Source organism: Nelumbo nucifera, chromosome 7, assembly GCF_055504915.1.
Source record: "Nelumbo nucifera cultivar China Antique chromosome 7, China Antique-T2T, whole genome shotgun sequence".
Lineage (NCBI taxonomy): Eukaryota > Viridiplantae > Streptophyta > Magnoliopsida > Proteales > Nelumbonaceae > Nelumbo > Nelumbo nucifera.
Genome location: NC_142655.1, coordinates 8,989,165 through 9,060,547, shown reverse-complemented (window position 1 = coordinate 9,060,547; position 71,383 = coordinate 8,989,165). Strand labels below are relative to the sequence as shown.

The window sequence follows — 71,383 nt, the reverse complement described above, 5'->3', positions numbered from 1 at the left end:
ATTGACCCGTGATTTAGGGTTTATTAGCTTTAGCATTCATATGTACCAACAAATTAAGTTATAATGCATGGTAGTGCAATTTTATTTGCATTTACACAAATGTATAAGAGTGCAAATGAATGCAAATGAAAAGAATATAAATTATAGTTTAATATTGTTTTCGGTTTTACTTCATTCTACTTTACCTATTATTTTACTTTATTTATACTACAATTAAACAAAATAAGATAATTTTAAAACAAAATGAAATAAATTTGCACCTAAATCATTTGTACTACTATAATTTTATATCAATGCAAATAAATTTGCACTATAACCAAACACATTTGGAAAAAAAAAATTCCAAATTTAATAGTTAAAAATATTCAATGCATACGTACATAAATAAATGTCATACATGTATACATAATAAATATAAAGATAAAATATAAAAACCTCATCTCAAGTTTCTGACAATCATGTAAACCTTCCCATTTTCTTTCTATTTCTGAAAAATTCAACAAATACCTCCCATATTTTTTTAAAATACCTATTTTACCCTTTTACGAATTAATATACATTTATTTTTATTAAAATAACCCTATCATATTCAGCGGCTGAATGGCGATGCACTCCCCCCTTCTAGACACATCACATCTTCCGGTACCCATCGAATTCACATAGAGATCCAGTACACCATCTCGCTTTGCAACACCACCACTCTGTACCAGTCTTCATCCAAAAAAGCAAAGGAGCCCACGTCTGTATCACTCTCATTTGACATGCTAATAACTTCACAACAGTATGGTTAAACTCTCGAGTATCCGAGGTTACGACTAAAACGGATATTTAATGGACATTTTACATTAATTTGTGATGTTGAAACTTAAAACCCAGTTGTTCAATCCCAAACATAACTGCAAATGCACAGTAGAAATCATCAAATCAGTGCTCTTAATTTCTCACCCTGCTCTAAAATATTGAAGTTTCTAATTATACGAAATTCTTGAGTTTTCAGTTTTAAGTGAAATTGGAAAACAGAGTGAGAAGGTGGTTAGGTTGCGAAGAGGTACCTATAAGTTTTTCTAGCGTCCTCTGCTTGGGCATCTGTTCAATCGTGGACTGGGTATAATCCGATAGGGAATCCAGAACCAATTTAATGGTGTTTTTTGGCGGGACATAAACGTATTCATCCCCATCGAAGAAGAACATCCACTTGCAATGAAGCGATACCGATGCAAGCAGTCATTCACCAGGAGAAACTGGTTGTGATAGTAGCCATCAAATCGTTCCTTCTCTCTCTGATGTCCTGCAATGTTACATACCCTTTCTCCATCCATGGCTTTAGAACGTCGAGAACACCCGGATGGACCCCACCAGCGTCGCGTATCACGAAATGGGATTTTGGTCCGAACAGCCTCACATAGTAGGCAATCCACTCTCTCACCCTCTGCGGACTGAGATTGTCGTATAACGATGAGCCACATTACAAGTAATCGAACGGAGTCGACGATTTAAAGACCGAAACATCCAAGCTCCCCAGAGCTTCTCTCAAAGCCTCCATCTTAAAACTCTAAAAAGCCCACTGTGGTGAGAACGCGGAATTCAGTCAACATGTTGGCTCATGAACCAAAGTTCGCCACGTATAAAAATGATGGACACCTGCTGGTTAAAGGTTAATACAGACATGTGCCGGTTGCTTGGATTTCGTACTGGTATGTGTCCACTCCTACGTGTAAGTACATTGATTGGAAGAGACTTGCGTCATAACCGAAGTTGACAGGAGGAGAGATCGAGACGGATCAGCTTTGAAAAACCTCAGCCTCAGCTTGTTCGACGGATTGACTGGAACCATGAAGACGGGTAGCTGCCAATGTTGTTCTTCATCTGCGGAGCCTTCTGCAGCAAACCCAGATGATTCTTTCGGGTCTAAGATGGTGGGGATAGAGAGGCAGATCTTGTCTACTTGGACAAACGGAAATGATAGTTAGAAAGTTCAGGAGAGGTTTTTATGATTGTTAGAAAGTTTTACCTTAAATATAAATATAAGTTTGGTTTAACCTCACTCAGTCCAAAATTAAATAGGATTTATAATTTTTACCACTGTTTTTAAAATCAGATCGGATCGGACGGTCGGACTGGAAAAACTGGCAATCGGTATCTGTTTTTTCCAAAACCATTTTTTTTAAAGTCGTTGATTTTAGTCAGCAAACTGCTGAATCGACTGATTAATCGTTCGAACCATTTGAACGGTTTTGACCGTTTTTTTTATTTTTAATTTTTTTTTTATTTTTTTGTGAGAACAACCAACCATTCGGATTGAACAGTTAGACTGTTCGAACCGATAACTGGACCCTTGACTGATTTAGACTGTTCGAACCGATAACTGGACCCTGACTGATTTAGTCAACGATTCGTTTTTAAAAACCATGATTTTTACCTTAACCCTTACCTAACTTCCAACTCAACCCAACTTTGTGTGGTTGGTACTTGGTATTAGGTCAACCCGGACCATGTTGCGTTAATGGATATAATTCTTCACCAAATCCAAAGGGGGTTATGGCCTGGTTGTGGCATTTCCTGGTTCCAATGGGCGTTAAGTTCCTCGATATCCATTGAAATTTAGCTTTCTGTAAAGATGAAATGATGAATGTGAGAACATCCTTTTCTTCTGTCGGCGGGATAATGGACTAACATCATGCTTTGGCTTTATCACCTTGAGCTTCATATTCAATGAAGACCGGTAGGTAACACAATTGATCTTTGGGGTTTGTTGGCTTCTATTTATAAATGGATTCTGAATGGTTCCAAATCCAAATCAATCATAGGATTGGGTAATCAGATCTAAATCACTCATCTTTCATTATTTTAATGTTGGAGTTCATTTTTACTGTTCGATTTTTCTTATAACTGCTTAATTAATTCTTTATAGATCGATCTTCACCACCAAAATACCTAAGAGATTAATTAATTCTTGATGTTCATTATGCTTTTAAGAATTAGGATTTCTTTGATTCATAGTTGGAATTCTCTAAAATTGGAATTGGAATGGTCCATTTCTATAATCTGTTTGATTCAAACAAAAAATAAAGATAGAAATTAGAATTAACAGAAATGGATTTTTATTCTTAAAGGAAAGGCAGGAAATGATTATTCCCTCAAATGGGAGAATATTATTTCAGCAAGAATGGGAATGGAATTCCCATTCCTGTAAACCAAATGAGGCCTTGGTTTTTCATGAATATTATGTCTACCCAATTGCATGAATAATAAAATACACATTGAGAAACAGAATCTATGCAAATATGTGTTTCTAATTAACTTTATAATTAATAGATGAAAGACACAAAAGCCTCAACCAGTGCATAGGGCTGTTAATGTGTCAGTTCTATCCAACCAAACCAAACTGATTGAACTGATTATACCAGTTCTGATTCTGTGATTTAAATCTGGTTCTTACTTGTTCCGAATCAATTATTAAGTTAATAATATATAAAGATTTCCTAATATTGTTGTAATGTCTATTATATTTTATACCTAGAAAAGTAAATCTGATAGATAATATATAAGATAATTTTGATTAAAAAGACTTGAATATTTATTAACATATAAACAATGTATTATTTTATTATCATTTTTATTAAAATTATATTATCAACAATAAAGGTTTAAATTGTTATTAACTTAAATAATTACGTATAATTCGGTCAGATCCAATTATCCCATAAATAATCAAGTGGGTACTGGATGTATCATTTTGTCCCCATTAAAAATCGGTTTGTCCCCAACCAGACGCGACTGATTGACGATGTGCCTAACATGCTATAGATGGTGCCCGGTGGTTTCGCTTACAAAATTTCCAAATGATTAAACTGTGAAAAAGAATTTCACACATTTCCATACTTGCTGTCACACATTTCGTTTACTGTGATTCAAGTGGTACGAGCATCGTTTTCAAAACCGGACCGGACCAGAAAAACCGAGAATCGATCACCTGATTGATTTTGTTTTTTCCTAAAACCGTTAATTTTGGTCAGTAAACCACTAAATTGGCTGGTTAATCGTGCGAATGGTTTTGATCGTTTTTTGATTTTTTTATTTTTTTATCAAAACGGGTCAATTATTCAGGTCAAATGGTCGGACTGTTCGAACCAATAACCGAACCCCTGACTGGTTCGGTTTTAAAAACCACGGGTATGAGTAATAAATGTTCAATATCTTAATCCAACGAACTTTATTTGTAGGATTAAATTACCATTCATTCACTAAATATTGGTTAGAGTTAAAGTCTACTTACTTTTCATTGATCCATCTTTTATACGTATACTTTTATATTTTCATATTTTACAAAATTTACTTATCATGTCCAATCAATCATGTCAACAGATGCACCAATGGATTTGTATCCCATGATCTTTCGGGCATAAGATATTGGATGATACTTTGAATCTCCTAACCTATGAAGGCCCAAAAGTATGGCTATAAAGAAAGAAACACATTATATTTAAGAGTCCAAGCGTAGTTCTTTCCGTCTAGGCCGTTTAGGCCTGGCACTACAAGATGCACAATATGGTCAACACTCATAATCTAACATTTGATTTGTTCTTTCCCACTACTAATGTTTTTGTTGTGTTGTGTTGAATTCTTTTTGTAATCCACTTCATGGACTGCTCCAAATCAAGTTAAGAAAAATCCAGAGATAAATTGAGATAAATTTCGTAGTGGTTTACAGAGGAAGAGTTATTTGATCCATTTTCAGCAGGTTTATTATAATTGGGTACATCGGGATGGATTCGATTGTCTCAAAAACCAATCAATTTGGTTCTAGGTCTAAAATTACGGACCCGATGGTTCTTGGTCCTTAATATTTTTTATTGGGTTGGTTTCGGTTCTACTTGGATATGATCCATTAACGACCCTAATTACAAAGACAAAGGTTGAAAGGCATAAACGTCAAACAACTCGAAGCTAAGCCTTTTTAGTGGGGTCTAAGGCTATCAAAGCCAGGCTTTTTTTTCGGCCTTGACTCAAGGCATAGGCCTCTGGCCTTACCACAATATAAAACAATGGTGAATATGCAATAAGAAATAAAAGATTTGGTTTGGATGGTTTTGGGAGTCAAACTACCATGCATTAATGGATATTTGTGAAACATTAAATTAAGATTTCAATCAATCATCTTAAAGATATTACATGGTCCAATAGTTTTCATTGGTTCATGTTTCATAATGTATACTTTCCATCAAGACTTTAATAACATTAAAAATGCCATTGTAACACATGAAATTGGATTTGGTCCTTAATCCCTCGCATTTGTGCATTGGGAATATCTTCCAAAAAATAAAAACATACAAATACAAGATGTTCCCAATGCATAATTGCAAAAAGATGTGAGGAAGAATCCATGAGGACTAGGGGTGTTCACGGGTCAGGTTGGGTCGATTTATTGGGGTTTTCCCAACCGACCCGACTTGGTCGGGTTACTTGAGGTGAAAATCGAAACTGACCCACTGATTGGCCAAACCGACCTAGCCGGTTTGGGTCGGTTTCGGTTTTGCTCCTGTACAAAAGAACACCTAATTGAATTCTAATTGTAATCGCCTAATGGGTTGTCTATTTGGTGTAAAAGATTATAGAAAGTTAGAAACTATGATAGATTGCCTATTCTAATTGTAATTGCCTAATGGGCCTTCTAGTTCTAGTAGAAGACTAGTTACAATTAAGTAGGAAACTACTCAAACTAGGAACTACCGAACTAGTAGAAGACTAGTTCGGTTCGGGTCGGGTTGGTTTCAGTTTACAAGAAAACCGACCCGATATATCGGTTTATATATTTGCCCAACCCGAAACCGACCGGTACTGATGAAAACCTGGCCGACTTGGGTTGGGTCGGTCCGGGTTGGTCGGTTTGGTCGGGTTGGGCATTCTTATGAACAACCCTAATGAGGACTAGGGCTGCAAGTCGGCCCGGGTTAGGTCAGGTTGTGGCAACTGTAGCCCAACCCTAAGTTCTAAACCCCAACCTTAACCCTAACCTAACCCAACTAACCCAATCTTAACCCTAACCCTAACTAAATTCCTTCAACCCTAACCCAACCCAACCCAACCCGAAGTCAATTTCAGGTTTGGTTGGGCTCGGGTTGGGCCCTACCCAACCTTCTTCCCATCCCTTAAAACCTCATAAATTTCTCAATTTTAGATCTTAACTTTCACTACATATATTAATCCTTTGTTTCATTAGTATTTGTTTGTTCACACTTTTTTTTTGTTCTTTTGGTACACAATTCAGAAAAACAAGTGTTAGAAATGACTATAGTTTATTATGAGTTATGGCTTATGATAGATCTTTATTGGAAGCAAAACAACATAGAGGAGATGAATATTAAAATTAAAAAAAAAAAACATAAAATAATGTTATTAAAGTTTCAGTCTTTCTTATTAGGATTAAGTGAAGTGATTATCTTAAAAGGAATACATGATACTATGTGGTGGGGGCTATACAAATACCATGCATCTAAACAAATCAATGTATGTTATATATTACATATAACATATATTTATATATGACATGTACTATAGAGTCGGGTTCGAGTTGGGTTGGGTTGGCTAAGGGGTCAACCCTAACCCCTCCTAAAGTAAAGTCAGATTCATGAATTTCAACCCTAACCCTAACCCGAACATTAACCCGATCCAACCCAACCCAATTTTTTTGGATTGGGTTCAGGCCAACCCAGCCCAAGTCGCAACCTTAATGAGGACCAAATCCAAATTCTATGGACCAACTAAGGGGTAGCTCCATTAGTGCACTAGATAAATTGTCTCAGCGGTGGTGTTGTTTTGAATCCTACTATTATCATCTCTGTAAGAAAAGAGCTCTTTGTGTAATGTTGTATTGATCACTTAAAAGAGTAACAATCCCTATGGGGGTGTCACACAATGATTAATAAAAAAGAAATCTAAATTCTGTGCACAACTGCAAATATGTAGAGTGCAAAACCTTACGTTTTGTATTATTTTGTATTAGGGCCACAAGTCGGGCCAGGTTAGGTCGAGTTGAGGCCAAGCCTAGCCCAACCCTAAGTTCTAAACCCCAACCCTAACCCTAACTAAATTCCTTCAACCCTAACCCAACCCAATCTTCTTCCCATCCTTTAAAACCTCATAGAATTTCTCGATTGTAGATCTTAACTCAACTTTCACTACATATATTAATCTTATGTTTCATTAGTATTTGTTTGTTGACGTTATTAGTTTTGTTCTTTTAATACAAAATTAAGAAAAACAAGTGTTAGAAACGACTATAGTTTATTATGAGTTATGACTTACAATAGATCTTTCTTAGGCGGAAAACAACAATGAAGAGATGAAGAATAAAATTTTCAAAAAACATAAAATAATGTTATTAAGGTTTTAGTCTTTCTGATTAGGATTAAATAAAGTGATTATCTTAAAAGAAATACATAATACTATGTAGTGGGGGCTATACAAATATCATACATCTAAACAAATTAATATATGTTATATATTACACATAATATATATTTATATATGACATATATTATAATGTCAGGTTCGGGTTGAGTTGGAATGGCTAACCCAACCCAAAATAAAAATAAAGTCAGGTCCATTAACTTCAAATACAAAATGGAGATTATTTATTTGTTTCGTTCTACTTATTTATTTCTCATAAAGTGAGGAAGAATTTGCAGTCCTATGCATTTACAACAGTATAAAATTTGCAATGCAAATTAAACCAAAGGCTCCCTTAATGTACTTGTTCAGTGCAAAAACCTTGTATTTGCATTTTGCAAGAGTGTTAAATGATTGATTGAAGAGTGCAAGTATAATATACTGCTCAGTCTGCCCCTTTATCTTCTGCAAACTGTCTCCAATAAAGTAGTGAAGTGTAGTGTAGTGCTCCCTTCCGGTCCAAATGCTTTTCTTGCAAGCTCTCGTAGAGTCCCACCTTTCTCCCTCATTTTCTTTCCTTCATCCTTTGACAAAACCAAATCCAGAGCGTCCATCACACCCTCCCTGGTAAAGACCCCAGCCCTAATTGTTACCCCAATCCCCCATACTCCGGATACCAATCGTGCGTTCATCTTCTGATCTCCAAAAAATGGACGGCTGATCAGCGGCACCCCACTGGATATACTCTCCACAACTGAATTCCATCCACCATGCGTTATTAACACGGCGACCGGATGGTCCAGCACACACCTCTGTGGGACCCATAAAACCAGCATTCCCCTCTCCTGTGTTAATTCTACAAGCCTAACTGGCAACTGCGCCTTCACGTCGTCTCTGAGGGACCACAGAAATGGTGCACCACCACTCGCCTCTAACCCTTCTGCAAGGGCAATTAGCTCAGGAGGCCGAGGTGTGACCACTGAGCCAAAGCCCACATAAACCATGGAGCACGGCTTTTGGCGGTCCAGCCACGCTAGGCAGCCGGTCTTGCCTGGACCGGATGGAGGTGGGGCCAAGATGGTAATCGGCCCCACAGTGAGACTTATTTTCAACTTTGACCTCATATGCTCCATGGTAGCAGGCTCCATCTCTTCAAAAGAGTTGATGAAAACCGCCGCGGCACGTGAAAGCATCTGACCCATTCGATGTAACATCCGGTAGAAGGGTGATTCTAGGTTTCCGATGAGTATCCCTTCTTGCAAATCCCAGAGACGATGTTTGGACATCCCGGGTATAAAATCAAGTAGCTCATCCTTACGCTCAGCAATACCTGTGCTCACATCAAAACATAACCAGATGGTTAAACTCTTTCAAGGAACCGGTTCATCAACGTTCAACGGTTTAGAGTAAACTAGCCCATTAGGCCGACCCAGCTCGACCCATTATTTCTTGGGTTTCGATATAACTTTTTAGACCTGTTGGCTTGGGTTCGGGCACTTTTTTTGGGCCAGGCTCGAGCTTTTTCGAACAAGTTAGGCACAAGCTCAAGTCCAACTTGATAATACATAATACAAAATATATTTTTTTGTTCCTATTTTTTTCTAAATCATAGTGAGATTTTTGCAGTATTTTTGAGTTTGTTGCAGTTTAATACAAATAAATCAACTTTATTTTCAATAAAAATAATAAAATTTTTTCTTAACTAATTTCTACGTCGAGCTTTGGGCTTTATATAGGAGTTGGGCTCAATCTCAATATCTACACCTATAGTAGGACTGGGTTCGGGCTCGGACCTAAATGTGGTTTGTTAACAAAGAGGCAAAGTGTGGCTCGATTCCAAACCCAGTTTGACATGTGAATAGATCTAATATAAGGCAGTGTTCAGCAGCATGGTTTTATCATGTTTAAACTCGTTCAAAAAACAATTTCATTTAGGGGTGTGGCTCATTCCAAAACGAGCTAAGGCTGATTCTGAAACACAAACTCTCATACTAGCCTAACGACACCAATATATATTAGATTTCCTCATATTATATATCTATATATTAAATTTACTTAAATTAGTTTTTTATAACTTTTAATATTTTTTTAATAATTATTTTTACTACATTTAGTAATTATTTTTATTATGATGTTTTGTTTGTATAAATTAATATGTATGGATGCATGATCAATAATGGGTATGGCTCCAATTTATGTTACATATGTATCACGCATCACCACATTTTATCCTATTAAAAACACACCATGATGTACAATATATCATTTTATTGTGCCTAACACACTCTACAGAATTCAACCACAGACCAAACAAGCCCTAAATTGATCGAATTGCACTGCAGCCGGTTACTTGCTAACATACCGTTGGGGCTAACGCCAATCCTGTGGCGGATGAGATCAGTGTGGAGGTGGGTGGACAGAGAGCAAAGCGCAGACAACCAAATGGGAACCCACGGGACGCCGAAGCTCGTCCGCCATGACAGCCGCGCACCACAGGAAAGCGTCGCTCAACACGCAGGTGGTCTTCTTCCCCATCTCCGCTACCGCCTCTTCGAACCCCTCCTTGAAGTTTCCCGGCGTTGCCTCCAGGAATAGCTCTATACTCTCCTGAGGTCTCCCCGTAAAGTGGTAGCCATCGGGAATTCCGTCTGTAATATCATAGGCTTTCACGTTATGTTGTCGTAGTAGTAGAGCATCTCCGCTGGATGAGAAGACGGAACGGTTCGACTTCGCCGTGCTGAAGAATGAGAACGTTGCCTCAGGGGCGGCCGCCGCTAACCTGCGCGTGATGTTGAGGAGAGGAGCCGCGTGGGTGCCGAACGGGAACGCCATTACGGCGATGTGGAGGGGTGGGTTGGTGGAATTGCTGTTGCTGTTTCTGCTGCAGAAACTGTGATCGACTTCGCCCATTATTGAGAGTTGAGACTAGAGACTTGAGAGGGAAAGAAATAAAAGAAGCAAAAGCGTGCGTAAGTTAAGGGGGAAAATAATGCGCATGTTTAGGAAAGAGAGGGGAGGGGGCTTTTATCCACGAAACGCAAGGGAAGATGATGGCACAGTCACACCTTGTAACCGCAACACCCATCATCGCGAGTAACAAAGACTTGGGTTGAACGTCACCCATCCAGAGGAACCCCTCAACCAGAGTAACAGACCCAATTCCACTCGATCCTCTGCAACTTCAACATCATCCAGGAGTGCTACTGCTGGAGTTACCATTTCGAAGTGGTCGGGGATCCTTAAACCCAACTGGCTAGATGGTGAAAACTACCTCGATGGGAGAAGGTCGATCGATGTCATTTGGTACTATTTAAAACCCAGTTTGATTAATTTTTGTTGGTTGGTCTTGATTTTGCTTTCACCGTCTCTGCATGACTGTGTACGTACTGTTTTGAGAAGAGGGAGGAAGAGAGCCAACAACTACAATCTGTATTTGGTGGCAACTCTCAGGAGGGTTTGATTAAAGGAGGAATTTTGACAAGTCCGGTTGAGCGGCACTAAGTAGAATGGTGTTAGAAAATATTTCTACAGTTGTAAGTTCTTTCCATCTCTTCTGTGAGAAATATTTCATAGGATGGATGTTCCCATCATTTGAAGCGATCACCTCTTTAACCTCAATATCTATGATGGAAGAGTGGTTGAGTAGGTATGGCATTTCAATATTGGCCATTGCACTTAAGACCTAAAAGGCCCACATATCATCAGAACCAAAAACCTATGCAATCCTTGGGAAGCTATGGCAATTCAATAAATTTGATATATTTCTTTTCCAAGTTTAAATCTATTCAGAAATTTTAACAAGCAATTAGGATAATAGAGAATGAATGGAGCACTTAGCTAAACTGTTAGTGCTGTGACTCTGTGAGCATAGCCATGCATGAATCACAGCTAAATTTGCAATTAGTTTCCAACTGAAGCATTATTTTTTGGGTTATGCCTAGCCAAATAAAAATCAATTTTAAAAATTAATAAATTTGTATTAATCATTGTCTCTTAATTTGTTTATTAATAAAAGTTTAGAATTAATTTTAAAATTTTATTCATGCAATTATTTTAAATGGATTTTAAGTTAATAAAAACAAAATTTTAAATTAGTAATTTTTATTAATTTTACTAACTATTTAATTTTAATTACTTCTAATTGGAATTTAAGTAGTCTTTAAATCAACAAAAATAAGGGTAAGACTTAAATATACCCTAAGTTTTTATAAATTAACTTACCTTGATTTTTTTCAAATAGGCTTAAATATACCTTGTGGCCATAAAAACATTTTTACCCTTTATCATTTTTTTTTTCAAAGTTTCAAAGAGAACCATATAGTAAAAAAAAGTAAAACAGGGGACTCTACATATTCTCAATTTGAATCATTAACCGTTTGCCACCACCCAATTTGGGTCATTAATGGGTGCTGATTTGTATGAGATAAAGTTTTGATGTATGGGTTGAAAGAACCGTTTTCTGAGAAAACAATGGTTTTTTTTTTTTGTTTGTAAACGTTGCTGCCAGGTAGGACGTTTCCTATAGCAACAACAACGTTTTCTGTTTGGTACCAATGCTCTAGGAAACGTTTTCAGCATTGGTACCTATTATCCAGTGCCACGTCATGACCCTGTTGGCAGTAATGAGCTGCAGCTCTAGAAATGCAAAATTCGGCATTGCTCCAAACCACACCTCGATTTCCAAGGTGTGTCTTGGAGCACCACTTTTTATGGAAAAATGGTTCCAATTAAACAAGTGTTTCCTAGGACACCGTCTTTTTCGACGTGACATTGATGTGTCAGCATTTTTTGGAGCAACGACAAGGATGTCAAACAGACGCTTGAAAAGACTGAAAATGTTGAATTTTGGAAAGCTTTAAATGAAGCTTTGTAGTCTTTCTGTGTGATATATAACCTTTAAATATGTTTTTAAAAGCCCAATAGAGTGAACCTCTAAATGTCTTTTGGCCATCTAACTATTTGAGCTGCTGGAAGATCTTTCTGAAACAACTTGCCAAACGACACCTAAAGCTTCCATGCTATAGAATTGATATTCTTCGTATTTCATTTAGGTAGAATGTTGTGCCAATTGCCAAATTCAACAAATTTGATCTAATACTGAGATACAAACGCAGACTTCCCCTAATTAAAGCCCTTCCAGAGAAGGTCAAAAAAAAAAAGGAAAGAATAAACGAAACACACATTTTTATCAAAAACAAAAAAAAACAAAAAATTGATCTAAGCACACATAAAAAACAAGCATCCATTCAAGTATATTTTTTCATGCAATGAGGAAGGGCAAAACGGAGAACATGAACATGTCATAAGTGAAAGTTGCAGAACCATTGAACATGGTGTCTCTCTCCTTGAATTTTTCTGTAAGTCCCTGCACATTATTATCACAAATAAATTTTTTAACATAAAATCCAATAAATTAAGGAAAATAGATAATTAAACTGAAAAAAGGAATTAAAACATAAATTAGCAAACTTATTCCCACTAGTATTACCTTAATCGTTAGGCAGCACCTGTTTGGAAATAAAATAAAAAAGACAAGAAAATTAGTGGAGGGCCACAGAAAACAAGTAAACAAATAGAAAAATAAGAATTTCAAACCAAGAAAAGAACCATGACTATTATAGTGTCTCTAAACAAGGATGAACCTGCTGGTTTGAATGCTGACCGGAGATAGTCGGATCGGTCAGGCTTAGTCTCCGTTTGATTTTGTTAATTACATGCATAGTAGCAAAAGTATGTAATTTATTATTGAAAATTTAAAGGTGGCGCTTGAAAAATCTTTTCGTGCAGTCTTTTGTGCTTTTCAAAGCTCGAAAGATCAAAATCTGGTCATTTTTAATTTGGCAATGAAAGATAAAAAGTCAAAAAGTTTACAGAAAACCGAATCCATCTTTCCGCTTCCAAAATCTTCTGTTTAATAGTTTTATAGACTAAAAGATGTAATGATTTTTTAGGGTCTTGTCCTTAAAAATCTAGACTGTTTGATAAGTATCATAGTGTCTACAAAACTGTTAAATGAAGCTTCCAGAATTTTTTCCATTTTGGTCTTATATGAGTTTTTTCCAAGGCATAGGTCTTTTTGACTTATTATCTTTTATTGCTGAGAAAGACCAAAATTTTGGTCTTCCAAACTTTAAAAAGCCACCAGAAGATTTGACAAACGCCCCCTTAGTAAATGATCAGGGGGGCATTCTTTTTTTGGATTTTCAGAAAAAAGAAAAGTTGGTCAATGGGATTTTGGTTTTTATTGACCAAGAATTCTATGTTCATTTTTCAGATTTATGTTGGAATCAGTAAAAGTTTATTTTTCTGGGCAAATAACTTTCCCAAGGAAAAAGTTGCTAACACTTGAATGGGACAAAATTACCCCTTGTACTACCATTATCTTATTTACTTGAGAAATAAAAGAACATAGATAAATTCATTTACCCTAAGTAACTTATTAAAAAGCAAACAAGGCCTTAAAGCAATACCATGGAAAGTTAAATGACTCATATGGGCTATGAAATTAAAAACTCAACATACTCGATGAAATTATCGTATTCGATCGCCCTTCTACCAGTTCGGTCGTACTTGGAGACGAGCATATCCAAGACAAATGGAGAAACAGAGAAACCAAGGCTCAGAAGCGCCTCTCGCAGTTCTGACGAGTCGATCTTCCCACTGTTATCCCTGTCGAACTTGAGGAAGATGGCCTGATATCATGTGGCATGCAGTGGGGGGATAATTAAATAAACAATTGTTAAATGTTGATTGATCAAATAATAATCAATTAACTAAACTCTAATATAATACATACCCTCCAGTTCTGAAGGCTGTAGAACACCAAATTGAATTCCTTGGGTCCTGCATTTGATGAGTAGAAGAAAAGAAAAAGATGGATCAGTACTGAATTCATGAAGAAGTCACAGAGTGATGACTGGTGCAACTGAAAGCTAGCTCAAAGAAGACTCACCGATCCTGTAAATATTGCTGCCGGTGAAGAGGTACATGAGGAGGCGGACGGTTCTGAGGCTGAAAGCATGGCTGTAAGTAGAGAGTGCCCTCTGCAGCTCCTTATCGTCTATGAAGCCACTACCGTCATGGTCGGCCATCTGAAAGCACGCAACCAGGGTTGGGTCCGTCCCTGGTGCGAACGACGAGGGCAACAGAGCTGCAAAAGGGTTAGCATGCCATGATGAAGGTGATGCCGCCGGTGGATATACTCCTCCCATTCCCATCATCGCAAGGTGGTGGTGGTGGTTCATGTCCTTCGGAGGCTTGCCACCTGGCAACAAATGGCCATGTATATAGGGAGACCCACCAAAGGGGTCCGAGCCCTGGGGCGGCAGGGGCGCCCCGAAGCCGAACCCAGGCGCTCCTGGTGGAAATCCTGCCATTGTTTTCCACAGAGAAAGAATAGGGAGAGCAGCTTTAGAGGACACTCCGTTCGAGTTGTAAGTGGAGGCTTTTGTGCTTTGAAGAGTGGGGGATGACGGGATGTCAGGGACTTTTATAGCTGATCAGATTACGTTGATCCTGATAATAAACTAATGAACTATTCTAAGATCATCAATGAAGGATAATTGATTAAGAATAAATGAATGTCTGATTTGTGGTTGTTGAAACTAATACCGTTTGTCTCGTCTCAAGTATTAGACCAAACTGGTGTGTCCCGTACATGGTTTATTTCTGTATGGGGACTAGATCAAATGAGATCAACAACATACAAAGAGCTACGAAAGTATTGCTCCTAGCTTGGTACAACAGCCCACGCGGTGTTAACATAACGCCAAGCCCATTTTGAGGTCCATTTCAATGGTGGGTACGCGTTGATTTCATTTTAATGAGTCAATGAGGTCCATCCAGATCCAGTGGTGGGAGTGGGTTGAATTGTGCCGAGTCAGTCTCTTATCTGAGTCTGAGGTGAATTCAATGATGGATGCATAATCATATATATTTAGTTTTCATGCATATTGTATATATAACCATGCACTGGAACTGTGGAAGCAGCACATTGCATGCAAAAATAAATAATCATCTGACCACATTGGTTTCTTTGGGTATTCAGTCTCTTAATTGAGGTCTAATTCAGAGATGACCAATCTCTTAATGCCCGTTTGGTAAAGTTTTTTATGCAGATGCAGAGCGCTTCTGGTATTACGTGAGCCGAAAAACCTGGAAAGTCGTTAAAGCCAGGCTTGGAAACTTTTCTTATTACAGAATATTTGGCTTTGCCTATCTCGAAAGTAACACCGGCCGGAAAGCTATGCCAAAGCCCAAAGGTGTGAAGTGAAACAGTACTTCATCAGTCCTGCTTTCATGGGTCTGGCCGTCTGGGATTTTCTGTAGAAATGGGTGCTTTTGCACTATTGGCTTTTCTTGCAAGCTTTTCGTCTAGTTCAATTAATCTTTATTTTAAGTAGAATAAAAATACATAAAACCATCAGGACTACTCTACAAACAATCAACTAATACTGCGGTGCATAATTAATAATCTGAGTTTACTGATTCTAATGCACAAAATGATCTAGGCAGGACCCATCAAATACTGCGTGCTTATCACGTAAGTGTTTGACATTTCTCACATCTCAATCCAATTCATCTTTGACTCTACTCTCTGGCGCTCTTGTTTTTAATACAAACTCTATGGTAGAAGAGGGGTAAAGTATTTAGAGGGACATTTAAGCTCTTAAGGGGGCGTTTGTTTTTGAGATTTTGAGAGGGGGAAAATTGGACAATGGGATTTTGCTTTCCATTGATCAAAAATCTCATGTTTTTTTTTTCAGATTTATGTGGAGACTAGGGAAAGTTTATTTTCTTGGGTATCACTTACCCAGGTAAATGATGTCCATCTCTTAGGTGAATAAATTAACTTTTTCCATATTGAGAAAGTTGTCAAATGCCAACACTTGAATGGGACAAAAATGCCTCTTTTGATAATAGAATTTTAATGGCTAAAATGGTCATTATTTTGTTTACCTGAAAAATAAGAAAACATGGATAAATGCATTTACCTAGGTAAGTAACTTACCCAAAAGCGAACGAGGCTCAAGTACAAAGTGGTTGGCTCTAATTTACCTAAAGAATATAAATACAAAGAATAATGCATTATACTTTGATATTGAGTTAGACAATTTTGATCCCAATCCATTTTATTTTTATAACTAACCCATTTGACCCAACACACCCAATTCATCCATTTAAATAGCAGTCAATATGGATCAAGTGACCCATTAGGGTTAGGGTGGGTTGGGTAAGAAAGGGTGAGGCTATCTTAGGGATGGCAATTTCTATCCTATCTAGTGGGATTCCACTCTAATGGAACATGTTATTTTCTTGAAAAGCAGATTTGGATGTAGAATGGGTTTTGAGATTTTACAACTCATATGAATAAGGTAGGAGATGGTATTATGCTTAACCCAACCTTCCCTAACCCGCATATTGTTGGAAGGCACATGAACTTATGTATTAGGTGTTGAACTTAATAATATTTTGAATTTTATGTGAAGGATAATTAATAGTTCATATGTTTTCTACATGTTTTAATCAAATAATTGGAAATTTTGGTGTTTATTCCCACTATTTTACTTATTTATTGCTTATATATAATAGGAAATTAGATGTTACCAAGGAGGGTAGGGTTGGGAGGATTTTGAATTTTCATTTGTGGGAAAGGTTGAAAATCCAACTCATTATAGGTTTTATGGCGAGTACAGGTTGGGAGGTGTAGGGAGGCAATTAGGGTTTAGAATTTACAAAACCTTCCCTGACCCCCCACCCCCACCCCATTGGCCATCTCTTAACTATGTATGAGCATGGGTTGGTTTGGTTCAACTCCAAGGTAGAACTTGGACAACCTACCATGTAGGAGTTAGATTTTTGGAATCGAAACCTACCCTCTCAAGATTGGTTCCAAGCGATTATGGCCTCAGTGGCTCCAGGGTCAATTCTAGGGTATATCTATGAAACTTGCTCTTTCTTTATCCCCCCACCCCCAAACGTGATGGGATTCTCTACAAGCAAAAATTCTGCATACACTGTGAAAGCATGGAGTTCACATTGGGAACATCCCTTATGAATTTAACATAAATTATGGGAGATATTCCCAATGTAAAGCTAGATGTTATGTGAGCAATTGCTTGTATGAGATCTAAGCTCCCTAAAAATGGAATTTGTTCTTTAAAAACTTAATTTTTAATAATAATAATAATAATATTCAAAACTTATATTCTCTTCATTGGCTAAATTGATTAAGTTCTTTAATTTAATCTATAGATTATTATAATATATTAATATATAGTTTGAAACTTATCGTTATAGTTTAAAATTTATAAATATTACCTTTTATATCATTTTACACATTTAAATATTAAATTGAAGAAAAATGATCAAATTACTTGAATGACTAAATGGTCAAATGAGACCATGGTTTTTGTAACCATGAGTGCTTAGGTCCAAATCTTTAGATCCTCAAAGGATTTTGGGAAGTTTGGTTACAAGTCCGATTCCACCAAGGCCAATTAAAACTGGTTCTCTGGATTGGTTCATATAGGATAAACCCCTATATCCTAAAATAGGCCTGAATGAGGATTGGTTCCAAGAATTTTGAACCAAACCAATAACAGGTTGGGTAGAGTTGGTCCAAGACCGATTCATGTGGTCGATTCCAGGTAGAAGCTACCCATTTGCTCATCCCTAGTCTTGACTCTTCTTGATTTCCTCTTCTCTCATACGGTTTGAGTTGAAGTTCAATCCAAAACCACTCAATTGCCACTCCCTACATTTCCCTTCCTTTCCCTACCTTTTCCTTCAAACCAAACATAGACTAAGATATATTTACGTGGATGGTGTGTGATAATTTGGTTGCTGGGTTTTTAATGTTGATTTAGGTTTATTTTTTGGTTTGTTTGACAAAGTAGGGCTTTAAGTGAATTTCAAATAAAGAAATTTGAAGTTTTATTTTACTCTTCATCCTTGTCAGTCGGTTTGTGGATTCCTCCTCCTCTCCTGGCAGCTCCTTGGATTTCTATTAATTCTCTCTGGTTAATTAAATAGAAAATTTTCCCATCCTTGTGTCGGGGAAGGATCTGGAATTGACAGTTTGTGTCCTCTCTTAGTGGAGATTACATCTTCGCCCCCAAAAATGCCCCACATACACATTTCAGCGTGTATTAGGAATATTTTCAGAAGTTGTCAGTAATAGATGTTCCCAATACATGATTGGGATATGCTGTAGGGCATTTGTGAGGTGTATATGTCAATTCCTCTTAGTGCTAGCTCTGTGATCCCTTCTACTACTGAAAAAAAGAAAGTAAACTGGATAGGCTTATTTAGATTCTTTCTTTCTCTGTTCAATAAAAGCCTAACTAAAACTGGAAATCTTTAGCTTTGACATCCAACGATTTATTTACATCCTTCTAGCATGGATTTTTCATTTGCATTAGCTACTAGGTATTTGATGGACACAACATCTGTAGAGCTAAAATTTCTATTTTTTTTTTTGACACAAGCATTCTTAGATGTATTTGCATTATCTCTATATCTTTTAAGCAAACCTAACATTTGGTTTTTGTATGATCTTTCAGCTCATGCGGAATAAGGATCAATCTTATTTCACCTTTTAGGGGGCTTCTCTCCTTCAGCTGTAATTTGCCCATTAAATCTTCCATGGATGGGCTACACAGACAAAAGTGATTGTGAAGACGAAGAACAGAACCCTACTACTTCAACATCCTCCACTCCTTCCTCCCCAGATTCATCTCCTCCTCCAATATCTCTACCTTTAAACCGTGAAATAACTACCGTGGTTGATTTAAAATAAATAAATAAATAAAAACTACTTGCAATGAATCCAGATTTCTGTCCACAAAAACTCTGCCCATGTCTATCAACATACATCTTAGTCACATACAGAGAACATCTTTCTATATGATTGATCAGTCCGGTTCAAGATTCTTTAACCTCACCGTAGACGGGATGAATCCGATTTCAAATCCACGGGCGGAATGGATTTATAGGATAATGATGATTTTTAGGATTTTTTGGTAGTCACAATTCTGGGAATTACGTTAAGATAGTAAATTATTTTAAAATAATAATAAAATAAATAATTCTGCAAAGTACAAGCTATAAAAATCCATGACCTCCCAGGTTTCAGAATCCATAGCCGGTAAGAAGCCTCTCTCTCTCTCTTTCTCTCTCTCTCTCTCTCTCAGCAGCTTTCTCTTGCAGATATAATGGCAGGTTACCCACCGGGGTACGGCTATGGAGCGCCCCAGCCCCAGCCATACGGGTCGGCCTCCTACGGTGCGCCACCAACACAACCATACGCCCCGGCCGCTCCTTACGGTGGGGCGCCAACCGAGAAGCCTCCCAAGGACAAGAACAATGCGATGGCAGCGGGAGGAGGATACCCACCGGCAGTGGCGCCACCACCACCATATGCTAACCCGTTTACCGCTCTGATGCCATCGGCTTTCCCACATGGGATGGACCCAACCCTGGTGGCATGCTTCCAGGCCGCTGACAACGACGGTAGTGGATTCATAGACGATAAGGAGCTGCAGAGAGCACTCTCTACGTACAGCCAGAGCTTTAGCATCAGAACCGTTCTTCTCCTCATGTACTTCTTCCCCGGCACCAACACCTACAAGATTGGTAAGCTGTTTTCGACCGTTGCGTTTCATATTTGTCTTTGGGTCAAGTTGACGGGGTTGGTGCTAGAACTTCTGTTCTAAATTTTTTATCTTTTGCTTTTTGTCTACCAAATGCAGGGCCAAAGGAGTTCACTACAGTGTTTTATAGCCTTCAGAACTGGAGGGTGAGCAGTGAGCTTGGTGCTAGAAATTTAAAACGATTTGAGTTCATATCCAGATCGAACTTATCTTTGCTTATAATTCTGAAGTTGTTTACTTAATTATCTTCATAATCAGGCAACCTTCCAAAGGTTCGGCAGAGATCAAAGCGGGAAGATTGACTCCTCAGAGCTGCGAGAGGCGCTTCTCAGCCTTGGGTTTGCTGTTTCTTCGACGGTCTTGGATTTGCTCGTCGCTAAGTTTGATAGGAAAGGCGGTAAAATGAAGGCGATTGAATACGACAATTTCATTGAGTATGTTTTTATTTCCAATAGTATAAATACAAATATGTTTGATTCATAAAAATGCAAAATTGATTTAGTTTTCCAACGATAATTTCATACTTTTGTCGAACGATTTTTAGTTGTGATGGCCCTAAACATGAATTCTGAAATTGGAATCTACAACTCTTACATTGACTGACTTTGAGTGCAAAAATTTGCATCCAATTTGTTCTCATTTTAAATACAAATACATTAATTTGCATGGGTATTTGCATGTGCTACATTCTTGTATTTGCATTGGACATATTAGTATCATTTATGGTATTCATCCAGTCATCCCTCTTGGAGAAATATTATGTATACAAGTTGGACCCGCCTGGTTCAGAGGCTAACAAATCTCTATACAAGTTCAAGGGTTTTTTATATTGGTTTGTGATTTCGAGTTATTAGGGGTACATTAGAGGTTAGGATTTTTTTTTTTAATTTGTTTACTTATTTTATTTATTTCATGTCCCTAAGTTTTTCTCAAATGCCAATTAATTAATTATTGTTATCTTCTTTTTGTTGATAATGCAGGTGCTGCCTAACAGTTAAGGTACAGATTATTTTGTTGCCTTTCCTTATTGCATGAGAGGAACCTGAGATGTTGATTTGTTAGCACTATATTTGTTTCTCCATTTAGTCTTTTTTTTTTCCTTAATTTTCTATCTTTTTGTTCTTTTGGAGTTTCCATGACAGAAAGAGAGTATGAATAACTTGTAGTTGTAATGTCTGTTTCCCCCAAGTTTCTTTAGGCTTTTTGAGGGCTGGGTTTGTATTTCATTATTTTTCTTCACCTCATCAGCAAGAGTAATAAAATAGCACCACTACCACTAAGGTTTCAATTCTATATTATGACTTGGGAGTATTATGTAATTGACAATTTAACAATACAATAATGATTCTATCTAACACGCAGGGATGTAATGTACCAGTTTTGGTTTGGACCCCGTCCAAATCAAAATCAATTTGGACAAATTGGATGGATCAATAATACATATTGAATTGGATTGGTCCAGACTTAATGATCCAAAGTATTTATTGGATTGGATTGGACCTGATCCATCCATTGGATTAGGTCGGATTGAATCGATATCTGGTCTGGTCCATTGGTAGAAAATAAGAATACAGGTGTTAATGGATCAGGTTTGAATTGGAACCAATGTAAATTAAAACCAATTTGAACAGATTGAATGGTCCATACATTGAATTGGACTGGTCCAAAATGGCCCAGAGTATTCACCATATTAGATTAGGCCAGGTCCATCTGTAATAAACTCATATTGGACCAAATTGGATTAGACCAAATCTAATCCAATTAACACCCCTACTAACATGTTGTGATGCTATACTTCCTGTAGTAACATTATACTTATTGAATGTTATTGAATCATACTTCTCTACCTAGTAGCTAGTTTGTTACCATTCAAATGGAACACTAAGGGAGTGTTCGACAACATGGTTGGTTTTTATTTTGAAAATAAAAACCAAACTAGGGGTGTAAACGGATCGAATTCGAATCGGATTAGGTAATATTCGAATTCGAATCCGATTAAATATCCAAATATTCGATTCGACTCAAATTTGATTAATTAATTATTTTAGATAATTAATAAATATATAAAATAAATATTTTATTGATATAAAGTATATAAATATATAAATTATTTATATAACTTAATTATTATATATAAATTATATAAAATATTTTATATTATATATACGAATTAAATAATCAGTCAAATTCGGATATTTATCGAATCGAATTGGGTCATATCTGAATTCGAATCCGATTAACTATTCAGTATGAATAGGATATCCGAATTTGACCAACTAGATATTCAAATTATCCGAATTCGATTCGATTATGTCGAATATCGAATTCGAAATCAAATTTTCGAATACTGTTTACACCCCTAAAGCAAACCATGTTGTAAACCCCCTAAAGAGTTCAATTGCTCAAATTTCTTCTTGCCCTTTTGCTTTTTCAATTGGGCTTTTAGGCATCATATAAGATTAATTTTTCAACCTATTACACGTTGTAGGAGTTTTATTGTGTAATTTCTCTTCCTACTCGACTTCTCATGTTTACGGGTGGATTCGAGTCGAGCCGACTTCTCATATTTAGGGGTGGATTAGAGTCGAGACGAACCGAGCTAAATACTTGGCTATTCGAGCTCGGCTCACTGAAACTGCATTTGGCTCGAGTTCGAGCTCAAGCTTAAGCTCGGCTCAGTTCAAAGCTCGCAAGTTCGAGCTCAACTCGGCTTGAGCTCAACTGTAAGCCAAGTTTTTTCCTAAAAAGTAAAAATTATACATATAAAAATATTTTTTTATTTTACATACAAAAATTAAGAATTATAAAAATTATTTATTATACATATAAAAAATAAAAAAATACATATAAAAAATGTTTTTATTTTACATACAAAAAATAAGAATTATAAAAAGTATTACTATTATACATAAAAAATAAAAATATTATATATAAAATATTATTATATATATAATAAAAATTATTCATTATATATATTTATATATGTATATGTATGTATATATGTAATAAAAATTATTTATTTATTATACTAGGCTCGATTAGGCTTGTGAGCCTCACGAGTCGAGTTTTACTGGGCTCAAGCTCAGCTCGATTAGCAAATGAGCCTATATCTCAAGCTTGAGCTCAACTCAAAACTTGGTTTAAACCGATCCGAGCCAAAATTTTAACGAACTAAGCTTGAATAGCTCGTGAAAAGCTCGCCTCGTGGCCACCCCTACTCATGTTCTCCTAAACAAGCAAAAATGTCAGCCATTTTATAGTTCATCTCTCTTTCTGTGTGTGTGTGTGTGTGTGCGCCTGTTTGAGTTTAATAGCAAACATTTTGTAAAAAAGCCAAAACTGCATTGGAAGGCAATGGATAATTGAAGCTATGATAAGAGTACTTTTTAAGTTATGAAAAATGAGCATTTTGTATAAAAATCACCAAATAAATATTTGGAGATAAAAAAGACATTCTTTCCTAACTTGATCAAATCATTGAAATGGGTTTTAGGATCAAGGAACTGCCAAAACTAGGTAGGGAATAGTAAGCGCAGTATTTGATAATGTTCAGTGGAACCTTTACAATGTTCTCTTGTTCTTCTCAAGGAAATTTTCAACCTAAAAGCTTAAGCTATTTGGTGAGGTCTCTAGATAAGTTTTTTATTCTCTAACATCCATATCTTATGTTGAAATTTAATTACCATTTAACCTAAAAGTTTAAACTGTCAAGTGAGGTTTTTGAATAAGTTTTTATTTTCTAACACCGATGGTGTTTTCTTTGAAATATTACAAACGGTCAAAGGGCCTACTCCAAGTTATGGTATGATTGATTCATAAAATTTATTGATGTATGGTGTCCAATGTTAAAAATGTCAAAGGAAATAAGAAATATATATATATATATATATATATATATATATATATATATATATATATATAACGCAGAGCAATATTTTTGGCATATATTTTAATTATTGAGAACAGTGTATTTTGCAAAGATATTTTCATGGATGTAGGCATAAAACGCCAAGTATTTGTATTTTTTTTTTTTTGTTTCTTTCCATTTCTCTTCACAACATTTATAAGTTATTTGCCATTAAAATATACAAATTAATACTTGGGCTCAGTTTGAAAGAGTATAAATACAAATATGTACAGTGCAAATACATATAAAATAATACAAAATACAAGGATTTATATTCTATATATATTTGTATTCACACTCTTGCCAAATATAATGGAGCCTTAAACGAAAAAAAAAAAAGTTTTTCTTTCTCAAGTTATGGGAATTAGAAATTATTCTTTTTTTTAGACATATCCCATTGAATCATCTAAGGTTAACCAGCTTAATTAATCTTCGTAAAAGATCAATTCTATGAAGCAATAAAAGCCCGTTTGAGAGGGGCTTCTGCATTTAGATTTAGCTACTACAAAGAAAAGGCTCATGTTGAGCATCCATGTTTTAGATAAGCCATTCAGAGTAGCTTCATGTTTTAGTCGCTTAAGTGGTATTTAGAACACTGATTCGGGCTTTCTGGGTTTTCACTAAATATAACTTCTCATGTTTCAGTCTGAAGCCTAATTCGGAACGCCAAAACCATGTCCCAAACAAATCCACATAGGAAAACCTCCTTAGCTGTTTCTTTTTATCTCAAGCTTTTGCTTCTTCTGCTCGTGTTTTGGAATATTGTAAACAGAAACGCCATTATTCTTCTGTAGTTGCTCCCAGTTGAAGTAGAGGGTCAACAACATAAACCATACTTCTGGAAGGTTTTGTATTGTTCATCAAAGATGAAGGGCTTTATTCTATCAAAAAAAAAAAAAAGAATGAAGGGCTTTATTGCTGCATTTTCCACAATGGGGCGGATTAGCTGAAAACAAAAACATACACATCCGGCTGAATTATCTATCGCGTTGGAGACGCCAGTGTTCAGTAAGCTGGGTCCCAGATGGGGCCCATAGTAAACATTGGTGTGTTCAAGGGTGATAGGTAGTTCAGCCGGGTCTGTATAATTTTGTCTCCAGCTCAACCGGACTGTTTCCACAAACCCTAGCTTGTGATTTAACATAAAGTTTTTAAACTGTCGCTAACCCATCCGGTTGGACCGTTTGAACCACCAACCGGACAAAAAAGTGAGTCTGTTTCACATTAAACCTGGTGCTTGACAAAATAATTGAATTTGGTCAAGACTGTTGACCTGGATGGTCAAACCGGTGAACCGTTTGAACCGTTGGTGGGTCATAATTCAAACCATGTATATAAGAGCTAACCCTGAATCTTTTGACTCATTTTCTTATTCCCTCTTATTCTTTTGCATTTTTTTTTCTCAAATCCACTTTATGTGGTGCCATTCATTGGCGCTAGAGACCTTTTGCTACCATCAATGCTTTACAAGTTATGACCACCGTAGATCTGTATTGTGCCACCACTATTCCTCTACAACAATCGAAGGGAAGCTACGAAGGTCCTGTTTGGTTTGCGGGAATAGAGGTTTAGAATCAGAATCAAAATGGTTCAACTGTTTGGTTGAACGGAATCGGAATCCCATTCCATTCCTACTAGAATGGCATTATCCCATTTGAGGGAATGGTCATTCTCTACCCCTCCCTTGAGAATGAAATCCCATTCCTATTGATTTTAATCGAAACCAAACCAATTCTGATTCTAAAGGAATCCGATTCTGATTTCACTTTTGACTGTGAACTAAACGGACCCTAAGTGTGTATTTTTCGGTAGAGATCTCTCTAAAGTCTGAACAGATGGATCTTCACTCTCTAGGTACATCTCTCTAAGCGGAGAGCAGGAGAGCTACTTTCAGCCTACCGGCTGTGGCTGCTTGAATTTTTCTCCCCTCCCTTTTTTCCCCCTTATACCATCTACCAAACAGACCTTTCCTCCCTTTCTTTCCATCTTGTTTTCCCTTCTAACCCAGGAAACCTAGATCTAACGCAGTATATTCAAGATCCTAATCTAAAGGCCATAACCCAACTACGGGTTAAACCGTTGACCCGGATGGTGAACCATTAACCCGTTACCTGGAGGGGAAAATAGTTCCATTTCTAGGTTGGTTTTCAAAACATTGGTTTCACCTATCAATCATGGATATTTCAACTGCATTTCCCAAAGCTTTTTGAAAATATGAGCGAATAGAAAATTGATATGCATTAACGAGCAATGAAGGTTATATACATGGAATCATATATGATGGGTTCTAGACAATGTTTTAAAAAATGACCCGGAAATGGAACCATTTTGGCCATCGGTCTCCGGGTTAATGGTCCGATTGTTCGATTTGAATGGACGACCCGTTCTGACAACAAAGTTAAAAATAATTAAAAAATCAAAAAATGGTAAAAACCGTTGAACGGGTCGACGGTTCAACTGCCCGGGTCAATGGTTGGTTGACTTTTTCAACAGTTTTTTTACCAGATTCCGGGTTTTGAGTAAAACGGAACCAGCTGCCTCAATGGTTCTTGGGCCGAATGGTCCAACCGTCTGGGTCAACGGCGGTTCAAAAACGTTTGTCCTATATGCCACAAAGACATTATACTAGAAAAACTTACAATCAATCAACCCACGTCATAAAAGTAGGAAACAAGTGAATTTTCATCAAAATTCGGGGAGGATTTTGATTGGTGAAAGCCTTTTCGATATGATGTCTTTTCATCACCATAGATTTTTCCCATATATGATACTTCCAATAATATGATGACTTGATGGTAAAATTTTGCTTTATGAAAATCTATTTTTGCGCTTTGTTTACAAGGAAATAGCAGGGGAAAGTTGGTCAACGAAAACTTTCTTGTTGAATAATTGTATTGTGTTCTTTTTTTTCAATAAGTTGTGAGCCCAAGAATAAGGTGGGTAAGTGCAAGGTGCCAACCAACTAGTTGGTAAGGTCTCCTGTTTGTTATAGTAGAGACTTGGGATTGAATCTCACCTGCAACTGGGTTGGGGGGTTTATGGGTTAGGGGATGAGCTACTCTTCGTTGTGTAGCCCTTAAAAAAGGTGGGTAAGTAATTTACCACTTAGGGAAGTTTATAAAACATTATAAGACAAATTTGTCCATTTTGACAATAACTTTTTTATGGGTAAAAAAGTCATTGTATAACGTACATCTATATTACTTTAAAAAGCATGAATGGCCTCAAGAATATTTCTGGATTTTTTAAGACAAAATTTACCCCTCTATATTTAAATTTATTGATAAAAAATGAGAGCAAATAGGGTAATCAGTTATTGATATTAAATGAGTTGAAACGAGGTAATTTTTAGATATTCAATCATTCATTTCCTCTCATTAAATTCAACATTTAAGTTATTAACTTGCATTCATGTTCATTGAATCGTATATTCAAGTAATTTTTGTTTCTTCTCATCATTAAGTTCAATTAATTAAATCTATACTTAATAAACTAATATTTTCAATAACATAAAAGCTTATACTTTTAAAATCTACCTGGAAAAAATAGTGTTTTCATCTAGGTGGTGGTAAGAAATTAAATCATTTTGGGTCAAATGGGTCAATCCATATTAACATGATTAAATAATAAAATGAAAAAATAGATAAAATGAAAAAAATAGAAATTAAAAAAAAATTGGGAACATTTTTAACATGCATGTTAAACAATAATAAGTATGATAAATAAGAAATGTTTTTATTAGTGATGAAAATGGAATGTAAAATTTAAAACCAATAAGAAATAAAAATATTTTCCTATTCTCTTTCATTAAATCCTATATTTAAGATATATTTTTCTCATCATTAAAGTCTTGTAATTAAATCCACAATATTAATTTTAATAGTGTAAAAATAAATATTTTGAAAAGTAATTTGAAAATAAAAACATTTTCTTCCCTCCAGGTGGTGGACAAGAAATTCAACCATTTGGGGTCAAATGAATTAATAAATAATGTCATAATTAAATAATAAATAAATATGAAATGTAAGAAGTATTTTTATTAATGATGAAAATGGAATGCCAAATTTAAAATCTACCTAGAAATGAAATGATGTCATAGTCAAATAATAAAATTTTAAAAAATATACAATACAAAGAATCACAAAAAAGGGAAAAGTTTTTGGTGCATATCTAATGTTATATATTTATAAAATATAAAATATTAGGTACATATCTAATATTATGCATTCATTATATTGAAGAAAAATACGTATTATACATAATAAATAATTTTATCAATGATGGAAATGTAATACAAAATTTAATGTCTACTTAGAAATCAAACTATTTTTCTTTTTGGGTGGTGGTAAGTGGTTTAGGTCAAATGATATCATAGACAAACAAAAATTAAGTGTAACAAGTAAAAATTATTTATATTGTAGGATGACCCAAAAACCAACAAAACTCTGACAACCAACTCTACATTTCAAATTATAAAAACCCCTACCATGACATTGGAGACTTTATGTGGTTGTTGCCAACATGGAGCTCTTAATTGGACACAACAAAAAGCCTATACAGAAAATAGGTTTTCAATTTCTCTCCTTCTCCCTTTGTCTCTCAATCTCCCTCCCTTCTCTCTGACTCTCATAGTCATGTCTTGATCTGCCACTCCCTTTGTCTTTCCCACTCTCTCAGCTTTGGTATGTAGCCAAATCAAAACCTTTCTCTCTCTCTCTCTTTCTCGATCAATATCTCATTCTCCGTTAGTCTTTATCCCACTCCCTCTTTTGTTCTTTTCTTTTTTATTTTTCTTACAAACTTATATAATATTAATAAGATTGTATAAAAGAACTAAAGGGACCGACCACTTATACAATCAAGTTATAAATTTCTATCAAGTTGGTGTAAATCTCATAGCCAAGAGTTTCTTGTGAACTTTTATCAAATTGGTGTAATGATACCAATTTGATAAAAATGTATTAATCGTCCCTTTTTTATTTTTCTTACACACTTATACCACTTGTAAATCAAGCTATTTTCTTATCTAGATGGTGGATCAATGATCCAACTTTTCAAAGAAACCCATGATGTCATAATTGAATAATAATATTTAAAAAAATATAGAGCACCAAATTAAAATGAAAATGTACAAAATTTTGTCGAAAACATTTGAGAGCATTTCTAATGTTATATATTCATTATATTAAACAAAAATAATTGTTAAAATAGAAGCTATTTTTATTTATGATAGAAATAGAATAAAAAATTTAATAAAAATAATAATTGTTATTTACTACAAGCATTTAAGTTTATATTTAATCATATTGTTACTTTTGTTAATTCTCAATTTTTATCTTAACTATGATATATCTAAAATTCAATTAATTAATATGAAGAAAAAATTTTCACGTGCAACACATGTGCTTAATTACCAGTGGTTTAAAGTATCAATACACTCAAATGTACTGATAGGAGTTTATTGGCACTTTAAACCATGTTCTTTTTATTTTTTTTTTCAAAATTGATTTTTACTTTTTTTTCAAAAAATATTTTTATATTATTTAAGAAATAAAATAAATGGGTTCTTGAAAACACCTTTAAACATGTGTATCAAAACTCTGTGAATACGATATGGTACAACCAATAAGAGGGGTGTACTGTATTGATACATTGAACCCTAAGAATCAAATGAACATGTGTAAGTGAACACTTGCCCGGATAAGTTCACTTACCTAAGTAAGTGGCCTCTTGAAAAACAAATGGGACCAATTAAACCTTTTAATGGGAGCATCTATGATACAAGAAAGACATGGTATTGAATGAAAGCACCCTACGAATTTGGTCACTTTTTTTATGATACTAATTGACTGGCTGTAAGTTTTTCTGGTATTATAGTCAAACTCTATTATTGCAAATAAAAATATAAAAAATTAAAAAATGGTTTACCTTGTCTTATAAAATACCAACAAGTTCATGCGATGCAAAAGAAAACCAGATATACAATATGATGATATAAGAGATTAAAGAGAAATGTAAACCTAATATCCAATATGATGATGAAAGCATCCAATCACCTCTTGATTTTCAAATATAAACCCCAAAATCTAAACTCTAAACCCTTAAATCCTAAATTCCTAACCCTTAAACTCTAAAATCCAAATTTCAAACCCTAAAATTAGTGTGTAAAAGGGCTTTGGTCGGACACATGTCTCCATCTAAGTAAGAGCCAAGTATTTACTTTCATGCAACCCTCGTCTATATTGTTGACTTTATTAATTAGAACGGCTTTTGAGCTTTTGTTGTTTTTGACTTTACCATTCAAGGACCCTAAACTTCACTGGTGGATGAATTGATGGAAGTGTAAAATGAAGAAAGTATGAACACCTCACACTGATGAGAAGAAATCTCTTACGTTTCTTTGGTGTGTTTGCTGGTCGTGCAAATAGGAAAGGTTTGTCCTATATCCTCTTACTAAAACAAAAGGAAGGTTATAAGGGGCCTTATAAGGAAGGGTGGAGAAAAAAAGAAAGTATGGAAGCTTCACACACCTGTTATGTTTCTTGGCGTGTTTGTTTGGCCATGCAAATAGGGAATTAAAGCTTTTCCCTATATCCTCTTGCTAAATCAAAAAGTCATAAGGAGCCTACCGAAAGGAAGGGTGGAGAAGGAAGAAGCACCAGTGTTTGCTGAGAGGCCTCATTTCTATTACAAGTGACACTGGATCTGCATTGTTTAATTGCTACAATGATTTGCCCACTTCTGTTACAGTTGTAACAGAAGTGAGATCTAGAAATTAAAAACAAAAGACAAATAGAATACTAATGGAAATTAAAGGCAGAGGAATTGAGGCCAAAATCTCAGAACCAATGAAAAACCACAAAACCAACGAAGAGAGAAGATTGGAAATTGAACTTTGGACTTATAAAAGGTTGAAGGTGACACTTTGGTTAATTTAATGAATAAAATATGAGATGGGGTTATAGTGGATATAGTTCGGCTCGGATTGATTTTATTAACAAATTGAATTGAAAATATCCCAACTCCCACCAAACACATAGATAGAGATATGAGAGAGAGAGGGGGGGGGGGGGGGCTTAAGATCATTTTATGTTTTATTTTTCTTCTCTATCTCTGAGATATCTAAACATAATTTGGACTTTCCCTGATAACATTGCACCATGCATATCTCACTATGACCTAAGAGATTGATGTGATGAAAACTAAATATCCAACTAACATTGTTTTTGTTTGTGTTGTGTTAAAATTCAAGGTGCTTTGTAGCTTTTTGGGTAGATACTGAAATTAATTAATGTACCTGCAATTACATGTCAATACAATATGCCTGGTGTTGTAATTGTTGTAACTAGAACCAATCAATTGGCCAGCATTGCCTTAAATACTTCCCTTACACCATCTATCTATACTTGTATGACCATAGTGATACATGAATGAAAACACCATCTATCACTGTATAAACTAGACACCCCACTTATATTGGAGAGGCTTCTAGGCGAGGGTTGTTCACAAATCACAAGATGTTATAAACCAACCAACTTGACTCGAGATTGTCAGTTTTTTAAATAGTTCGATTGGTCTCTATTTAAAAGATGACAAAACCTGATGCCCCTATTTGGTTCCCGTTGTACTTTTTGTAACCTGATATAAAACTGACTATAACCGATATATACATGTATTTGCATTTATAAATTATATATATATATATATATATATATTATTGTTCTCTCTCTTTTTGTTTTATTGACAATAGCTTCTCTCCATATTTAGTATCTCATTCATCTCTCTCTAAATTGAAAGTAAAAGATGACTGATAAAAAGTAAATATAGGGATTGACAAAAAAAATAAAAGCCATGAAGCTACGAGATTGTTAGGACTGAATGCCAAATACTAAGAGACAACATCGTTATTCATCCTCTGATTCTTATGGAAAAATAGAAATGAAACAGTTTTTAAATATCGGGCTTTAACCTCGAACCCCGGAGGAGATTGCAGTGAAGGCTCTAACTAGGTTAGAGGAGTTTACTGAGGCCAATAACCTCCATACTGATCCAAGTTCTACCCCTAAAAGCTTTAAGCTGGATAAAATGGACACTGTTGAATCCAATGGAAGATGTGCCTTTGATGCCATAGCGAGAAATCATAAGGCTGTGTTTGGTTTGCACTGATACAAAACTATGGCAGTGCAAATGATTTGAATGTGAACTCTGGTCTATTTTTTCTTTCAAATTTTAACTTATTTTATTTGATTGCAGTACTAATAAAGTAAATTAAGACATGAAGCAGAATAAAGTCAAATCAAAAAATAAAATTAAATAAGAATTTTCATTTTTTTTTCATTTGCACTCCCATGCCTTAGTATTAGTGCAAATAAAATTGCACTGCAACCAAACACAGCCTAAGGGTCAAGTGTGAATGCAAAAATGGACAGCTTGGGTACAACCTCAATTGTGTTGGCTCTGCATTCGAGGCTGATAAGCTGGCCATGCAAATGGATTACTCGTAGATCATCATAGAAGGTGATTCTTGTTGGATTTTAATCTCATTAGACATTAAATCCAATGGGTTTGATTGGTCAATTACATTAGAATTTTCACTTGCACACATGTTTTGAAAAATAGTCATTCTCTTATTAAAATCAGTTTTTAACTTGTCCCACATTGGAAAATTACAAGTTTTGTTTTGGGTCTTTTAATAGGAGTTGATTTATACTCTTTAGAATAGAAGATGAGGGTATGGAGGCTTGCTACCACATTACGCACGCGCATGCATGTATGGCGCAATGAGGCGCACTTTGCTTGCGAAGGGCGACTTTGTCTTTTTGGTGCGATGCTGACCATTGATATGATCAACGACCACGATTCGATCGAGTGTGATCAAGAGGCACAATTCAAAGTTAGCAATCATTAACTGTTAACTACCTTTTAAATAGTCACAGTCATGGTTCAAAGTATGTATCGTATCTTTTGAAAACGATACGGTCCAATTTTTTTAATGGGCACAATTCAAAGTATGTTTCGAACCCCCAATTTTTTTAATAATAAAAAACAGGTTATAAGCTTTCCAAAAAGCCAAACTTTGAAAAAAAAACTAAAAAAAAATAGTTTCAGCCATTTCTAAGTGCCGATATGATAGGTCGAAAGTCGTATTGTATTGATATTTTGAACCTTAGTCACAATGTTTAAAATTGTGACTATTCATGTGTCATTCTTTGAACCAGCACCTTCCTCTTTTTTACAACTCTTCAGAAACTATTTAAGGAGCGTGAATCAAGCATTTTACAAAAAAAAAAAAAATTCAAAAATCACTTTCTCTCTCTCAGTCCAGTCTGCTACAGTCTCACAGAAAGTTTCTTTGAAGACTGTTCAACTTTACTGGTTGTAGATTCTCATCTAAGGCTCTGTTGTATCATAGGAACGGATTTGCCTGTAACCAATAGCAAACTTAGTGAAACTGAATGGGAGCAAATAACGTTCTAAAGATGGTGTCTTCAAACGCGCCTCAGAGCTTCTCCTCCAAGTTTTAGTGACCCCATTTCCCAACAATTCTCAACTCATAATCAAAATGCTTGTTGCTGCCTAAAATGGGCCGAGGGCTACAATGTAACTTTACTTCCGAGACGAGGGCTAGCTGAAGAGTCCAAGGGCTGGTGAAGCCGAGGGCCTATAAGTTTGACTTGCGAAAGAAGAAACACGTTAGAGGCCTCAGGTGTTATTTTAGGGGTGGAGACTCCGACAGTCAAGTTAGCAAGGGTGTAGCAAAGAGGATGGATGAGGCCTGAGTAGGATAACTCAGACGAGGTCACCAGGAAGCTGGAGAGCTAAGAGCAATAAATGCCAAGATAGGTTACCTAGGGAGTGACTCCACTTACTTGGAGTTAGTTACAAGCAGACGATTAGGATGCGATTTGCCTTGTGCTGCGCATTACCATCTGTGGATGTCACGTGTCCACGCACCATAGAGCCTGCCATGTGCGCCTACATCAATGCTGAAGGAGCAAATCAATCCCCCGTGGAAGTGCCTATCTCTTCCGAAGGATTCCAAAACCATTAACTGTGTTTGTAAAGATTTCCCTAGCTTTCCCTTCCAATCCTTACGTTTTTCCTTCAAACCAAACATAAGTGTTCTTCTATATCAGAGATCTCCTACAATCACACCCATCACAAAGGTAATGTGGCTGCATACTGGCTTGAACAAGGCAATGTGGAGCGCTTACCATCCCTGAGACCTGTTGCATGTGTTTAGTTCTTGACTCGGCTGGCAGGGCTCTCCCTCGCTAGCTATGATCTTAGATAAATTAAATAATTTTTTATTACTTTTACCCATATCCTTTTTATCTACCTTTTATTGGAGAGAAAAGTAAAATAAATAAATAACCATTAAAAAACCGAGTTATATGTATCTTTGTCCAAAACAGAGCATAATCTTGTAGGAGCCCGGGAAGCATAAAAGAAGAATGAAAATTATTTTTAGTTTAATTTAGTTTCTGAGAGAAAGTTTATTTTATTAATACTATTTAATAATATCCGATTACAATCCAATTCAATTCCATCCATTTGCAGCTCTGATAACGTATTAAGGCTCAATTTAAAAAGAGTATAAATATAAATATGCACAGTATAAATACATATAAAATACAAGATTTTGCACTCTATATATTTATATTTGTACTCCACCCGAGCTGAGCCTAACACTGAACCCAAACTGGGCAAGCTTATTAAGTATTGGTCTGAGACGGGTCTTAGCTCAACCAGTTTGTATGCAATCTTTATTTACCTATGAACAAATGAAAGAGAAATGAATCTTTATTTACCTATGAACAAATGAAAGAGGAATTCAGTTAATTGTTTTAAGACAGTTATTTCTCTGCAATTACAAGGAAAAAGATTATTTCCCTGTAATGACATGTTAAAGAAACAAGGAAAAAAATGATTTTCCATAGAATTCAACACTTTCCATCCAGAATATTGCCATAGGCATTAAAACACATTCTGAAGTTATAATCCAGTTCTCCCATGGACGTTTGAGAATGCCCAATTACAACCCTTCCTTTCCTCCTGCTTTTCAGCTGTATTTGCAGAGAAGTAGGTAAAATTTCTAGTTTGATGTATTTAGTTACGGTTCTTTCTTCTTTTTTTCCTTGCGAATACTTTCAGAAGAAAAGGAAAAAAAAAATAATTTTGTAGCAAAACAAGAACTTTGTTTTCTGGTAAGCACTTGAATAATAAAATAGTAGCTTCTATAAACCAATTACCAATAGGTATGGTCATGGCGAATTCAAGTTGTTGGTGCTCCTGCAACTCGATTCCATGAACATTATACACCATTAGTTGTCTGAAAAATAAAATGAACATTATACACCATTAAGCTCTGAAACAAAATACTTAAAATAGGTTAGTTTCTGTAGGAAAATTTCCCAGCTTTTTTTTGCCCCCTGATCTTACCAGTTTTGACTTTTTCAGCTCTGTACGTAGATCAGAAGTTAATATTATTGTGTACGTCTAATTTTCTGCAAGTCCCCACCAGTTTTAACGGTCTGGATTTTTGAATTGGTACACTTCTTTCATCCTGAAACTAATGAGGACCCACCTCTCATGATAGATCATAGCCGTATCGTATCGGAGAAGTATTTCGAATGAAGCTGTGTTTCTGTGTCTGAGACCGAGACAGAAGTGGAGCTCGGTGGCGAATTGGGCAATTGGCTATCGAACGAATGAAACACGTAGTACACGTTAAGGAACATAACCCAGCAGCGCACACTAGCACATTCGAGATGCTTTCCTGTTCACCGTCTGTCTCTTCAATTCGTCTCTTTCTCTCTCTCCTCTTCCTTTACTTCTTCTACTCTTGCTCATCATGCGCAGACGCACAGCGCCATGCGGTTTCACATGTTCTTTTTCCTGAAAGCTCTCCTTTTTCTTTCCTAAACAAGTTCAAGAATATCACATTCTATGTTCCGTCGGCAATTAAGGTTTTGGTTTTTAGGGTTGCTTTTGCAGAGGCCGCAACCCTAATTGATGGAGCACAAGCGACACTCGAAGAAGGAATTTGTCGTACTCTAATCTGTTTAACCTCGAGGTTAGTGATGGGTTTTTGGTATTCTCAAATGGGTTCTACTTGTTTTTTAATCCGAACAAGGTATTTATGGGGAGAGGGGGAGCTTTGTCTTTGGGGCGTGACGAGTTTGTGAAAAAGTAGGGTTTAATTTGTGGTTTACGTTATGTATTTCTATTCTTGGTTTTTTGTTTTTGGATTGCTGTATTGTGGTATTTGATGAACTTTCAATTTCCCCAACAAGATGATGATTTTGATAATTATGGGAATAGTAGTCAGAAAGAGACCAGAGGTAGCCAAGGTAGGCACTATTAATTCTAAAATGTTGTTTTTCTATTTTTTTTGTTCTATTTTGGATTTTCGTTCTGAGATTTTGAGTCACAATCAGAGTTGTTCATTTGGGTTCTAGGCCTGAAGACACATTCATAATTTGCAAATTCCTGCCTTTTCTTTCATCATTAGTACCCACCGTTGAGTAGACAATTTTAACTTATATGTACATTGTTGGTTTGAACAGGTAGAGGAACCATGAGGGACCATATGAATGGGAGTTTGTTAAAGAGATCCTCTGAGTTGGGACGAAGGAAGAAGAACAGGCGGGCAATTGAGGCTGAGGCTGGTTCAAATTCTTCAAGTAGGAGAGGCGCTGACCGCAGTGACGATGAGGAGGAAGACAGGGAGTACGGGAGACACATTTCAGAGGAGTGGTACCGATCAATGCTTGGGGAACACATTCAAAAGTACAGGAGGGGTAGGTTCAAAGACTCCTCTCGTCCAGCATCCATCCAAATGGGAATGCCAGTTCTGAAGCGTAATCTTGGTTTCAAGGGTCAGAAGTTGGGTGCTGAGGATAGAGTGCCGCATGGGATGGAAACCCCATCAGATTATCTTAATGACATTAATCCTCGTAAGACTGGAAGTTACTATGAACTCACATCAGAATATGGGACTGATAGGTTTTCTTCATCTGCTGATTCTGCTTATTTGGATCTTGGGGAAGGGATCGCTTATAGGATTCCTCCAACTTATGATATACTGGCAGCTTCCTTGAACTTGCCAAGCTTTTCAGACATTCAGGTGGAGGAGTATTACTTAAAGGGTACACTGGATTTGGGCTCCTTAGCTGTAATAGTAGCCTCTGATGGAAGATTTGGGCCTCAAAGGCGGGCAGGAATTGGTGAGCTGCAGCCCCAGTATGAATCACTTCAGGCAAGATTAAAAGCCTTACCTGCTTCTAATTCTGTCCAAAAGTTCAATCTTCAAGTATCTAATATTGGGTTGGATTCATCTTCCATCCCAGAGGGGGCAGTTGGAGGAATACAACGGTCAATTATGTCTGAGGCAGGTACCTTGCAGGTTTACTATGTGAAGGTTTTGGAGAAAGGAGACACATATGAGGTCAGTATTTGGCTTGAACTATAGCTATTTGGATCTTATTTCCTTTGTTGTTATTTTCTTATTCAGTTTTATCACTTTGGGGAATAGATCATTGAACGCAGCCTACCAAAGAAGCAAACAATGAAGAAAGATCCAACCATGATTGTGAAAGAAGAGTTCGAGAAGATTGGGAAGGTTTGGGTAAACATTGTGAGAAGAGACATACCAAAATATCACAAAATTTTCTCAAATTTCCACAGGAAGCAGCTAGCTGATGCCAAGAGGTGTTCTGAAACCTGTCAAAGAGAGGCATGTAGAGTTTTATTGGCACTCTATTTATAATTGTCACCAAAGTTGTTTATAATTTGTCTAGTGCTTGGAAAACCACTGACAGTTGATACTTGTTACCAGGTGAAATTGAAGGTGAGTAGGTCATTTAAACTGATGAGGGGAGCAACAAACCGAACTAGAAAACTGGCTAGAGATATGATGGTGTTCTGGAAAAGAGTGGATAAGGAGCAGGTGCAATTATTCTTCTTTGTGGAATTTCATAGGTCATGTTTTGACATAATGTGTTTTTGGTTCAGCATGGTTACTGTATGGATTCTCTCCCAAGAACAAGAATCACAAGACAAAAAAATGTTTAATAATTAATAGTAATGGTCAATATATGTGTATATGCATATTGGACCTTAATGTAATCATCTTTCTTAGACCCTAAATCTTTATAGATTAGGGAGCTCTGTGCACTTGGAGGCTCAAGATCTAAATTTGAAGTACAATACCACATTTATCTCAAGGTGCATTTAGTGTGCTACTAGGAAGTGTTACCAATACTTGGAAACGGGCTTAGCTGGTTGAGACTCCAAAAAGTTTTAAGATGCCAACTTGTTAAATTGGTAAGATCTGGGTCCTACTACGGGCTTATTTCAACATTTGGGTCACATCATCCTCTTGAGTGCTAGATACTGAGTCATATGCACAGTTGACTTCATCAATCTGAACCATTTAATGGCTGAGCTGCATTTCTACTGACAAAGTCTAAAATCTGGAATACCCCCATTTGATCTTTACCAAGCAGGCTTGGCATCTGATTACTAGGCTGTTTAGGGGCACTAAACAGATGTGACATGTTAATTAGATAATCTGGCTTTGAGTTGGTATTATAAATTATAATTTCAACATTCAACATGTTGTAAAGTAGTTTGGTAATCTTAAATGACTCATTGTTCTGTTGCTTATGTGCCTATACTAGCATGGAATAAAAGGTATCTAGAGAATTAATAATGCAGTAAAACCTTATAAATTTGTGAACAGGGGGGGGGGGGGGTGATTTGATTTTTATAATCTCTTTATGTCTAGAGGTAACAGCATCTGCAAAAGTTTATTTTTGAAAAACTAAAACTCTCTCGTTTGGACAGAGTAATAGGCAGAGAGGTTGGTTGCTAACTAAACTCTGATGCATTTCACAGGCCTCCTGTATTTGTACATAAATATATTTGCAAACAAGAAAATAAATGATTGTTTTGTTTTGAATATCTTATTTCCTCTCTGTCATCTGTTTGATATAAATAATTTATACATGGAATTCTTTGGGGTTTTAAATAAGAATATGTAAGATAATAAAGAACTTGATTGGAATAATTTGATAAGGTGCATTACACTTTCCCTGCCATTTGCTTGCAGGCAGAACTGAGGAAGAAGGAGGAAAGAGAAGCTGCAGAAGCTTTGAAACGTGAAGAGGAGCTCCGTGAAGCAAAGAGACAACAGCAGAGATTCAATTTCTTATTGTCACAAACAGAGCTGTATAGTCATTTCATGCAAAATAAGTCAATTTCACACCCATCAGAAGCTTTACCCATGGGTGATGGAGAATTGAATGACCAAGAAGCAGCTTTGGGCTCTGCAGAAATTAAACTTGGAGAGGAAGAAGATCCTGAGGAGGCTGAATTAAAAAAGGAGGCACTTAGAGCCGCTCAACAAGCAGTCTTCCAGCAGAGAAAAATAACAAGTGCATTTGACAGTGAATGTCTAAAGCTGCGCCAAGCAGCTGATATTGAAGGCCCTCCAAAGGATACCTCAATTTCAGGATCTAGCAATATAGATCTCCTTCATCCGTGAGTGTCTTTTCTCTTGCTAATAATAAATTTTCCCCAAATTGGCCTGATTATGACTTTAAAATTTACTATCCATCCTCTCAGCTCAACTATGCCTGTTATGTCATTGGTGCAAACACCAGAAATGTTTAAAGGTTGCCTTAAAGAATATCAGCTAAAGGGCCTGCAGTGGCTTGTTAATTGTTATGAGCAGGTTGTAGGTGATTTCTAAATAAACTTTCTTTTCATCTACCTTACATGGTTTTTGGTTTTAACTTTGGAATTTCTCTTTTTGTGCTTCAGGGTTTGAATGGTATACTTGCTGATGAGATGGGTTTGGGAAAGACCATCCAAGCCATGGCATTCTTGGGTCATTTAGCTGAGGTAGTTGATACTTCATTAAATAGTGTTTGCTTGATTATTGTGATCCTTTGCTTATCCAAAAAAGGGGAAAAATTGCTCTTTTGTATTTACCTGGAAATTCTGTTCTGTATAGGAGAAAAACATATGGGGACCATTTCTTGTTGTTGCACCTGCTTCTGTCTTGAACAATTGGGCCGATGAAATTAGTCGTTTCTGTCCTGACTTGAAAGCACTTCCATACTGGGGTGGAATTAATGAAAGGGTGATTCTGAGGAAAAACATCAACCCAAAGCATCTGTATAGAAGGTAATTTTCTGCCTGAGCAATGTTCTTTTCACCTTCTTTCTGGATAACCACATGATTTTCATATTTGGAACAAAATTTGAAGATATAGAAAAGGCTTTCCTGGATGTATTTTTAGGGAAAAAGTAAGTTATTTATTAGAAGAAGCAGGAGATGTGCCTGTGAATGTATAGAAAATATGCCCCTATACGGTTATACAATTTATGCTGTACAACAAGGATGCTTTCAGTTCCAAAGTTGGGAGGCTTTTCAGAACATTGGCTCCTGATACACCGTACCTTTTCTTGTGGAAAATATATTTATTGTTATTTCATCTTTTCTCTTATTTTTCCCTATAGGGAGTCCACATTCCACGTATTGATTACCAGCTACCAACTGCTGGTATCCGACGAGAAGTATTTCCGGCGTGTGAAATGGCAATATATGGTTTTAGACGAAGCCCAGGCTATTAAAAGTTCAAACAGGTTTAACTTCATCTTCCAGATTGATGTGCTTCTGATTATTTTAATTTCATAACCTTTCTATAGTGCATTAGCAGATAAATTTCACCTGATTGTCTTGGTGCAGGATTTGTTTCTTTTTTGTTGATACTTAAAATTTAATCAGGTTCTTATTATTATCTAAATATGAGTTTTATTTAGCTCTATGTGTTAGTATGCACAGTAAACTTATTACATGTTAATGAGCAAATTATTCACAGGTAAGAATTAGTTAGGTTCCAATCTAGTAAGTACGTCCAATCACAATCATCAATTCTTTGCCATTATATGCATTAAATATAACCCTTACTCCATGATTTCCTATGTTCTTGATGGTTGTGATGAATATATTGGTTTTGCAGTATAAGGTGGAAGACATTGCTCAGTTTCAATTGTAGAAATCGCTTGCTTCTGACTGGTACACCCATACAGAATAACATGGCGGAACTGTGGTCCCTTCTTCATTTTATAATGCCTACCTTATTTGACAGCCATGAGCAGTTCAACGAGTGGTTTTCAAAAGGGTATATTGTCTGTTGCCAGTTTGTTTTTTAATCCTTTAATTCTTGTAAGCATTATAACTGTCAAGGTTCCATTACTCATTCTTTGTCCTTGTATATTATCAGCATTGAAAATCATGCAGAACATGGAGGAACCTTGAACGAACACCAACTCAACAGACTGGTGAGTGGAGGTTTTCAGTTCTGATAATTTCACTGAGAATATTGCTTGAGAAGTTGAATGACTCAATATCAAGGGATAATATCACATGCCTAAAAGATCCTTTTTTACCTGGGGTATTGGTTAAGTTACCTTATGCAATTGATTCCTGCCTGATTTGTTGCTTCTTATTCTTTTGACAGCATGCAGTTCTTAAGCCCTTTATGTTGCGGCGAGTAAAAAAAGATGTGATAACAGAGATGACTGGAAAAACAGAGATCACAGTGCATTGTAAGTTGAGTTCTAGACAGCAAGCATTTTATCAAGCTATAAAGAATAAGATATCTCTTGCTGAGTTGTTTGACGGAAGCCGAGGGCATCTCAATGAAAAGAAAATTCTCAATCTGATGAATATTGTTATCCAGCTGAGGAAGGTACCTTGGTCTTGCTCTGGCTTCCTATCTGTTCTTTTAGTAGATATTTGCACAAAAGAGTGGCTTTCCTTTGTTGTCAATCTGTCTGTAATGTTCCCTTCCATGTTGAATACAAACAGTGTTTTTTTTTTTTTTTTTTTAATTTATGTATGTTCTGGTAGGTGTGCAACCACCCAGAGTTGTTTGAAAGGAATGAGGGGACCACATACCTGTACTTTGGTATGATCCCAAATTCTCTTCTGCCTCCTCCCTTTGGGGAATTGGAGGACATACATTATGCAGGGGGTTGGAATCCAATAACATATAAGGTACTTCCTTCAAGTTGTCCTTTGTGACCATTGCATATGGATATTCTTTCATACTTCCTGAGTTGATCATGGTGGACCATTTTTTTTTTCTTTAGGTTCCGAAGTTGGTTCACCAAGAAACAATTGAAAGTTCTGAAATGCCTTGTTCAATCTTCGGTCATGGTGTTCAACAAGAACTATTTCAGAAGCTTTTCAATATATTCTCTCCAGAGAATGTTTATCAGTCTGTGCTCCCACAAGATAAAATATCAGATGAGTCTTATCCTCTTAAAAGCGGAACATTTGGTTTTACGCACTTGATGGGTTTGTCACCAGGGGAGGTTGTTTTTCTTGCAAAAGGTTCCTTCATGGAAAGGCTGTTATATTCCATTATGGTTTGGAACAGACAGTTTTTAGATGAAATCTTGGATTTCATGGAATCTGAGGCTGATGATTCTGAATATGGTCACCTTGAGAGGGGGACAGTGAGAGCTGTTACAAGGATGTTACTGATGCCATCTAGATGTAAGTCTAGTTTGCTTAGAAGGAAGATTGCAACTGGTCCTGGCCATGCCCCATATGAAGCCTTAATTGTCTGTCATCAGGACAGGCTTGTATTCAATACCGGGCTCCTTCATTCAACATATGTTTTCATCCCACGAGTCAGAGCTCCCCCTGTAAGCTTGATTTATTTTTTCATTTACTGCAGGAACAGATTGATCATCAACTATCTTTATGACTCATACTTCTCTTCTTGACAGATTAATGTTCACTGCTCCAATAGAAACTTTGCATACAAAATGGTAGAAGAACTACACCACCCATGGGTTAAGAGGCTTTTCTTTGGTTTTGCACGTACATCAGAGTGTAATGGACCTAGAATGCCCAATGGTCCTCCTCATCATTTGATACAAGTAATTGATTCTGAAGTACCTGTTGAACAACCTATTCTTCAGCTCACATACAAAATATTTGGATCTTCTCCTCCTATGCGAAGCTTTGACTCTGCAAAGATGCTTACAGTAAAGCTATTTCCTCTTTTCTATTGCCAGCTTGTCTTGTTTTTTATATATGAAAGCTTTGTTTTATTAAGATTGTGGCTTTACCTCTATTCAGGATTCTGGGAAACTTCAAACACTGGATATTTTATTGAAGCGCCTGCGAGCTGAGAATCATCGTGTGCTGTTGTTTGCACAAATGACAAAGATGTTGAATATTCTTGAGGTATTTGTAGTTTTTTTCTATTTTCCTAGTCATGTTGTGGCACTACAAACTATAGAATTGGCCTCAATCTGGCCAAGTCACTGTCACATCCATTATCAACTTTACCTTGAGTTGCACTCATGCATGTACTGCTAGTGACACTTGACACAGTTGAATCATTGAACCTTTTTTTATCACCGTTTTTAGTCCTTTTTATTTTTGTGTTTCCTCTCCTCATGAGGGGGACCGTAGAGGCCATGGTAAGCATAGTTGGTTAAAGCTGTGTGAGTATCTCATCTAGAAATGGATAACCTGTCTTTGCATTACTGATTGGGTAGGTCAAGGTAAGCAACTTGCTAATAATAACTACCGTACCATGGTCGATCAACTTTTACCTGAAATAGAATTTTGTCCACAATAATGATAGCTAAAGTGACTGATAAATTCCCTGAGAAATATTTGTTTGATATGAATACATAAAAAATGGGGAGTCCATGACATGTTTGAAGTTTGGAAGTTCAACATTCATGGTCGTGTTAACCAGGAGCATGTAGTTAGACATGATTATGTTATTTCTTAGTAAAATAGCTTTTGATTATGGTGACTCAATCATCAGGATAAGGCAATCCAGGTAAGTTGGGATGGAGAGAGGGAAGGTGTTAGGCACCCCTCTCCCTTGTTAGTGCGAATGCCGCTTCCTCTGAGTCGAAATGCCATGCGAGCAGGCAACAGACCTCTTAACAAAAGATTTGACAGTGAGGAAAAGGTCCTAAATGGCATAAGAAAAACATGTACTGCTACATTCAGTAATGGTTTACTCGGCTTCTAGCCACTGTTTTTCCTTTTTTTTTTTTCATAAGATTTATGTCTTAAAATTCAACTGCAGAAGCTAATTGAACTCAGGGTACCATTTTCTCTCCTCACCTATTTCTAATTGTTCGCGTTGGAAGCCAATGAGTGTGCAATACTGGGGGTTCCCCCCTTCATGCTTCTCTTGGCACCAGAACATCTACCGTTCAATGTCTTAAGAAAGGGGAGGGCAGAGAATGGGGTGAGTTCGGATTCCAGAATTACAGGCTCGGGAGTTCATTGAGACCAGGGCTCCATTCTCCTTCATACTGAGCTTCAGTGAATGGGGTGGTACTGGTAATTTCCCGTCACACCTTTCCTGAAGTCAATAGCCTACTTGGGGAGAACGGGAACCTTGGTGTCTATTGCCCCAAACCATCCTGGCAATTCATTTCAGGCGATAACAGGAAAAATAAAATAAAGAGAAATGAAAGAGAACGAATGGAGCTTACCTTTGTGCATAGAGGATTCACAGAAAGTGCTTCACCCAAGAGATTTCAGAAGGACAACGCCGTGAATACCACCAAAGGTTTCGAAAGGAACTTTTGATTTTTCAGAAGAACCCCGCCGTGAACACTAAGGGTTTCGAAAGGAACTCTGAACTTCTCTTGAGACGCCAGACTTGGGAGCTTCTAGCACACCAGAATCCGAGCGCCAGAGATCGTGAGCAGTGTTGGTTAAAGGTGGAAGAGCCGCAACTGGAGTGGTCGAATCTGGTTAACGGCGACCACCCTTCTCTGCAACACCGAGCTCTTTCTCCCTTGCCATTTCTGGGAAGAACGAAGAAGAGAGAGGCCCGAAATAGAAAACTCTCTCCTTTCCTTTTTTTGGGTAAAAAGGAAAGGATTTTAAAATAAAAAAAAAATTAGATTCAGCTGATGTGGCAAGAAAATTTGAATGAGGGGGAGGGCCTGTTTTCTAGGCTGATTTCATGCCTTGGGTCCCTCCCACCATCCTCTATTTATAGGGTTCAAGCAGGGGTAGTTTAGGCATTTTTTATGCTTGTAGGGGTAGAAAGGTCCAAAAGAAGAGAATTTCTGGGTATGAAGGGTATTCCAGGTATTTTGAGAGTTTTCAGGGGTAAGATAGTCCGAAAGTGTGGGTTTGAGGGTATTCTAGGAAGGTGTTGTGAGGCCATTTTGGGTATTTTGAGGGTTTTCAGAGGTAAGAAGGTCCAAAATGTGTAAGTTTGGGGGTATTTTGGGAAGAAAGGTGTGGGGGTATTTTGATGGTTTGTAGGGGTAAAAAGGTCAAAATGAGGTAAATTTGGGGGTGATTCTGGGAAGGAAGATGTGTGAAGGGTGTGCTGGTTATTTTGAAGTTTTGGAGGGGGTTCGAACACAAGCTGTAACAAGGGAATATTCCGATCCAAGGGTAAGCAGCTTTTGAGTGGTAAGGATTTACTTAAGGAGGATTGTTGTGTTGATGCTATATCATGAGAGGGTTGTGCAAACAAATGACAACTTGCGAAATAGAATCTTGCTTGGTTTGAAGGCTAGGAATGGAGTTTTTATGTGAAATTTGGTGGGGTGAGGTTTTCAAGGGTTCCAAACTCGTTAGTGGGGTCAAATGGGTCTGAAGAGGTCTGCATCTAGGGGATTTACGAGATCCTGGTTCTTGAACAATGAAGACAGCTAAGAAGGAATTTTGCTTTGATCAAGGGTTAAATGGCGGAGCATTGAGATGAAACTTGACAGGCGAGGGTTTTAGCATACATGGAGTCCCTAGGGGGTGTCGGATTAGTCGTGCAAGGTGTCTAAAAGAGGATTTGCAAGAGGGGGCAAGTGTCCACTTTTTGGGTGCTGACAGTAATGGACGTAATTTACTTGAGAGTTCAATGTGGACATGTCCTGCAAAAATAGCTAATGGTGTTTTTACATCTGGGAGTTAATTATGTGGCTTGATTCCCTATTTACCTATGTCAGCTTTGCTAGTCTTTTTATAAATGGCTTAGGTTGGTGGATAAGGGTTACATTTTTTAACCAACAAGCCTAAAGAGTACTTCGGTGGGAGAGGAAGTGATGCTTTATGGTTTGTATACTGGGAATATGTTAGTTTCCTGGGACAATTGTATTGTGTGACCACTTTTCTTTCACAAGGTCTATGCTCTAACTCAGTCCAAGAACCCCTTAATGCTCCACTGCCTTTGGCTGTTTGGCATGCCCAAAGCCTGAAGAAAATGGTCTGCCCCCTATAGATAATGTGGTGGCTAGGGCTGTGGCTACTTTGCATTCTTGGTTATCTGCCAACAATCTGTTCAAAGACATCCTACATCATCAGTTTTTTGAGATAGCACTCTGTTTAATTAATGCCACAGTCTGATTTTTTGTATTTAGTTGGGAGAGCCAAGATTTTTTGGGTGGCTTCCCTTCATAGTTTCTGGCTGTACATGGAGCATACTTGACACTTGTACTTTTTGTCAAGTTCAATACAATACCTTCTTCTCAAAAAAAAAAAAAAAAAAAAAAACAAATAGTTCCATTCTCATTTCTTAAGCCTGCCTCTGTTTTCCTGGAGTTTGTTTTGGTGTTAATGTCATATATTTATTTGCAGGATTATATGAATTATAGGAAATACCGGTATCTTCGACTTGATGGTTCTTCCACTATCATGGATCGTCGAGACATGGTCAGAGATTTCCAACATCGGTGGGTATTGTTACTCTGAACCCTTTTTTCGTCTTTTTTTTTTTCTCAACAAGTGTCAAAGCATACAAATTTGAGATGACCAAAAGTGACTTCTCTATTGCTGTAGGAGTGACATTTTTGTATTCCTATTAAGTACCAGAGCTGGTGGATTGGGTATTAACTTGACAGCTGCTGACACCGTAATCTTCTATGAAAGTGATTGGAATCCTACTCTGGATCTACAAGCAATGGATAGAGCCCATCGTCTAGGTCAAACCAAGGAGGTTAGTCAATCTTTCTTTTGTCATACCTTGGATCTAACAGGACAGTCTTATTTGCTTGATGGTTCACCCATCTTTCATTCATCATTTGCTTATGTTCCTTGTCATTTCACTACTCACTACTTCTATGGAGCAACCTTGTGATGTTGACAACTACTTCAGTACTTGTGGACTTCAAGAGGCCCCACCTCCAGTGCATGAAACTTAAAAATAAATCATTTGAAAGTGGACGAGATTGTCTAGTTCTGTTGTATTGGTGGGTCTTGATTGTACACAAACAGTTTTTGTAGTTCCCCTTGGTTTAGGGGTTTGTCAGTTTGTCAAATATAGGTTGGCCTGATTGGTCATAGATAACATATTATTAAAGAACTATGAAAGACCGTGGGAATTTTCGTAACAAAATTTGACTTTTAGGCTCCCACCAATGTGGGGTCTGGGGAGGGACAGGTGTACGCCGCCTTACCCCTGCACATACAGAGAAGCTGTTTCCAAGATTTGAACCCTGGTTGGCTGACACTTTAGCTAAGCAAGGAGTTACTAGGGAGGTTTTGTTTTGGGCTTGTTTGTAAGGTTTTTGTTCTGATGTTTCCACCCATCCTGTTGGTTGTAAATTTGTAATTTTATTTAAAATCATCAATGAAAGTTACCATTTCCTATAAAAAAAAAAAATTGAACCCCGGTCACCCAGGTTGCAATGGAGCAACTCAACTGCATCCATGATATAAGCATATTACATGGGATACCTGCACCTGTATCCATCCATTAATCCATGTTCAGGTTTGTCAGTGGTGAGTCTTATCTCTGTTTACCATATCTGTGCCCTTTTCCACATCTGTGTCTGGGCATCATAGCCAACCAAGAAATTTGACTTAGTTGTTAGAACGTAGTTCTTCTCTCTAAATTATCAGCTTTCAATTGGGTGAGAAAAATAAAATTATTTGCTCCATAAATAATTAATAATAAAGTAATGCATGTACAATGTTCTACTGGAGTAAACCTCTTCTTTCTCATCTTGTTTGTAAATTTTTTAATCCTTTAAATGAGTTCAAACAAAAACCCTAAAACCTTAAAATATATGCTGCTCATATTTGCTGTTGGTATTTCTAGTATTTATTCTATGTATGTGCATGTATTTACATATTTTTGGGTTTCTTTCATGTGTATGGAGTTTTTAGATGACTACTTTCTACAACTGAAGAGGATATATTATCCTATGCAGGTCACTGTGTATAGGTTGATTTGTAAGGAGACGGTTGAAGAGAAGATTCTGCAAAGAGCAAGTCAGAAAAATGCTGTGCAACAGTTGGTTATGACTGGTGGCCATGTTCAAGGTGACCTGTTGACACCTGAAGATGTTGTTTCTTTACTTCTTGATGATGCTCAGTTGGAGCGAAAATTGAGAGAGGCTCCAGCACAGGTAGGATCTAAATTGTCACTTCTTAACTTTTAAACTTAGTTTTGTTGTTTAATTGTATTCTATTAAATCCACTTTGATTATTCCTATTTAGCATGTTTTTCCATTATCTTTTCTGAGCTATAGGTAGGGGCCCCAGTTGCAATTCAGAGAATTTAAACTTCATAAGATCATTCCATTTTAGTTGTGTTTGTTCCATTAGGGTAAGGATCTGCAGAAGAAATGTGGAACTAAGGCCATACATCTAGATGCAGAAGGGGATGCATCTTTGGAAGATTTCACAAACATTGGATCACAGAGTGCTGGATGTGGACCCACTTTGGATCTAGAGGGTGTCAAGACTAGTAATAAAAAGGTATGTTCAATTAAACCTTAGTACCTTACTTCAAAATAAATAAGTGAATAAGGAAAGACTGACTGTATGCCAAGGTCATGGACCTGGTGGTAAATTGATACAATACCAAGTGCCAAACTCTGAGTTTGATGATCTAGATGTTCCTTATCATCCCATGAGCTACTACCATGGCTATGACATCATCTATTTACATGCACATTTTTCTTTTGGGTTGGCATGCTTATTAGTATCATCTATTTGTGAGATACCACCTTGGCTATGACATCATGTTCTCTGAATTCCCGTTACCTTTTTGCATGGTAACTCCGGACCAATCCTTGTTTCTTTGACTACCATGGTTCTTGGTTGAAAATTATCATTTGGTCTCTTCGTTCTTTTGTGTTTCATACATCCAATACGTGGTGGGTCATTCTGACCATCCAAGTTTTACTTACGTCTCTTTGTATCATAAATCTACACCAAGCATGTGATGCGACTGTACATCATTAATAGCAACATTTCCTTCACACAAGCACATTATCGAATATCAATATGGTTTGAATTATATTAGAATCCTTAATTGATGCCATATTCCTACATGTATTGTGCATGAGTGCATCCATGATAGATGGAATGTCCAAGGGAGGTAGAGACTTTTAAATGTCCACAGAAACAATTTCTAAGCAGATTCCCATACCTTGCTGAAAATATTGGTTGGTTGTTTCACCTATGACTACCATATTTGCCATGTTTATTTAAATTATTGTGTAATGTCACAAAAATAAGCAAATCACATCTTAAAGAAAAATTGGATTTTAGCTACCTATTAAATTGCAGATCTCAGCTTTATTTACACTAAAATGCTTTGTTTGCAGAGAAAAGACAGCTTGGACAAGCATGCTCCCCCAAAAGCACGGAGGGCTCCCAAGAACAGTGATTCTCATACAGAGATTAATGAACCCAACTCATTGGACTATGAGTGGGATGATCCCGTCAGGGCCACAAGCTTGCAAAATCAGAATCTCAGAAGGCCAAAGAGACCCAAGAAAAGCGTAAATGATAACCTTGAACATACAACAGCAACAACTGTAGCTCCTGAACCCACCGAGTACCCCACTTTATATGATTATAGTCCTGCTGGTTTTATAGGAGAGGATGAAGAAATCTCACCTCCTAGCTAGTCTCCAACCTGATAGAAGTTGGGAAGAGAAGGAAAAATGAAACCCAAAATTATGGACATATATTGTCCAGATGTTGGGCTTCTCTGTTTGAATTTACAGAGATTGCATTTGGCTGTGATCATCACAAGGAAACAAAGGCAAGCAATCAGAGCGCACACCCTGTACAATAATTTGTGCATATTATTTTGACCTCATCAAGATGCAAGATTTTTCTGATTATACACGGTTTTGGTGCTCCCATAAGCATGTACAGGTGGGATATCAATTCTTACCAACCTCCCCCCCCCCCCCCCCCCCCCCCATCAAGGCAAGCAAACCCAGAAGCATGTACCGTGTAAAATCGATTTCTCATTATGAAATAGCTGTAGCAATGGCAATCTGGAAATTCATGCATTTAGCAAATTCCAGCGCTATTGGAGAACGTTCTAATTGGTTAATTGTATTGCAAGGAGCTTGATATATTAATATATTATGTTTCATTTTAAATACAAACAACCTCAAGGGTTAGTGCATGAAACATAAGATCTACACGAAGTCACGAATTGCTTCCAGAAGATAACCCAGAAATCGACTTAATGAGCTTGGTCCTATGTGACTTTCCAATCTTCAACTCAGTCCAACCCAACCCTCTTTTAGGTTGGGTTCGAATGCTGTCAGGGTAGCACAGCTCAAGTTGCCAAACTCCAGAAGTTGGGCAAAATTGATCTGTCAGACAGATTTTAAGAACTCACCTCCCAATTAGATTTAGTATTTATTGCCACCCAGACAGTTTGAAAAAGCCTTCTGACCCCAGGGGTCAGTTTATACAGTTGACAATTGGTGCAAAGGCAGGTACTGACTGAAAACAAAAGCTAGGTAATCAAAAGCATGTCCATTGTCCACATAAAGTTGGATCAACAGTTGGTGCAAACTGCGAAGTAATATTTCCATCAACACTTGGGGGCCAAAGATCCATGCCCACCCATTAATGCCAAATATAGACGCCAGTGATGTATCAAGCTGCTGAAATTTTTCAATAAAAGTTTTGAAAATTCCTTTGACTATATAGCCATATATTTGCCAATTCTTCCACTTCCCTAGTGTGGCATTTAAATAAAACTGAGCACCTAGTTACAAAATGCATTAGTCCATGAGAACTCTAAAAATCCTTGTATAAAACCACTTCCCCAGAAAGCTCATTTATGCCACAGGCATATTTAGTTCGATATGTCCCAAGAAAATGCTTTAACACAACTTTTCATGAACCAAACCAGATATCAGAGAGGGTCTTCAATCTTTGACTTGGAGTTTTAAGAACCTTCAAAACCCGATTTCTAAGACCTGACTTGTTTTTATTTAATATGTGGCCTTGTTTTTATTTGATCTTCCTGGTAAAACCTGACTTGGAGTTTTTATTCCAATAGATCATGTTTTACTTTGAGGATTCTCCTGCCTTCCTCAAGATAAAGGTACCTATTTCTGTGTCATATAAAGAAATCATGTAGCAAATCCAGGCAATCAGGCTCTTTGGATGTTATTTTCCTCACTTCCAGGCCACACCAACTTCACAAACCATCTCATATTGGACTTCTCCTCATGAAATGATGATATTGGCTGTTCAAACTTTCTCTTTTTAGAAAAAAAACGTGGAAAAGTTTGTCTTGGCCAAAATTCACCACCTAATTTCGGATGCCTACTCATTATGTGATGCATCCCCTGAATCAGTAACTCATTTACTGCTACATCATTGCCCCTTCTCTAGTGAGGTAGTGGCCGCATGTCATCAAGCTGTTCAATTGGGATTTAGAAGTGACCACAAACCCATTAGACTTCAAATAGTATTTCCATTGTGTAATGATATATTTGCTGGAAAACAAAATAAAGATAAGAGCATGCATATTAAATCAGATTAAACTTAGACCAGGAATTTTGAAGGCATTCCTCTCATCCATCAATCTCCTGACCCTCTCGGCATCCTCGTATCTTCCAACACTAGAAAATATGTTAGATAATAACACATAGTCCCCCCCATAGCCTCTCTCCATCTCTAATATCTTTCTCATCACTCTCTCACCCATATCCACATTCCCATGAAAACTACAAGCACCCAAAAGAATCCTCCAAACCACCACATTGATAACATCTTTGGGCACCTTCAAAACCATCTTCTCTGCTTCATCTAACCTCCCTGCCCTCCCCAACATGTCTATTAAGCACCCATAGTGCTTGATATCAGGAACAACTCCATACTCACTAACCATTTTGTAGAAAAACTTGAGCCCTTCATTTACCAATCCTCCATGGCTGCATGCATTCAAAACACCCAAGAAAGTGATCCGGTTTGGACGCAAACCTATCTTCTCCATCTCCTCAAACCATTTCACTGCTTCTTCTGCCATCCCATGCATTGCAAACACAGAAATGATTGATGTCCAAGATACTAAACTTCTTCGTTCAGTTGAGACCTCCTCAAACACTCTGAATGCACTCTCTATACACCCACACTTTGCATATGCATCTATAAGTGAATTTGTAATGCGAATTTCAGATGCCATGAACCCATTTTTCTCACTGTAAGCATGAATTGATTGACAAAATTCAAGTAACCCGAGATTTGAAATTGCAGGGAAGATTGCTAAGATTGTTATTTCATTTGGTTTTATTCCATCTTCTACCAGCATTTTGCAAAAATAAATGAGAGATTCCAGGGGCCTGTTCATCCGGGTATACCCATCAATCATAACAGTCCATGAGACAACTGTTCGGTTTGGCATATCATCAAACAGTGCCTGAGCCATATTCAGTTCACCCCAATTTGTTAAACCGGTGATCATGGAATTCCAACTGACCGAGTTCCTTTCAGGCATTTCATAGAACACTCTTTTCGCCTCACCCAAACAACCACAAATGCTATACATATTCACCAAAGCTGTCTGCACGTATAGATGAAATCCAAAGCCCACTTTGAAAATGTGAGCGTGCACTTGATTTCCCTTGATGGGTTGGTGTGAGCTAGCACATGCCTTGAGCAGGAAAGAATAGGTGAAGCTATCAGCCAAGCTTGAAGAATAAGAAGATGCCAAAGTTTCTTTCATTTGTTTATAGAGTTCCAAAGCTTCCTCAGGGAAATTATCCAATGAGTACTCTCTAAGCAACATATTCCAGATCATCATCCCTGTATTATCGATTTTACATTGGTGTAACCCAGTTGTGATAAACTGAGAATGGATTTGGAGACACTGGCATCTCGTTGGCTGTTTGAGTAAGAGAGAGAGCAAGCGTTGTTGAACTGGGCCACTGTAACTTTCATCTCTAATGTGGTACGTATGGAGCTCCTTCACATATTGCCTGATGATTAAATTCTTCAAGGGTCGCTTTGTTGGAGTCATTGAGCAACTGTTGATGCTAAATAGACACGAAATGGCTCTGCTGAGCTTCATGACAGGATAAGGAAAGGAGAGGGTTATGATAGACAGAAACAATGAATGGCATTCTCCTTCTGAGTCACCAACTGAGCTGCCACATGTAAGACATCAAGGTCATGAGCATCTCTTTCTTACATAAGGTAATCCCTATGCATATCATAGAAACAATTGAAAACATACAATACTACCAATATGAGGAGTGCTTTCAGAAACTAGGTCTAATACAATGATGATTACAGTCCCGTATGAATATCATCTTACAATAATGTATATACAGAAAAAAAAAAAAACTATTTTGTATCAATCTCCAGTTCTCCACATTTCATTACCTTAAGTACACAACTTAGAATATGCATCAATAGTTACAGGATGAATGAATAGTTAGAATCTAAATAAACCTACAAAATTACTACTTCGAGCTGTTTATCGAAATGTTTCAACACAGTGAAGATTTCATTTTGAAAAGGAATTCACAAATTGCATCCTTTGAGGGCTTCAAATGCATGAGTGAATGATCCCGATTTTAACAAAGTAATCTGAGCAACCAAATGCCCATAAATATATCCAATTAATGATGATTACTGACTTATAATCAACAATATCAATATAGAACTACCATAAACATCTTAAAGCAAGGGAAACCCTACTTCCAATTTTCTAATTTAAGTTTAGAAGAGCTTGGGGAAGGGGTGGAAAAGAGTGAAGAAAAGGCCCTCTCTCTCCATCCCCCAACCCAGGTGCAGGTGGAATTTGATCCAAGGTCTCCGCTACGACCAGCAGGAGACCTTACCAACAAGCTGGTTGGCACCTTGCTCCTTTTACTTGTTTCTTTTGGTACTTTCTTTGCCTTTTCCCTCCTTTTGCTTTCATTTATTAGTTTTTTAACCTTTTCTGGAGGGATTACCATAAGATATCGCAGTGCTCACACATCCATCTTCCTTCTAGCAAGTTTGAATAAAGAATCCATATATTAGCCTGAACAATAATGCCCCAAAAGCCAATAACAAATTGACGCACAAGATAATTGTGAACTGGGAAACCGAAACTCAATCCTCATATAAGCAATTATTCAATTAAACCTCAATTTCACAAATATAGATTACAACCCTGGTAGAAAAAAAAGGATTAAGGATTACAAAACGTGTATATATGTTCTTGATGAGCCACTAAATAGTGGTATACCAATAATGTATTATAAAGCATATCCCCTACCCCCCCCCCCCCCCAAAAAAAAAAAAAAGGAAAACAAAACAAAACCATAACTCAGAACTCTAACCTGAAATATCTAAGCAACGGCAATAAGTTGTTGCTTTGAAGGCTCGAGATTCTTCTTGGTATTTTGACCGGAGTCCCCAGTGAAATCTTCAATGTTATATTTGACGTTGATGTAAAGTGAACAGCTAGGACATCGAGCAATCTCTTCCCCCAATCTCAGCTCCTCTTTGGTGATTTGAAACAAATCTCCACATGGGCATGGATACGTGAAGGCCTGAAGCTCTTCCTCCCACTCCATATCTTCGATTTCCACATCATCGTAAGACATCTCAGCTCTCTTTGACCTAAGGAACAGAACAGCCAGGTAAATCAAATTGAGGAAAGATCCAAAAGAATAGGGTCTATTTAATCATTTTTCATGCATACTACCAAAGCACAGACCCTTTATTTATTGGGTAAAATGCTTAAAGCATCCCTGGGTTTTCCCAAATTGATTAATCATATCTTAACAGAAACAATGAAATGTTTATTTTATCTTTCATTATTCTTCAAAATTTCAAAATATCATTTGACACAAAAATACCTATGTCTTCTATTTGCAAAAACCCTTGGTTTAACTTGAAGATTTTAGTTCAGGAAAACCAAAGAGACTTTAAATCAAATCAAATAGTGAATCTCGTTTAGTCAGAGAATCAAGGAATTGTAACAAGTTATAAATCAAATAGTGACTTTAAACCAAAGAAACTTTAAAAGAACAATATATATTTTTTCCCAATATCTGTTAATTATGTAGTGAATCTCGTTTAACCAAATCAACTAGTTGATTCTCCGTTTAGTCAGAGAATCAAGGAATTGTAATAAGTTATAAATCAAACATTCAAACATGAAGAAAAAGACGAATGGTTCAAACAAATGTATGAGAAAACTCAAAAAAAAAAAAAAAACGTAAATTTCTGATAAGTACCTGAATGTTTTTTCTTTTCGATTTTGGCCGATGCCTCGCTGATTCCGTTCACCGCTGAATGCCTGCAACAACTCTTTGCTCAAGACTCAAGACAGTGGTTGCAGCGGAGGTTGGTCGCCATTTGTTCGTATTTCACCACCACCCAAGATGATTAAAGAGGAGAAGAAGATAAGAAGAGTCGGTTTGGTGACTAAGGGACAATGGGATTGACAGAGAAAAAAAAAACATAAAAAAAAGTGAAAAAGATGAAAGAAGATCAGAGTTGCAGAGGGAAGATGGAGGGAAAACGAAAGAGAAAGGATAAAGGGTTTTCTATTATTTTGGTTTTATACAACCCGCGAACTGTTACCCGGGTCGAACGGTTTGACGGTTCCACCGTTCGAATCAGCGGTTTTTTTAAAGAACGGGTTGGGCCTTAAACAGAACCGCTGACATGGCCGGCTGCATTTGGAGGATGTAATTGGTAATGGATATTATCTTATGGTATAACCGGAAAAGCACCCATCCCTACCTCCCTAGAGTAGAGCCTTGAGAGGGTTCCGAACGAAAGGCCACGATCGACAACTTATTCATCCAATGGCTAACAATTATTTAAATCTTCCTTATAAGTACCATGTTTATTTCAGTCCCTCTCCCATTCGTCTACTAGCTGCAAGCCTGCAACATCTCTCGCTGTTCGGAGGCTTATCTAGGGTTTCTGGTTCTGCTAGGGTTTCCGCCAAAATGGTGAGTTCAATCTGATACCTGGAAGTGTCCGTACCTTGTTTGCTACGATCTTGGTTGTTCGGTTCTGGGTTCCGTTTATTCTTTACAGATCGTTATTTGTTCTCTATTCTCTGCATCTGTGTTTTCATTAGGTTTTACAGCTTTCTATCTTTTTACATATTTTAGATTTTAGTTGGTTATAACCTTTTGAGAGAGGTTTTAATGGTGTTAGGTTCTTCCCAACGATATTGATTTGCTCAACCCTCCGGCCGAGCTTGAGAAGAGGAGGCACAAGCTCAAGCGTCTTGTGCAATCACCGAACTCATTCTTTATGGTAATCATACATATCCAAATTCGTAGATTGCCTGAAACTAATTACTATTTTGTATACATTTTCATTTATTTATATAATATTTCAATTTTCTGTTCCTCGATTATTTGGTTTTGTGGGTTGATTTCTTCCATCTTTTGCTTTAACCTTTCGAGTTATCTTTTCTCTAATTGTTCCATCTTGTTAATGCAGGACGTGAAGTGCCAAGGCTGTTTCAACATGTGAGTTCTGTAATTTGTTATCTGCTGGGTCTCTTCGTTTTGTTTTTTTTGTTTTTTTCATTTTGTAATTAGCTGGGTTATTGGTTTTGCAATTTATGGGTGTGTTGTGAATGCAGAACTACTGTTTTCAGCCATTCGCAAACCGTTGTGGTGTGTGGGAACTGTCAGACGGTATTGTGTCAGCCGACGGGAGGGCGTGCTAGACTTACCGAGGGATGCTCCTTCAGGAGGAAGGGAGACTGAGGGTGATCACTAAATGTTGCTAGAATTCGTATTGGCTTAGCATTCATTGCAAAAAGAGGCGGTTTTGGTTTTTGTTTCTATGATATAATTTTGTTAGGAGAACATTTGTGACTGAGATTACTACCGACTGTATGTTTCTTTACTTTTTTTATGGAATTTGATTTTATTTGGAACTATGTTAATATATATTGTCACAACTCCGGTTATCTTTAGTTGCCTCGTCGGTTATGGTATGATATTTGTTTACGTAATTTGTTTTCGCTACGTTATTTTGTTGAGTTTGTTTAATGTTTATATTCTGCTGCATCTTGTCTATATGTGAAAAATTAATGGAACTTCATTCACTGTTGTGCTTTTCCTCATCAAAGGTGGCCTCTATCCGAAGTGGTAGTGTTCCATATGTACGTAATAGATTGTTCTTTTCTTCTGGTATGCACCATATCAACCCTCAATCGTAAACAGTATGTGAAGCTTGATCCAAAGACAGTAACACAACAGTTTAGATTTTTACTATGTTTATATTGTTCTGGTAGTTAATCAGTGTCATCATCATCTCCACATTTGTGCAAGACTGAGATTTGAAGTTTTTTCCAATCTCGCATGTTTAATGTTCCATGGTTTCATGTGTCTTTTGAAGTTTCTGCCTATTTTGAACGATAACTTCTTTCCTACGGGTCTAGTTAATTGCATTACTATTTTTTCTCATGTTAGGAAGTGTTCATCAAAACAGTCATGGTTTGTCCATCCCGAACTCAAGTATTTTTTTATTGTAACATTAATGTAGTGTTTTTAAGCATTAGGTGTAATCGTTAATGTTTGCCTCTATTTGGTATTTGGTGACCATTTTTTGGTGTACTCTGCTGTAGCTAAAATTGACTCAAAGTTTAGTGTCATGAATGGAACTAGATTTTTCCAGCAGCAAGCCAATTGACATCTTACACCCTATAGGATCTGTTTTTAACAGTTAAAAGTGGCTGAACTGAATGGCTTATCGCTTTGTGTTGGTAGTGGTCAAAATGTTCAAGGGTGTTTAATCAACCCAACTTAAGCTTTAGCCTTTAGTCATTGAGGAGCTCACTACTTCCTGGATCTTATTCACTAGAAAGACAAACTGCTAAGCCTTTCATTTCAACTACTTCAGATGTTATAAAACACCCCATCCTTTTTTCTGTGCACAACAAATCCATTCATTTTTTCATCATGACCGGGTTGATATTGTTTACCTTTTTCTTTGCCAAGTTTTCTTTCGTGTTGCCTGTTGAGATGTCTTGTGGTATTATTTATGGGTTGAAGTGGACTTTGTATGGGTAAAATATTGTCTCATGGTGATTAGGTTTTAGTAGTTGACATTGAATTTTGAATGGGGTTGATAAGTGAGTTTTGATTATTTATGGGTTGAAGTGGACTTTGTATAGGTAAAATATTGTCTCATGGTGATTAGTTTTTAGTAGTTGACATTGAATTTTGAATGGGGTTGATAAGTGAGTTTTGATTAAAGCTTGGTAGCTACAAGTTTGTCTTTGGATTGTCTAGGTTCTTTAGCTTGCATAGAATAGAGATCCTTTTTGGATTCAAAATCTAATGGAATATCATAGAAGCTTTTTTTTTCAAGTTTCTTTACAATATTAAACAAAAAAGATGGCTTGCTGTACATTGAATCTAGGTATGTACCTCTAAGGATTTCCTTCAATGATCTAGTGTAGTCAAAATTGCTATAAAAAGGGGTGGGTTGTCGAATGTTTTCATTGGCATACCGTGCTCTTTTGCACTCTGTTTTCAATCACTAGACCAATTCTATGGTCCGATTCATCCTTGCAGTCGTTGATTATGTTTCGAAGATTCGGATTCTATACTTGTATATAATCAGCATACCCGTCTCAAGCCCCCAAATTAGTCGGGTAATGGCATGCCGTGCTCATTTTGCACTCTGTTTGCAACCAGTTAGACTGGAAAAATGTGTTCATGGTGATTATTCGCGCCAATTAGACTGGAAAATTTTGTTCACTTTTTTATTGATTGTGCTTAAACTTGTCAGTGTTTTCCTTCCCGCTAAACTGCACAGATTAATTTGTTAAGTAATCATGCTTTGAATCTTTGTATTAGATGTCTCACTTTCTACTGCGTTGATGCTTCGATGAAACAATCATGTGATATCTTAGGAAATGGAATATCTGTAGATTTTGGAGATCCTAACTCTTGATGCAATGTTCCGGTATCCAGTTTATATATAACTTAGATTTTGCCATTATGTTTCTTGCCGAATGTGTGCGTGTGGGAGAGGAGGGAGGGGGTGGGAATACCCTGCTGTGTACTGTAAACTACAATGATTGTAATGAGCATGTTGTGTTCTAAAATTTGCTCTTCTGCGTCAAAGAAAAAAAAGAAAAATAAAACTTCAGCCGGCCATGAATCGTGTCTGTTGCTATTTCCAAACAAGATCCCTCAACTATCGCTCAGACTCAAGAGTTATTATTATTATTATTATTGTTATTGTGAAAGAAATCCATTTATATATTTTCAGGATATTATCTATAATTTTTCATAATTGTTTTTTTTTTGCATTTTTCCTAAGTTCATCGCAACTTTTCATAAGCACCACAGAGCCCCCTGTCACAGTTTTTGTTGCCAAAGCTTCACTTATGAGGGTAGAGTTTTTATTAATTCTTCATTGTCATGCAAATGTCCAATTGTCCACTCATCTTTATCAAAGCCTAGTCCTCAAACTTGTAAATACCATTTTAGAGCATTTGATGGAAGATGGCACAAATAGGATGAGAGGCAATGAGGAGGTAGGGAAGCAGAAGAGCAGAATATAAGAATCCAAGTAGTGCTAGTGTATGTCTTTCCAGCATCATAGATTTTCCAGTAATCATGTCTTTCTAGCTATCATGTCTTTCCAGCATCAATCAATCTACATCTTTCTATGAGGAGGGAGAGAGAGAGCAGCACCTTTTGTTTCATTGTAGAGGACATCATGAGGCATTGAGGGGTAGTATGAGAAATCTGATCAGACCTTTAATCTATTAACAATAGGTCACTGACACGGGGGTCTTTGGAGGTTTTCAAAAGTAATGGTGAATAGAAATGTGAAAAATTCATGGTGAATTTTAGATAATATCCATAAAAGTCAGAGAGGTTTAACTAATTTACCTTTAAATTCTCTCCATTTCTTAACAAATTCATCTGACCAAAAGGAGTATAAGTTTATAGGTAAACCCTATGATGATCATTTTGACTAACTTGGCCCAGAAATTCCAAGCTTGGGCCCCCTACAAATTTATGGAACTTGGGCTTGGGCTCAATACTTCAGGTTTGGCCTGCGATATATGTTTAATTATATATATTATAAATGACACATAATATTTTATATTTGTATAAATTATAATATATGTTATACCTATGTTTTATGTATGATATAAAACATTATATACTAAATCAAATGTATTTTAATGGTTTAGGCCCAAAGCCTGGCTCAACCCAGCCCAGCCCATGATCACCTCCACTAAAGCGAAGAGTTATGAATGACTATTGAGGGATAAATAATTTATCGTTTATTCATTTAATTTTATTTATTTATTTTTAAGAAATCTTTTCGGCAAGTTTCATTACATAGTAAGGGTTTACCACATAATTGAGAAGCAACAAAGGAAATTCATTAATCTTAGTGGTACCCTTCCAAAATTTTATAGCATGTCTTGACAAGAAGTGAGAAAACAGAATTCAGATTTGATCCCAACAAGCCACTACAGCCGCACATCAAGAACATTTTGTTGATATATGGCTGCAGTGGCTTGTTGGGACATTTAGTTGGATCAGATCCAGGCTCTAAGATGACAGGGAGCTTAAAAGTTGACCAAGGAGAACTTTGCATCGGTAAAAGTAGTCATAATAAATTTTTTGTGTGTGTGTGTTTATCATGTCATTGACTTGGCCAGTTGAATTGAATAGCCAATTTGTTAGAGGAATAGCGATAGAGCAAGCGTGCCTCACACCAACATCAAAGTGCATCACAGGCATGTATTGGGAACATCTCTTATACATGATGTTATCATTCATGGGACAATATTCCCAATGCATGGCTGGGATGCGCTGTAAGGATGGTGTGATGAGCAGATCCTAACTGAGAACTAAGGGCACCCAAAGTCTCAAATCTTTACATTATTCTGTTGGAGGAGCATTCTTTTGATAAAAAAAATTGCCAATTTGAATAGCCAAGGGATCACAATGGAAAAAGCCACCAAGTAGACAAGGATGGATTGGTACGAGCAACAATTGAAATAAAGCACCGAAAATTTTCACCTGAACCCAAGATTTTTGTGGTAGCATTTAATGAATGCTATATTAATTGAAATGAAATAAATTTCCACTTGAATTCTTTTGCGTCAGCATTCAATACAATGAAAGCTATTTAGAGAAAATTGACCCACACACCAGTAAAAGAGGCAATAAAAGCAAATGTAAGGCCTTCTAGCAACCTTTTAAGGCCAATAAATTTCAATCTCTAATCTCTATCTCTCAAATAAGATTAGAAATTTTAGAATAATACAAAATATAGACTCGATTTTTTTAATGATTACAAAGTGGTCTCTAATATTTATATATGTTTCAAAATTATGCCCATAGTACATACTAAATATGTTTCAAAATAAATTCATGTCAAGCCTTAATTATATTGGTGCAAGGGCATGAGCAGGCACATGCACGTGTATAAATAAAGATAAAAGGGTGAAGAGATGAAAAGTCATTTAGGTTAAATTTAAATATTAAAATATTTGAACTACTTTTTACAAACATTGAGATTGTATCAATACTATAAAAAACATTCTGATTTAACTATTATGGACTATATGTATCGATGCAAATGAAAATATTGACCTTACATAATAATTATGATGATGACAAACAAATTCAAATTTAGGAATGTCTTTGGAAAATCCAATCCAATGCATCTTGTATATTTATATATTATGTGTATTATACTAATTGTAATTGATTTATGTATATTTATGTGTATATATATATATCTGTGTGTATCGTTTGTATATCAATTACATGCATGTATGAATATGGTATCGTATGTTTGTAAAATTGTTTATACCTGAATCTAATAAATCTACCTGATTTTATAATTTTGTTAAAAAAAACTGGTTTTATAATCGAATTGTGTTAGGGCGAGTTTGCATCTCCGCCCCACAAACGCCTCACACAACATGCGACTGCAACATGTTCAGTCACACGTGATGGGGCGTTCCCGTGTGCCGGTTGATAGAACGGCCGTTCATTCTCCAAAACGATCTCAAATCTCTTTTTTCTCATATTCCCGCTCCCTCAACCTTAAATCAACGTTTTAAAAGATGGCCCTTTAGTCTCTTACTTGACAGACCGGTGCACAGAAGAGTTGTTTAATACAGGAATCGATGATTGCAGTGAGAGATGACAATTGGGTAACGCTTCAGTTCATCACTTTCGGCTTCTCCATTGTAGTTGATTGATTGGTGGAAGGTGACTCCATCATTAATGTTCAGTGAGCAGAGTGGTGGGTCAATGGTGGTTTAGTGATGTTCTAGTGTAACTGCAGTGGTGAATAGTAGCGATGGTGGCTGCGGTGAGAGATAACACCACGCGGTGGGAGAGAAGTTGGCAAGTACGGTAACCAAGAAGAGTCGGAGAGAGATCAGTTGATGGCAATGATGGATGGTGAGGTGCAGATGGTTTTACGAAGATAGCAGTTCAGTGTGCGAAAGGAGCTGCGATGGACAGGACTTGCAGAGGGTGGAAATGAAGAAGTTGCAAGGGATGACGACTCTGTGTTTGCATGGTTGTAGATTGAGAAAACTGTGGGTTACAGTAAGGATAGGTGGTGATGGAAAATGGAGACAGTTGCAACGAGCATTATGCGACCTACAAGAATATATGGGAGAAAGAGGGAGAGAGAAATGGGGAGTGACTCTGAAGGTGACGAATGGTGGACGGTGGGGGAGAAGAACGTGTAGCTTCGACGGTGCCGATGATATGGAAAGTAGTCGAGGCAGAGAATAGAAACCGGAGGGATGGAGAATAAGTAGTTCGATAGAGAGAGAGAGTAAGAATGGTCGAGATGGTAACGGGACCAGTTTGGTCGGTGGAGATGAACAGAGGAGAAAAAAGAAGGCGTGGAGTGACTATGAGGGAAAGACAACAGAGAGAGAATAGGGAAATAGAGAGAAAGATAATGGGAAAGGTAGTGGCAGGAGGAAAGAATGGGTGGAGCTGCATCCGGTGACCGTGGTCAGAGAAGATGATAACGTCGGCAATGAAAATAACGAAGTGAGGACGAAGTAGGGATATAAAGGAGATAACACCAGAGCGAGGGTGCTTTCTGCTGGAGGAGAAGAAAGAAGGAAGTTGGAAAATGGGAAGAGATGAATGCTCTCTTTCATATGCCAAGGTTTCTTTTCCAATGAGAGAGAGACAGTTGTTATTGGCCACGTTGTCCATCTATTAAGCAAGTGACACCTGTTCAGAGAAGCTTTCTCGTTACACGAAAGATCAACGACGGAAGGAAACCTTGGCATTCGCACGCGGGAACGTTTTGGATCTAACGGCCGTCCCACTAACCCCGCATGCGGGAACGTCCCACCAAGTGCGGCTGGACATGTGTGTGTGGGGCGACAAGCGATGGGGCGGACCTGAAATTGAAGATCCAGTTGGTTTGGGGTTAGAATAACGGTTTCAATACATTGGGTGGGGGCCTGATAAACCTGAACCCAAGCCAATCCACCCTGAGTTGCACCCTTAACCATATGGTAGAGTACTTTGAAGCTGCCACCATATGTGCTCTTCTTCTTGGAAAAAACTGTCTGTTGGAATCGATCTAGTTGCATGAAAAGGGATGAAGGGTTAAGTCATTCCGAGTCAATTTTGTGGAATTCGATCAATGGCTTATGGAATAACCATATAGACTTCAATAATTAGAGTAGGAGGCCTCAGAGACAGACGATTTATGGAAGGCCAAGCAAAACTCTGATGGAGTAAGACCCGTTCTCTTTTTCATTTACTTATATTATGAAATTTCGACTTTCGCACTTTGCAGCTCTTGCTCTATGAATTGCTGCTTCTTTTCTTTCATTTTGATATGGTATTTGGATAGGCGCTTATTGATACGGTCAAGATCAATCTTCTTCTCCTCTTTTTTCTTGCCTTTGCATTGTTGTCGAAAGACTTTGATTCGACTCAATCATAGATCTTTCAAATAAAGTAGCACTTCTTTGGCATTGCAACAATAGGAGTAGAGCAAGAGATAAATGAAAATCCTAGGGAACTTCAAAAAGCGGTTGAGTTGCTTCTTTTGCATCTCCTTTATGCCATTGTCAAGCGCTTGATTTAGCTTTCGCTTAAAGCGCTTGATGGGCGCCCTCCCGCTTGATGGACACCAACACTCCTAAGACCAAAGTCGCACAAGTGATTGTAGTCCCTCTAATGAGCTCATGACTAGTTGCTTCTAACTTGATGGTATCTAAGGCTTCATGAAAGAGCTTTTGAAAGCGTTGACTTACGCTTTCCGAGTCTACCCCTTATAGAATACCGAAGAGCATATCGTCCGCGTATCTAACATACTTGAGTTTGTCCTCTTGCTCTATGATGGATCGGATCATTAAATCGAATTGGTGCATGAAGGCATTCATAAGAATAGGAGATAGCGGACTGCCCTGCAGTATGCCTTTTGAATTGGAGGCATAGTTCTTTCCTTCTTTATCTCGGATATCGGTTGTTAAAAAAGCAGCAATTAATTGACAAAAGCTCCCGTTTCCTTGCCCAATATGAAATTGTGCGGTCGAATTCAGTAATGCATGATCTATATTATCAAAGCAGCTGACGATGTCCGCTTTAATTAATCGATCAACCCCCCTCAACATGGGCATAGAATGTTAGAACCCCACGCCCTTTTCTAAAACCATGTGAGTAGGTTAGGAAAATGCTTTCAAAAACAAACCCTACTTAACAACAGGAAGAGAGCATCCATCACAACTAGATCAATCTTATGAGGTTGGGTTATCGGTCTTAGCTTTCCCGGTTTATTTGGTTTTGGAATAAAGGACTGATGCATCACTGAAAAACGGTATGCCCCCTTAAGTAATGAATCCTGTATTTCCTCGACCTTCGGCTAATCTAGGAGCGGATAATGCTTCCGGTCTCGGTCCCAAAAAAGATAAACAAGCTGACACAAGCAAGGCATTAAGTTCCGTCTTGTCTTAGTCGCATCCATTAACAAAGCCTCCATTTTATCCATCTTCTCTTTATCCACATCTCCTTCCACTCGACGTCTGCATCCATACTTGCGAAATTGGAAATAGAAATATTGATTATTGTAGTAGTAAAGGTTGTTGTTGTTCATGTGGTTTTTCATGTTGACTTCTTTCCACGTCTTGGTTGTTTCATCTGGGGCTGGTTCTGAATTTAGAGGCTGTGTTTTGAAACGAGTGAATTTGGTGGGGTAGGAAGAAAGAATGTAAATACATTCATCTCTAAAATCGCTAACAGAAGCGTTCGCAAATCTGACATTTGCTATGGTTCTTGCGATGCTCGCTTCATTACGTGAGCATAGCTTGTTGATGCTGCTCACTGCATAAGCTATTTCTTCTTCGCTTCGCTTCGCTATTCTACGTTACGCTACACGTGCTTACATGAATTGGTAAAGGCCTTGCTCAATTCCTTACAAAGAAAGGGATTTACGGTCTTCAAGCTTGCTTAACCCCACTGCTTAAACGGCCTAGAGGGCCGTTTAAGAAGAGTTGTGCTTAAGCGAGGAGCTCTTGTTTGCAATGCTGCGGCACTACAGGCCTTTTTATGTGGGTCGAAGGCCACTTTTGATAGTAGGAAGGGACGCTCACTTCATGAGCTATTGCTGCGCTTCGCTCCCTCTCCTTATTAGCTCGCTTAATTACGTGCGCTACGCTCACCATGCTTGGGAGCACCCAAGTCAATTTGGTTTCGAGCATGTGAGTTGGTTGATCACAATTTTAACTTCATGTGTAAACCATATTGCCCATTCAGTAATTTGGGTTGCTTCGAGAGCCCTATCGGTCGGCTAGCCAAACAACCGAGTCGCCTTTCTCCTTCGAGTTGGCAGGCGACTCCTTATCCCAAAGCGCGGCTTTCTTCGTTCTTTTTAGCCTGCGATTTCAGCCTCTCATTTCAAAAAGGAGAAAATCAATATTGACGGTAGAGGGTCCCGCCTGAAGTTCTTCTCTTGGGATGAGAAGATAAGTCTTATACAAGAATTCATGGAATGGCAGCTTAGCACTACTATATCATGTTAGTAGTGTTGAGCTTCACTTCTCAAACCAAAAGCCGGAGTGCTAACGCGTGCACTTCCATTTTCTCGCGGCGCTCGATCTAGCGCGCTAGCGCGTGCATCTTTTTTGAAGCTTGGTTATTAGGGGCCCTTTCTCCCTTAACCGTAGATGGCTTCTCGTGACCATCACTTTTCGCTTGGCACCTAATGACAGGCTTGATGCGCAAGGTTCCCGCCCCGGAGCAGTGAATCGGATTGCCTACAATTTTCGCCCTCCTTTCAAAAAGAGTTAAGAGAGTTTCCCAACCGAACGAAATCAACAATTGACATAGGGAAAGAGACTTTCAATGTCCCTCGAGTCGATTCCGTGTCGACTCAGTCGTCTAAATTGATGTTGCATCAATATGCTTTTTCGATTCTTTCCTCGTCATTTGATCATTCTCAACTGATTTCAAAGGAGGGCCCCTAACAAGATTTATCTTGACCTTTCTTCCAAGTGTCAGGGTCTTGTCTGACCAGCATTAGCCCCCTCGGTGGTTGCGGTGACTTGCAGCTTAGGATGTGCACGTTTGGATGAACGTTCCGTTGTTTGGTTGGTGGGGAAATAAAGTAGAATGAATCCCTCTCCGGAGAAGTCCAGCGACACTCACTCGTATTGGCTGTATCCTCCCTGTACAATGTGGCCGAGAGGCCTTTTGCTCATAGCGAGCTATCGCGCTCCGTTAACGCAAATAGGGGCGCAACGGCTTCTTTTTCTGCTCTACACTCACTCGTATTGGCTGTATCCTCCCTGTACAATGTGGCCGAGAGGCCTTTTGCTCATAGCGAGCTATCGCGCTCCGTTAATGCAAATAGGGGCGCAACGGCTTCTTTTTCTGCTCTAGTTGTCACTGAGCGTATCTGCGCTACAAGATCTTGCTTTCCCAAAAAGGCTCCGGGTCCTGTCTCGTCTCCTCAATTTAATCATTGATATTGCTGCAGCTATCACTCACACGGGGTCCTCTTTAACTATGTATTATTCCATTCGCCGGGTTGCTGCCCTACAAGATGCTGAAGCACTTCGACGGCGGTTAGCTGAAAAGGAAGAAGGGTTGAAGTTAGTTGCGGTGGAAGATGGCTTCTCCCGGCAGATCGTGGAGGGTTTTGAGACTGAAGCTGCGAGGGCTCGCTGCGCCCGGAGAGAGCTGCGAGGTCGGGTGACCGAGTGGAGCACCCTGAAGTGGCTTTTGTTTTAATGCTTTGTTTTGTTTGTGCGGGCCTGTTTGTTTGGTTTTTTGTTTTGTAGTGCATGTATGGGCCGGAGGCTATAGTTATTAATGAAGATGCTTTTCTTATGAGAATGGTCTTTTATTTCATTTTGCTCCTCCGTACCATAACTTTAGGAATTTGCCGTTTTTGGGTACAGGTATTGCCTCCTCGTGGAGGTCAGCTAATTCATAACAACCATTGCCGCACACTTTGTGAATTATGTACGGGCCTTCCCAATATTATTCTTTTGACCAAAAAGATAAAATAGAAGATTGAATGGGTTGATGCATCATGCCTAAGAATTTCCATCAACCAAAGTGGGTTACAGCTTCTCGTCTTTCAAATGAATTTTCAAAATTGCACCATATCATCTCTCTCACACACACATATATATATATATATAATCACTCTTTGCTCTCCTTTCTCCCTTCTCCCTTAATTTTCTCTTTTTCCTCCATTCCCTCTTCTCAGCCATTCCATTAAGTCAAGTAACTAGGGTTTATCCTATCTTATTAGGGCACACCATCCTTTTTTTCAACAATTCAAATCTTAAAAATCTCTCTCTCTTTCTCTCTCTCTCAAGCACCTAAATCATCTCCTCTCCTAAACTATCTCCTCCACTTAAAATTTCCTCCTAAACTATCACATGCCCAATATACCATCTAATTCTAACATCTCTTTCCCTCCCCCATCTCTCTCTTCCTCTCAAGCACCTAAATAATCTTCTCTCGTAAACTATCTCCCCCACTTAAAATTTTCTCCTAAAACATATCCTAATCTATATCACATGCCCAATATACCATCTAATTCTAATGTCTCTTTCACTCCCCCCCCCCCTCTCTCTCTCCACCTCTTTCCACCTTCTAAATATATGTATTTAATTTTTCATCAATGTATTAAAACATTAATGTTTACATTAAAACTTTTTAAACATATTTTAAGTTAAAACTTAAATATTGAAATAAGATTGGCTAAAAAATATTTAAAATATTAATAATAAGAGAAAAAAATAGATAGTACAATAAGACAAATAATAAAAGTAAAGTAATAAATTTAATGATTGATTAAAATTTTATTATAGTTATAAATAATATTTTAATATTGTCATTATAAAATTTATACCTCTTTCCATGGGACATTTTGGGCCCCACACACCATGATTTATATTGATGCTTAAATTTGGAAATTAGTATAACAAGAAGATGGGTCAAGAAAATATAAATTTTTAGTTACCAATTTGAACAAATCTTGATTGATCCAATTTGGTTTGCCAATTCTACTTTATAAATTTTTAGAAAATATGTATAGAAAATAAATATTAAAAAAACACTATTAATTTCACTATTGATTTACATGTTGTTGTTAAAACATTAGTTTCACTATTAATTAAGTTTTGAATAAAATATTTCTGTTATATTTTCAAAAAATCTTTTAAAAATTTTCCAATTTTTTTTTATAAATATGTGAAATTCCACTACTGATTTTCTAAAAATATTTTCTATGAACATGAATTATCTCCTTTATCTTATAACTCCATTAAGATGGCAAACTTAAGTTTTGGAAACATTGAGTTGTAGATCAAATGAATTGGGTTGTTTTCCTAAATTTTCCAATTTTTTAGGAGAATAAAAATGCGAAAGAAGAAATGAATCAAAGGCTCAAAAATCACTACGCATCAAGAAGGTGAAGTTTATGGATTGGGTTATTTGAATACCTAAAAACCCTTTAATTTCTAGCTTCAATTACCGGTTCATACTAAATTGGATTAATCTAATTTGATTGGTCAACCCGATTATGCAATTCTGAAAATAAAAAGAGCAAATAAAAGAAATTTTTACTAAAATTAATTTTATTAATTAGAAAAATATCAAAAAAGGGAGGATAACTTAAAAATTATAACAATTTTGTTAATTAACAGAAAAACCTATAAAATAAGGAAAATTTTTGAAAAAAAAAACAATATAACAAAAAAATTTGAAACTTAATTAATTGACTAATAAAATAAGATAATTTTAATTAAAAATATTAAAAGTAATATTTATTGATATAATATTAAAATTAAAAAGTAATAGAAAATATAAACAATGGAAAATAAAAAGTTAGCAACTTGCTTTACATGATTAATTTATTAATTAAAATAAATTAAATATCTTAGTTTTATTAACTTACTCTAAGATTAGTTTATTAGTGAGAACCAATATAGATTAATAAAACATAATTTAATTAAAATCAATAAAACATTATTTTTTAATTTAACTTAATAAAAAGTAACTCTCCCATTCTCTAATCTCTTGTAGATTTTTTATATTTTAAATTTATTAGGCAATACATAACCCAAAGATTAATAATGCTAAGGTGGATAGAGTTTAGTTTGCCTAATTAATTAAAAACGTCCTAAGACTGCTATCTAAGTGTCATTTAACAAAGACTATATATGCATTGCATTTAAGAGTAGGGGTGTTCACGGGTCGGGTTGGGTCAGTTTTTTGGGATTTTCCCAATCGACCCGACCTGGTCGGGTTAGCTAAGGTGGGAACCGAAACCGACCCACTGACAGGCCAAACCGACCTGGTCGGTTTGAGTCGGGTTGGGTCGGTTTCGGTCGGTTTCGGTTTTGTTCATGTACAAAGCCAAATAAAATCTGAATTAGTTGATAATTTGATATTCAAGAGTCCAAGATAAATCTAAATTTAATTCAGGTAAAGAATAAAATTAATAAATTCTTCATGTAAAAACAAGTGTCAATAATGGGCCTTCTAGAGTAAAAAAACTAGGTAAATCTAGGTAAGTAAATCAATAAAATAAAAATTTAGAAACCTTCTAAATTCTAATCTAGGTAAAAAACTAAAAAAAGGACACCTAATTGAATTCTAATTGTAATTGCCTAATGGGCCTTCTAGAGTTCTAGTTCTTGTAGAAGTCTAAAAGTAGAAGACTAGTAGGAATTAGGAAACTACTACCAAACTAGTAGAATACTAGTTCGGTTCGGGTCGGGTTAAACCAAAACCGACCCGAGATTTCGGTTTATGTATGTGCCCAACCCAAAACCGACCGGTACGGATGAAAACCCGGTCGACTCAGGTTGAGTCAGTCCGAGTTGATCAGTTTGGTCGGGTTGGGCATTCTTATGAACAACCCTATTTAAGAGTAATAAAATGTAATAATAAGATAAAAATAAAAATTAACACGAATTTATTTAACAACACGTAACCCAAAAATAATTTGAGTTGGACTTAGTACCACTTGACCCATTGATATTGTTACAAGTAGGTGGATTTAATTCTAAGTTTTGAAGGAGAACACAAGTAGGTGGATTTATGAACATTTTAACTTACTCGTTAGGGTCCATCTTAATTATATTGCATTTATCATAACATATCTCCAACAGATAAATTTAAGCATGTTGAATGTGACAGGCTTGAGGTGGCCCAAATGACTCCGAGAACCCTGTCCATACCTATTTATAATACACCACCCCCGTTAATTAGGAATATCTCCCCTGCATAATACTATGCAGAGGATGAGATGTTCTCCATGTACGACTGTAATAAACGTGGACAGGGTTCTCGTAAACAGGAGATCGGGGCTCGGCCCAAATGGCCCAATGCGCTTGCCACCTTTCCCTTCAATTATGTGGCCTTCCAACTATCCACATTTATTGCGAACACTTGATCCGAGGGGCTGCTGCAATGAGAGCATGTGCCTCGGATTGGACCATCACGTCATTTCTGAGCAAGTAACTAATTTTAATGGCAGATTCTTAACCAGTGACTTTTCATGAGAAACTAAGGGCCGAAGCTGATGTTGGGGTTTGAAATTTGAATCTGATTATTACACCCTTCAATGTCTCGTTATTCAGTTAAGCCACTTCAGTTGCCATCAAGTCTTT

At 37.1% G+C, this 71,383-nt stretch overlaps 5 protein-coding genes across 8 annotated transcripts; 3 read left to right on the top strand and 2 right to left on the bottom strand.

The window, feature by feature from the left end:
- Positions 1–12,403: 12,403 nt before the first annotated feature.
- Positions 12,404–14,839, bottom strand: LOC104613450 (calcium-binding protein CBP-like). Its single transcript, XM_010281274.2, has 5 exons — positions 14,342–14,839; positions 14,186–14,232; positions 13,912–14,081; positions 12,878–12,896; positions 12,404–12,754 (listed from the first exon to the last, which is right to left on the bottom strand). The coding sequence occupies exons 1-5, from the start codon at positions 14,763–14,765 to the stop codon at positions 12,650–12,652; spliced, it is 765 nt and encodes a 254-aa protein (XP_010279576.1). The 5' UTR covers positions 14,766–14,839; the 3' UTR covers positions 12,404–12,649.
- Positions 14,840–19,604: 4,765 nt separating this feature from the next.
- On the top strand, positions 19,605–21,077 carry LOC104613480 (calcium-binding protein CBP-like). The gene is made up of 4 exons (XM_010281305.1): positions 19,605–20,025; positions 20,142–20,188; positions 20,301–20,476; positions 21,023–21,077. Exons 1-4 carry the CDS (start codon positions 19,605–19,607, stop codon positions 21,075–21,077), a joined length of 699 nt encoding a protein of 232 aa, XP_010279607.1.
- Positions 21,078–35,802: 14,725 nt separating this feature from the next.
- On the top strand, positions 35,803–50,384 carry LOC104613449 (chromatin-remodeling ATPase INO80-like). 3 transcript variants are annotated; one of them, XM_010281271.3, is made up of 21 exons: positions 35,803–36,025; positions 36,519–37,399; positions 37,487–37,687; positions 37,790–37,900; positions 39,065–39,495; positions 39,580–39,688; positions 39,778–39,858; positions 39,971–40,143; positions 40,479–40,604; positions 40,982–41,143; positions 41,246–41,303; positions 41,483–41,713; positions 41,875–42,021; positions 42,117–42,677; positions 42,762–43,022; positions 43,117–43,224; positions 46,606–46,700; positions 46,807–46,963; positions 48,180–48,377; positions 48,577–48,729; positions 49,584–50,384. In XM_010281271.3, exons 2-21 carry the CDS (start codon positions 36,530–36,532, stop codon positions 49,887–49,889), a joined length of 4,539 nt encoding a protein of 1,512 aa, XP_010279573.1. In that variant the 5' UTR covers positions 35,803–36,025; positions 36,519–36,529; the 3' UTR covers positions 49,890–50,384. The 3 variants fall into 3 exon arrangements, with proteins under 3 accessions (XP_010279573.1, XP_010279574.1, XP_010279572.1); XM_010281270.3 differs by lacking the exon at positions 35,803–36,025 and adding an exon at positions 36,148–36,302; XM_010281272.3 differs by lacking the exons at positions 35,803–36,025; positions 49,584–50,384 and adding an exon at positions 36,144–36,302 and having other exon boundaries at positions 48,559–48,729.
- Positions 50,385–51,670: 1,286 nt separating this feature from the next.
- Positions 51,671–55,774, bottom strand: LOC104613448 (Pentatricopeptide repeat (PPR) superfamily protein). 2 transcript variants are annotated; one of them, XM_088891577.1, is made up of 3 exons: positions 55,473–55,774; positions 54,570–54,852; positions 51,671–53,384 (listed from the first exon to the last, which is right to left on the bottom strand). In XM_088891577.1, exon 3 carries the CDS (start codon positions 53,306–53,308, stop codon positions 51,773–51,775), a length of 1,536 nt encoding a protein of 511 aa, XP_088747703.1. In that variant the 5' UTR covers positions 53,309–53,384; positions 54,570–54,852; positions 55,473–55,774; the 3' UTR covers positions 51,671–51,772. The 2 variants fall into 2 exon arrangements, with proteins under 2 accessions (XP_088747703.1, XP_019056033.1); XM_019200488.2 differs by lacking the exon at positions 55,473–55,774 and having other exon boundaries at positions 51,671–53,379; positions 54,570–54,709.
- Positions 55,775–56,033: 259 nt separating this feature from the next.
- LOC104613446 (small ribosomal subunit protein eS27y-like) lies at positions 56,034–57,184 on the top strand. Its single transcript, XM_010281268.3, has 4 exons — positions 56,034–56,198; positions 56,410–56,511; positions 56,701–56,729; positions 56,846–57,184. The coding sequence occupies exons 1-4, from the start codon at positions 56,049–56,051 to the stop codon at positions 56,970–56,972; spliced, it is 408 nt and encodes a 135-aa protein (XP_010279570.1). The 5' UTR covers positions 56,034–56,048; the 3' UTR covers positions 56,973–57,184.
- The last annotated feature ends 14,199 nt before the right edge of the window (positions 57,185–71,383 follow it).

Bases quoted from the DNA above. Each gene is read 5' to 3' on its own strand.
- LOC104613450 (XM_010281274.2), bottom strand. From the start codon at position 14,765: ATGGCAGGATTTCCACCAGGAGCGCCTGGGTTCGGCTTCGGGGCGCCC. The intron at 14,233-14,341 runs GTGAGTCTTCTT...CATCAAATGCAG, and splicing joins CAGCAATATTTACAGGATCG to GACCCAAGGAATTCAATTTG. The intron at 14,082-14,185 runs GTATGTATTATA...ACATGATATCAG, and splicing joins ACAGCCTTCAGAACTGGAGG to GCCATCTTCCTCAAGTTCGA.
- LOC104613480 (XM_010281305.1), top strand. From the start codon at position 19,605: ATGGCAGGTTACCCACCGGGGTACGGCTATGGAGCGCCCCAGCCCCAG. The intron at 20,026-20,141 runs GTAAGCTGTTTT...TACCAAATGCAG, and splicing joins CACCAACACCTACAAGATTG to GGCCAAAGGAGTTCACTACA. The intron at 20,189-20,300 runs GTGAGCAGTGAG...CTTCATAATCAG, and splicing joins ATAGCCTTCAGAACTGGAGG to GCAACCTTCCAAAGGTTCGG.
- LOC104613449 (XM_010281270.3), top strand. From the start codon at position 36,221: ATGAACTTTCAATTTCCCCAACAAGATGATGATTTTGATAATTATGGG. The intron at 39,689-39,777 runs GTTGTAGGTGAT...TTTGTGCTTCAG, and splicing joins TTGTTAATTGTTATGAGCAG to GGTTTGAATGGTATACTTGC. The intron at 41,714-41,874 runs GTACCTTGGTCT...ATGTTCTGGTAG, and splicing joins TTGTTATCCAGCTGAGGAAG to GTGTGCAACCACCCAGAGTT.
- LOC104613448 (XM_088891577.1), bottom strand. From the start codon at position 53,308: ATGAAGCTCAGCAGAGCCATTTCGTGTCTATTTAGCATCAACAGTTGC.
- LOC104613446 (XM_010281268.3), top strand. From the start codon at position 56,049: ATGGCTAACAATTATTTAAATCTTCCTTATAAGTACCATGTTTATTTC. The intron at 56,199-56,409 runs GTGAGTTCAATC...TAATGGTGTTAG, and splicing joins CTAGGGTTTCCGCCAAAATG to GTTCTTCCCAACGATATTGA. The intron at 56,730-56,845 runs GTGAGTTCTGTA...TTGTGAATGCAG, and splicing joins TGCCAAGGCTGTTTCAACAT to AACTACTGTTTTCAGCCATT.